Below are 71,579 nucleotides of genomic sequence, written 5' to 3'. Positions count from 1 at the left end.
CACACCCCCATCAACATGAGTTTTTCTTTTTTAACACTTTCTTACTTTATAGCACTACAAGATACATCAGCCTAATCTTGTATATTTCCTGCCTCAGTCCCAGAATCAGGCATTTCTCCCTGATTCGTGGTTCTTTATATTGAAGAATGATGTTATTAATAGAAACCAAGATCTAAGGCCGGGCGCTGTGGCTCACGCCTGTAATCCTAGCTCTTGGGAGGCCGAGGCGGGCGGATTGCTCAAGGTCAGGAGTTCAAAACCAGCCTGAGCAAGAGCGAGACCCCGTCTCTACTATAAACAGAAAGAAATTAATTGGCCAACTGATATATATATATAAAAAAAAAATTAGCCGGGCATAGTGGCGCATGCCTGTAGTCCCAGCTACTCGGGAGGCTGAGGCAGAAGGATTGCTTGAGCCCAGGAGTTTGATGTTGCTGTGAGCTAGGCTGACGCCACGGCACTCACTCTAGTCTGGACAACAAAGTGAGACTCTGTCTCAAAAAAAAAAAAAAAAAAAAAAAACCAAGATCTAGGCCCTTGGTGTGCTTGTTGCTATTGAGGTATTGTTTCTTTCAGGCTCTCTCAGCTGACAGAGAAAGGAAATATATGTGTATATACTAACCTGTTTATATACACATATCTACAAGTATTTTTGTATGTAACCAACTATATTAAGTAAAACAAATTATTACTGATGTCTCCAACTCTAGTTCATTACATGAATTATTCTAGCCTTCCACTTTTTGGTAGGTAAATTCCTACTCCAACAGTGAGAAACTGGGCTTCTAGTATCTACCATCCATTTATATAATTGTTCAATTCCAGTATACATGTATACTCAGGATTGTTAACCTAAAGTCCTGTGGGAAGCAACCTTATCTCCTAGTGTACCACACTTTTGTGCAGTTCCTATTGCCTTTAGTGTTATAGACATCATGCATTCCAAAGTTACTAGATCAGCACCTTTTGCCCCCACCCTTCAGTGAGGTTGTCTCATACATTTGCAATACAGTTAGATTCTCTTATCACAGCTTGCACTTTTTCCTAGGATATTCCTGAGAGTATTTTTTGACACCATTCTGTAAACATGATGGAGTCAGCATATATGCCCTCTTCATGATACCCAATTATAGGGATTATATTGTCTTTAACCTTTACCTTTAAATGCCTTTAAATATATTTATATATTCACCCCTAATGGATGTGGTGCACACTGTCTGGGGGGATGGGCACGCTTGAAGCTCTGACTCGGGCAGGGCAAAGGCAACATATGCAACCTAAACATTTGTATCCCCATGGTATTCTGAAATATAAATAAATAAATGCATAAATATATTTAGACCTCCGTGCTTGATTTATCAGCTTTAAAAATATTTTCTGGCCACTGGCTCTAAACATTGAGGAAATAAGCATAACTGACCTACTACCTTCCTTCTGTCTCTTTCTCACTCGACTTTCATTGGTTTTTATCACTCCTTCACTGTCAGAGTTTATAATATTTACATTTTGTCCTGTAACCGTAATTCCCACATTTCTTTTAATCTTAGTCACATGTTTAGATGGATTTGATGGCCATTACCAGCCCCTTCAGTGTCTTTTTTCCATTTATCTTCTGTTAAAATCTTTAAGAAAGGGCTTTATAGCCGGGCGCGGTGGCTCACGCCTGTAATCCTAGCTCTTGGGAGGCCGAGGCGGGCGGATTGCTCAAGGTCAGGAGTTCAAAACCAGCCTGAGCAAGAGCGAGACCCCGTCTCTACTATAAATAGAAAGAAATTAATTGGCCAACTGATATATATATGTAAAAAATTAGCTGGGCATGGTGGCGCATGCCTGTAGTCCCAGCTACTCGGGAGGCTGAGGCAGAAGGATCGCTGGAGCCCAGGAGTTTGAGGTTGCTGTGAGCTAGGCTGACGCCATGGCACTCACTCTAGCCTAGGCAACAAAGCGAGATGCTGTCTCAAAAAAAAAAAAAAAAAAAAAAAAAAGAAAGGGCTTTATAAACTATTTCCTGAATTCTTGCACATTCAAAAATATGTTCATATTGCCTTTGTGCCTAAAGTACAGTTTGGCTGAGTGAAAATCTCTTGGGTCATACTTTCTTTGCATGAGGACTGTACAGACTTTACTCATCTGTCTTTCGATATCAAATAGAAGTGTGGAGACTTTGAGGCAAGGCTAATTTTTCTCCTTTTAGTTGCTTTGCATTGTTTTCCTGAAGCATACTTTATCTTTGAAGTCCAATAACTTTACTAGAATATGTTTTGGGATCAATTTTCTTTGGACATGAGGTACCCATTCAATTCTTAGACTCTTACTTTTGTCTCTCTGGAAAAAAATCAAATTATATCTGTGAATATATTTTCTCTTCTATTACTTCAGTTTTCTTCTTCAGTAACATGAATTATTTGTGTGTTGGAGCTCCTCGGCGTACCTTTCACATTTGTTGTTTTATTTCTAATCCTTTTAACTGATCATTTCAACTTTGTTTACTTTCCTTCCTCAACCCTGTTCAATAGGTCTCTCACTTCTGCAGTGTCTGTTCTAGTTCTGCAAAGGATATTTGGCAATAATTTAGGGCATGTTTTTTGAAATTCCACTTATTTTTCCAATGCATATAGCTCATATTTCATCTTCTTTGTTGTTATTGTGGTAAAAGACACGTAGCCTAAGACTTACCATTTTAACCATGTATAAGTATGTAATTCAGGGGCATTAAGTACATTCCAATTGTTGTGCAACCATTACCACTGTCCATCTCCAAAACCTTTTCATCTTCCCAAATAGAAACTATGTCCATTAAAACATAACTCCCCATTTCCCCTATCTCTAGCCCCTGGGAAGTGTCATTCTACTTTCTGTCTCTATGAATTTGCCTAGGCACCTCATATGAATGGAATTGTACAATATTTATCCTTTTGTGTCTGACTTATTTCACTTAGCACAATGTCTTGAAGAGTCATTTACGGTATTTTCACCTTTCAATGGGTTTATTGGGATGTAAATCCATGAGTAGAATTGCTAGATCACATGGAAATTCTGTATTTAACTTTGCGAGCAATTCCCATGCTGTTTTTTCACGAAGACTGACCATTTTACATTCCTACCAGCAATGCATGAGGGTTCCAATTTCACCACATCCTTGCCAACACTTGTTATTTTCTCATTCTTTCTTTATTTCAATATCCATCCTAATGGATGTGAAGTGGTATCTCACTGGGGTTTTGATTTGCATTTCCCTAACAACTAGTGATCTTTTCATGTGCTTATTGGCCATTCATATACCTTAATAGGAGAATGCTTGAGTCTTTTGCTCATTTTTTAATTGGATTATTTGTTGTTGTTGAGTTTTAGGTGTTCTCTATATATTCTGGATATTAATCTCTCATCAGATATATGATCTGCAAATATTTTCTCCTTTTCTGTGAGTTGTATTTTCACTCTCTTGATGGGGTCCTTATGTACACAAAAGACTTCAATTTTTTTCTTTTGTAATTAAGATTTTATTGGTTGTGTTGAGGATCGATATACAGACATTTCAGGTTATACACAATTCTTGACATACATACCAAAAATCTAAAAAGCCATATATTACAGTTCTTTGTTAAACAGTTATTCCAGTGAATTTCCAGCTTAAAATTTGGAGGCAAATCTTCCTTAGGAGTATATCAATTACCAGTATCTTCAAATGTTGATAAGCTGTTACGTAAGTCCCACCAATTCAAAATTTAATATCAGGCCGGGCGCTGTGGCTCACGCCTGTAATCCTAGCTCTTGGGAGGCCGAGGCGGGCGGATTGCTCAAGGTCAGGAGTTCGAAACCAGCCTGAGCAAGAGCGAGACCCCGTCTCTACTATAAATAGAAAGAAATTAATTGGCCAACTGATATATATATATATAAAATTAGCCGGGCATAGTGGCGCATGCCTGTAGTCCCAGCTACTCGGGAGGCTGAGGCAGAAGGATCACTCTAGCCCAGGAGTTTGAGGTTGCTGTGAGCTAGGCTGACGCCACGGCACTCACTCTAGCCTGGACAACAAAGCGAGACTCTGTCTCAAAAAAAAAAAAAAAAAAAAAAAAAATTTAATATCATATATACTATTAATACATACTCAAAATTTCAATCTTTCACAGCATACTGAAGAAGTTATTAGGAAAATAGGACTACCCCAAACAAAGATGTTACAGAGTTCACACAATTACATAGGGAGAGCCCTGATCAGGGTGTGGTTTTCTTTAGGAAACAATTCTACCAAAAACAGCATGGGAATGGAAATAATTTTAAATATTCAAGGCTGTAAATGCAGTACTATGGCTCCATCCTGCCATTTAGTATGCTTTGTACTACAGAGTATGAAAACTATTACTATCTCTCACACCAATATATGGAATGATAATCTGACATCTGAGATAGTCAATGCCTCCATAGTTTAATATCCCACACTATTTTCTGGTTGTACCAAAAAATAAAGAACCAGCAAGTGATTTCACGTCTTTAAAAAAGCATTTACACTTTTAAAAAATGGGATGAGATGGGATTCCCTCCTTTTAAAAAATGTTTCTAGGCTGGGCATGGTGGCTCACGCCTGTAATCCTAGCACTTTGGGAGGCCGAGGCAGGTGGATTGCTCAAGGTCAGGAGTTCGAAACCAGCCTGAGCAAGACTGAGATGCCGTCTCTACTATAAGTAGAAAAAAATTAATTGGCCAACTAATATATATAGAAAAAACAGAAAACAACAAAAAAGAAAATTATTCCAGAAATACAAAGATGGTTCAATATATGAAAATCAAACAATGTAATATACATTAATAGACAAAAACCACATGATCATCTCAACTGATAGAGAAAAGGCATTTGACAAAGTCCAATACTCTTTCATGACAAAAAAAAAAAATTTAACAAAGTAGTAACAGAAAGAAACTACCTAAATATGATAAAGACCATTGCTATGGTTTGAATGATGGTGCCCCTACAAAATTCATTTTGAAACTTAATCTTCTATGCAACAATATTAAGAGGTATAGCTTTTGGGAAGTGGTTAAGTCATTAGGACTCTACTCTCTTGAATGGCACTAGTGCCTTGTAAAAGCTCTCAAGGTTAAAAGGAGCACCCTCTTGTCCTTCCACCTCCCATTACATGAGGAGACAGCAAGAGGATGCCATCTTGGAAGCAGAGAGCAGCTTTCACCAGACACCAATGCCAGCATCTTGACCTTGGACTTTGCATCCTCCAGAACTGCAAGAAATAAATTTCTTTTCTTTATAAACTACCCAGTCTAAGGGTAATTGTTCATACATTGGAAGACTTACTATTGATAACACCATCATCCAAAGCAATCCAAGATTCTACATATTCTCTATCAAAGTCCAGCATGATTTTTTTTATAAATAGAAAACCCATTCTAAACAATACAGAATACAAAATCAACACACAAAAAAATCAGTTGCATTTATATACACTTACAGTGAACAGTCCAAGGAGAAATATAAGAAAATAATTACATTTATAACAGCATCAAAAATAATAGAATATTTAAAAATTAACTTAACCAAGGAGCAAAAGACTTTTACTTGGAAATCTACAAAATATTTCTGAAAGAAATTAAAGAAGATATAATTAAATGAAAAGTCATCTCTTGTCCATAGATTGGAAGACTTAATATTTTTTAATGTAATTTTTTTTATTTCAGTATATTATGGGGGTACAAATGTTAAGGTTATGTGTATTGCTCTTGCCCCTCCCCTCCCTGGAAGAGTTAATATTGATAAGATGACAACATCATCCAAAGCAATACATAGATTCTATGTATTCTCTATCAAAATCCAGCATGATTTTTTTATAAATAGAAAACCCATTTTAAAATGCACATGGAATATCTGAATTGCCAAAAATAATTTTGAAAAGAACAAAGTTGGAAGATTCAAACTATTTGATTCTAAAGCTTAGTACAAAGCTATAGTAGTCAAAACAGTGTGGTTATCACTGGTGTAAGAACAGACATACAGGCCAATGAAGTAGAAGAGAGGGTCTAGATATAAACTCATTTATGATTTATTGATTTTCAACAAGTCTGCCAAGATTATTCAATGGGAAAAAGATAGTCTTTTCAAAAATGTTTTTGGAAAAACTAGATATCCACGTGCAAAACAATGAAGTTGGACTTTACCTTATGCTACACAGATTAACTCAGAATGGATCAAAGACCTAAACATAAGAGCTAAAGCTATGAAACTCTTAGAAGAAAACATAGGGAAAAGTTTCATGACATTTAATTTGGCGATGATTTCTTGGACATGACACCAAAAGCACAGGCGACAAAAGAAAAAAGAATAGATAAATTGGATTTCATCAAAATTAAAATCTTGAATTCCATCTGGCTCTCCCACCATCCCCTCTCAGCAGCTCCAGGGGTGTGGTGAGCAGCAGTGGCCGCCAGCCCAGTTTCATGAAGGCTCCACAGTCGTTAGGCACACAGCCAAGGTGCCCACGAGGAAGGTCGGCTCAGCCAAAGGCGCGGTCAAGGAAGAGACAGAGAGGAGATTGGCGTGGTTGTCAGTTAAACTTGCTCCTGCAAAAGTGGAAACGAAGCCAAAAAAGGCAGCAGCAGAGGATAAATCTTTTTAGTAGCTCTAGAAACATTTTTTTTTTTTTTTGAGACTGAGTCCTGCTTTGTTGCCCAGGCTAGAGTGAGTGCTGTGGCGTCAGCCTAGCTCACAGCAACCTCAAATTCCTGGGCTCAAGCAATCCTGCTGCCTCTGCTTCCTGAGTAGCTGGGACTATAGGCACGTGCCACCATGCCTGGATAATTTTTTCTATATATTAGTTGGCCAATTAATTTTCTTTCTATTTATAGTAGAGACAGGGTCTCACTCTTGCTCAGGCTGGTTTCGAACTCCTGACCTTGAGCAATCCGCCCACCTCGGCCTCCCAGAGTGCTAGGATTACAGGCGTGAGCCACCGCGCCTGGCCACAGGAATAATTTTCACTTGGTCAAAGTGTATAATCCTTTTTAAAATATCACTGATTTCAGTTTACCTAGTATTTTTTGTTTCAGGATTTGCCATCAATATTCATAGGAATATTGGTTTGTTCTTTTTCTGTAGTGTCTTTTCTGGTTTTAATATTGAGGAAATGCTGGCCTCATATCCTGAGTTAGAAAGCATTCTCTCTTCTTCAATTTTTAGGAAGAGTTTGAGAGAGAATTGGTGTAAAGTCTCTTTTAAACATTTGGTAGATTTCACCTGTGAAGCAGTCTGTTCCAGGGCATTTCTTTGTTGGGAGATTTTTGATTACTGACTCAATTTCCTTATTAATTATAGGCTAATTCATATTTTATTTCTTTTCATGATTCACTTTTGGTAGGTTGTATATTTCTAAAAATTTGTCTATGTCATCTAGGTTATCCGATTTCTTGACATACAAATGTTCATAGTATTCTCTTATAATTCTTTCATTTCTTAAAATTGTTAGTGAGATCTCCATTTTCATTTCCAATTTTAATAATTTGAGTATTCTGTCTTTTTTCATCAATTTAGCTAATTGTTAATTTTATTGATATTTTCAAAGAACCAACTTTTGTTTGTTTGTTTTTTGAGACAGAGTCTTACTCTGTTACCTGGGCTAGAGTGCCGTGGCATTAGCTAGCCTAGCTCACAGCAACCTCAAACTCCTGGGCTCAAGCGATCCTTCTGCCTTAGCCTCCCAAGTAGCTGGGACTACAGGCATGCACCACCATGCCCGGCCAATTTTTTCTATGTATTTTTAGTTGTCCGGCTATTTTAGTTGTCTTCCTATTTTTTTAGTAGAGATGGAGGTCTTACTCTTGCTCAGGCTGGTCTTGAATTCCTGAGCTCAAACAATCTGCCTGCCTTGGCTTCCCAGAGTGCTAGGATTACAGGCGTGAGCCACCGCGCGCCCGGCCTGAAGAACCAACTTTTGATTTTGCTCATTTTCTCTATTGTGTATCTAGTATCAACTTTATTTATCTCTGCTCTGATCTTTATTATTTCCTTTCTTCTGCTTTTGTTTGCTCTTCCTTAGGTATAAAGTTAAGTTATTGATTTGAGATCTTTCTTTTTCTTCATAATTTCTATGTCTTTGTTGATATTCTCATTTTGTTCATAGATAATTTTCTTGATGTCTTTTACTTTGTGTTTTCTCTTTGCTCCTTATGGATATTTAAGACAGTTGTTTTAAAGTCTTTGTCTAGTAAGTCCATTGTGTGGGCTTTCCCAAGGATGATTACTTTCAATTAATTTTGTTCTTTTGAATGAACTATGTTTACTTTTTAAAAAAATATTTTATTTTCAGATGGGCTCTCACTCTGTTGCCCATGCTGGAGTACAGTGGTATGATCACACCTTCTCATTGCAGCCTCGAGCTCCTGGGCATAGGCAATCCTCCCCTCTCAGCCTCCTGAGTAGCTAGGATTACAGGTGCATGCCACCATGCCCAGCTAATTAAAAAAAAAATTTTTTTTTAGAGACAGGGTCTCACTATCTTGCCCAGGCTGATGTGAAATTCCTGGCCTCAAGTGATCCTCCAGCCTCAGCCTCCTAAGTAGCTTGGATTAAAGGCATGAGGCACTGCTTCTGGCTGCCTTGTGACTTTAATGTGGTAACTCTGGAAATTAGGTTCTACCCCTTCCACAGGGTTTGCTCTTTTCAATTGCCGAAGGCTATAGGAATCCATTTGTTCTGAGATTTTTCCAAACTATTGTTCCAAAGACTATTTCTTGTTTTCTGTGTTCCTTTAGTCTTTGCTCATTTAGCTAATATTCAGCTAATGTTTTGTCAGAGATTTCCTTGAATGCCAGCAGCTGAAACAGACCAAAAACAAGAACAACAACAATTAAAAAAATGAAAAGGACAGTGCTGGGGCAGTCCTTCACCAACTAGTTAGAATTGCTGTGAGCCTAGCGATAAGCCTGAGGTGAAGTCTTAAGGTCTTCTTAGATCTTTTATGAGCATCTTGTCTGGGCATGCATGTGGCTTTCTAAATTTCTCCATATACACAGTTTCCTTTGAAGTAATAATTTCCCAAAGAGTTTCACCCTGGTTTCTCCTCTGAGATTTAGATGGTCTATTGTATTTCTCCACCCATACTTTCTTGCCCCAGGCAACTGTTGGTTTGAGGTTCCCTTGTGGCTTTTATGAGCACTGCCTGCTGCCTGCATTCTGAGTTACGCAAGGTAGAGACCAGCAAGTCAGTTCTTCAGGTATCCCAAAGCCAGGTTAGAACAGATCTGCACAATAATTTACAAATCAGCTCTGCCCTTTTACCTCTGGTCAATTGAGAGAACTTGGAATCTGGCTGCTGTTGCTCCACCGTACCAGGTAAGGGGTGGCACAAGAGCAAGAAGAAATGTTACAAAACTTTCCTACCTTTTTAAAGACAATTCTTTCACGACTGAGCATCAGCTTGGTCAGTGGAAGCCTTTGGTCATTTCCCAGAGCTCCTGCAAAGTTGGCTGAGACAGCTTATAGTTGTTTTCTTGATCTTCCTATGGGTGACAAGAGCTGTGAGCTTCCTACTCCACCATTTTGCTGAGATCACCCCTTTATCTTATTTTGTTATCTCATTATAGATTCCTTAACCTCTTGTAGCTCTAATTTATGTTCTCTTATTTTATAGAGATTGCTCCTTTGAGTTTTATAAGTCATGGTAATATATTTGGTCAATTTCTGAGCAACTTTTTTCTGGTAAGGACTCTTCATTGGCCTTTTTTTTTTCCCCTGTTATTTTCCTCCTTTTCTCCTGTGGGTATTTGTACAGCTCTCTTGCATTTCTTTTATTATTATTATTATTATCATTACTTATCTTTGAATGATGTGAGTTCTTTCTGGTGCTATTTGCACGAAGAATATGTGGGAAAAGGGTTAAGACATAATCTAGGACATTAGGAATTCTTCACGTGACATAAGGTTCATGGTTAGTGAATTATTTTAGCCTTTACTTCTCCTCAGCCAACCCAGATTGACACTGCTCATACCTGGGAGTATTTCCTCATCCCTCATCCTCCCCAGCTTTCCTGATAGGCTGGTTCTACCAATAAGGATCCTCAGTGATTTCTCATTCAGTTCCATGTAACAGAGTGAATGGGCTGGAAAAAATGGCAAAAATATTTTCTGTCTCTAACGCCTGCATCCCTGCCTCAAGCCAGTGGTTGGGAGGGGCAGGGTAAGTCCTTTGTTTATTTGTACAATAGGAGGTGGCCCAGCACTATCTCATAAAGGGAGATCCTGGGCAGAGGTTAGGAGAGTATCTTCAGAGGAGATGGGATGATCAGAATTATTAACTCTAATTGTCTGAAGCTGAGAACCCATCCTTTAAAAGCTCTGCATTTCCGCAAATGTTCAGGAAAAATTTGGATTTTGAGATGAGAAATTCTGCCATGTTTCCTCCTTTGCTGGTAAAGTAAACTCTCTTTCCTTCCTTCGTAAACTGCTTGTCCTCATTCTTCTTCGGCCTCGTGGACAAGAGCTGAGTTTTCAGTAACATCATCTTCACTTATTCAATCAAAAATATTTACTTGGTGCCTACCACATGCTGGGTGCTGTTTTAGGTACTTTAGATATAACCGAACAAAACAAAAATCCGGCCTTCAGGAATTCTGGTGGGAGAAAATAGATAACACAAACAAGACATAATAAGTAGGTAGCCTGCATTGTGTATTAGAAAGTGATAAGAGCCAGGCCGCTGGTGGCTCATGCCTGTCATGCCAGCACTTTGGAAGGGTAAGGCAGGAGTATTGCTTGAGGCCAGGAGTTAGAGATAGTGAGACCCTATCTCAAAAAAAAAAAAAAAAAAAAAAAATTAGCTGGGCCTGGTGGCATGTACCTACAGACCCAACTACTCTAGAGGCTGAGGGCAGAAGGATCCCATGAGCCCAGGAGTTCAAGGTTGAAGTGAACTATTGTTACAAGTTGAACAGCCAGGGTAACAGCTCTTGACGGGGAAACAATCCAGCCGCACACGGAGAGTCGGAGAACAGTCTTTATTCCTTCTGCAGGCTCAGCCAACTTCTGACAGCCCCCCTTCCTTTTTTTTTTTTTTTTTTTTTTTGAGACAGAGTCTCACTTTGTTGCCCAGGCTAGAGTGAGTGCCATGGCGTCAGCCTAGCTCACAGCAACCTCAAACTCCTGGGCTCGAGTGATCCTTCTGCCTCAGCCTCCCGGGTAGCTGGGACTACAGGCATGCGCCACCATGCCCGGCTAATTTTTTATATATATATCAGTTGGCCAATTAATTTCTTTCTATTTATAGTAGGGACGGGGTCTCGCTCTTGCTCAGGCTGGTTTCGAACTTCTGACCTCGAGCAATCCTCCGGCCTAGGCCTCCCTGAGTTCTAGGATTACAGGTGTGAGCCACTGGTGCCCGGCAACACTCCCCCCCCTTGTTCTCCTGTTTTTATACCCTTGGTAGGACTCAAAAAGTGTCCAATCAGCAACAAGCTTTTTTTTCTTTTTATTTTTTTTTATATTTTTGTCATTTTAATATTCTTTTTTTATTATTCTTTTGCTGAAGACATGATTTTGATAGCAACAAGCTTTAACATCTAATCAACAACAAGCTTTAACATCCAATCAGCAACAAGTTTTAACATCCAATCAGCAACAGTGGAATTGAAAAAGTATCCAATCAAGATTGCGCAGCCAGCTCAGCCGGAAGACAGGAGCAGGCCACCGAGCACCGAGTGCTGGCTGGACAGCAGGCGTCAACACACGAGGCCTGGCCCCAGCATTGCTTACCGCCCTGTGGCCTTCAGCCTGCCTGCCGCATAGCGCTGTCCCGCACGGACTCAGAGCCCCAGGGAGGCAGCGAGTGGCCGCATCCCTGTGCCCGACGGTTTTCCATGTCACTATGATCATGCAGAAGAGGGTAGAAGGATAAGGAGTGCCAGGGGTGGCGTGAGAAGTCAGATTTCAATTATGAATATGATGGTCAAAGTAGTCCTCATTGAGAATGTGGTATTTGAGCAAAGACATGAAAAAGCTGAGGAAGGAGCCATATGGAAGTCTGGCAGAAGAGTGTTCCAGACAGAGGAACAGCCAGCTCAAATGTCCATGGAGGGGCCATGCCTGATATGTTTGGGGGATACCAAGGAAGGCAGTGTGGCTAGAGAGTAGTGATCAGGAAAGAAGGTGGTAGGATATGGGACCAGAGAGGTAATGGGTAGGGCCACATCATTTAGAACATGGGAAGGATTTTGACTTTTACTCTGAATGAAAATATGGACCACTGCAGGGTTTTCAGAAGAGGGCTGGCACAATCTCATTTACATTTTATTCTTTTTTTTTTTGGAGACAGTCTCACTCTGTTGCCCTGGTTAGAGTGCCGTGGTGTCAGCCTAACTCACAGCAACCTCAAACTCCTGGGCTCAAGCGATCCTTCTGCCTCAGCCTCCCAAGTAGCTGGGACTACAGGCATGCACCACCCTGTGTGGCTAAATTTTTCTATTTTTGGTATAGATGGGGTCTCGCTCTTGCTCAGGCTGGTCTCAAACTCCTGAGCTCAAACCTCCTGAGCTCAAACAATCTGCCTGCCTCAGCCTCCAGAGTGTGAGGATTACAGGCGTGAGCCACCATGCCCGGCCTCATTTTACATTTTAAATAATCACTCTGGCAACTGGGTAGAGAATAGACCATAGTGGGTAACAGTAGAAGCAAACGACAAGTTAGGAGGCTATTTTAATGATTCAGAGAAGAGATAGTGGTGGCTTGCTGCTGGGGGGCAGCAGCGGAGATGAGAAATGAGTGAATTCTAGATGCTTTGAAGATGAAACCAAAAAGACATGCAGATGGGTTGGCAGTGGGGTATGAGATTAGGAGATCACCAAGTCTGACTCCAAGGCTTTTGGCTTGACAGTTTGCAAGGATGAGATCACCATGTGCCGAGATACGAAAGACTGTGGGTATAGGATCTGAGGGCAAAGATCAATGGTTCAGTATGTACATGTTAAGTGAGGTGTGCACCAGATATCAAAGTGGAGATGTTGAGTAAAAGCATTTGCATACACAACTCTGGAATTTAAGATTGATGTCTATTTGGATATATAAATTTGGGAGTTGTTAGATACATGGATTTGAAGCTATGTGATTTATGTCCCCTATCAGCACCAATCCTGACTTGTATCATCTTAGATTAATTTTGCCTGTTTTTGAACATTATATAAATGGAATCATAATGTGTTCTCTTTTGTGTCTGTCCTCTTTCACTTAATATTATGCCTGTGAGATTCGTCCACACTATTGCATGTACCAGTAGTTTGTTCTTTTGTAGTATGAACATACCAAAATTTATTATTTTTATTTATTTATTTATTAATTTTTTTTTGAGACAGAGTCTCGCTTTCTTGCCTAGGCTAGAGTGAGTGCCGTGGCGTCAGCCTAGCTCACAGCAACCTCAAACTCCTGGGCTCAAGCAATCCTCCTGCCTCAGCCTCCCGAGTTGCTGGGACTACAGGCACGAGCCACCATGCCCAGCTAATTTTTTATATATATATATTAGTTGGCCAATTGATTTCTTTCTATTTTTATAGTAGAGACGGGGTCTCGCTCAGGCTGGTTTCGAACTCCTGACCTCGAGCAATCTGCCCACCTCGGCTTCCCAGAGTGCTAGGATTACAAGCGTGAGCCACCGCGCCTGGCCTATATTTATTTATTTATTTATTTTATTTATTTTTTTTTTTTTGAGACAGAGTCTCGCTTTCTTGCCCAGGCTAGAGTGAGTGCCGTGGCGTCAGCCTCGCTCACAGCAACCTCAGACTCCTGGGCTCAAGCAATCCTCCTGCCTCAGCCTCCCGAGTAGCTGGGACTACAGGCACGAGCCACCATGCCCGGCTGATTTTTATATTATATATATTAGTTGGCCAATTAATTTCTTTCTATTTTTATGGTAGAGACGGGGTCTCGCTCAGGCTGGTTTTGAACTCCTGACCTTGAGTATTTATTTTTTAAATATATAAAATATGTATCTTTTTTTTTCCCCTCCCCTTTTAGTGATCAAGTCCAAGATACCAAAATTTATATGCCTATTGTAATAATGGACTTTTGAGAGGCTCCCAGTTTAGGCTGTCATAAATACAGTTGCTACAAACATTTTTATACATATCTTTTTAAAAAATTATTTTAACTTCTCTTATTGACATTTTAGGTATGCAATTCTATGAATTTTAGCACATGTACAGATGTATATAACCACCATAATGATAAAGATTCCATTAGACTGGTGTCGTGGTGCATGCCTCTAGTTCAACCTACTAGAGGCTGAGGCAGGAGGATTGCTTGAGCCCAGGAGTTTGAAGTTGCAGAGAGTTATGATGAGGCCACTGCACTCTAGCGCTTTAGTGAAACTCTGTCTCCAAAAAAAAGAAGAAAAAACAGTTACACCTAGCACTTTGGGAGGCCGAGGCGGGCGGATTGCTCAAGGTCAGGAGTTCGAAACCAGTCTGAGCGAGACCCCGTCTCTACCAAAAAAAATAGAAATAAATTAATTGACCAACTAAAAATATATATACAAAAAATTAGCCGGGCATGGTGGCGCATGCCTGTAGTCCCAGCTACTCGGGAGGCTGAGGCAGTAGGATCGCTGAGCCCCGGAGATTGAGGTTGCTGTGAGCCAGGCTGACGCCAGGGCACTCACTCTAGCCTGGGCAACAAAGTGAGACTCTGTCTCAAAAAACAAACAAACAAAAAAAAAACAGTTACAGTTCCTTCACACCAAAAACTCCCTCTTGCTAACTAACCCTTTAGAATCACACTATCCCTTCACCCTTAATCCCTGACAACCACTGTTACAAAAGCCCAGTTCCCTTGCCCCAAGGTAGACAGATTCACAATGTTGCAATTTATACCTCAGAGCTCCCTGGGAGAACAGACTGAGACAGGACTTCATCCATCTTCCATTACTATAGTTTTTGTCTTTCCAAGAATGTCATATAGACAGAATCATAGTACATAACCTTTGTACTATGAGAGACTGGCTTCTTTCACTAAGATAATTCCTTTGGTATTTGTCAATAGTACTATCATGCACCACCATAATGAAGTTGCAGTCAACGATGGATTGCATATATGATGGTGTTCCCATAGGATTATAATACTGTAGTTTTGCTGTATCTTTTCTATGTTTAGCTACACAAATACTTACCATCGAGGTACTGAATGCCTACAGTGCCCAGTATAGTGACCTGCTGCATAGGTTTGTAGCCTAGAAGCAACATGTTATACCATATAGCCTAGGTATGTAGTAGGCTATACCATCTAAATTTGTGTAAATACACTATATGATATTTGCACAATGAGACAAAATTGCCTAATGATGCATTTCTCAGAACACATCCCCATCATTACGCAATGGATGACTATACAATCCTTTTTACTGCTGACATTATTGTCTTTTGATCAACATAAGCACTCCTTTCTATTGGGTATAGTCACAGGGGTGGAATTGCTTGATCATAGGGTCTTTACATGTTTTATTTTACTAGGTACAGCCAAATAGTTTTCCAAAGTGGTAGAGCCAGCAATATAAGAGAGTTCCAATTGTACTCTGTCTTCACCAACATTTAGGAAGCATTCTGGTCAGTGTGTGTGTAACATTTTAGCCTTTCTTGTAGGTGTGCACGGAAATTAGATTGTGAGGCTTGTCATAAATCATAAAAAGAATTAGTCATCTTCTGTAGCAGATGTTGTTAGTGCCCTGCCCGGACCCTCTGGCATCCCTTCTGCTGCCCCCATCTGCGGCAGATGCTGCGGCTAAGGCTCATTCCGCACCTTTATTTGGTGCTTGCCCTTGGGCAATTGGCACTGCCATGCAGTTTTCATCCCCGTGTCCCCCAAACACACACACACACACACACACACACACACACACACACAAACTGGGATGGTCTCAGCCAAAGGCTGACTGTTATGGGGTACAAAAGCCCAGTGCACTTGCCTCAAGGCAGACAGATTCACAATGTTGCAATTTGTACTTCAGAGCTCCCTGCAGGATCAGACTGAGACAGGACTTCACCTGAAACCACATCCATGTCTGACTTTTCCCCCTGGCCCAGCCTTCTCCCCTCACTCTCTCACAAGGCCTCCCTGTGCGCACTCCCCCAGCAAAGCGTTTGCCCAAGCATCCCCATTTTCAGCTCTGTTGCTAGGAAACTGACCCAGGACACCTAGGCAGTATCCATTTCTCCATCCTCCTTCAGCAAAGGCTCTGCTTTCCGCCTCCAGACTGTCTAGTTAGAAAAACATTTGACTGCAGTTAACAGAGAATGTGACAAGCAATAGCTTAAACAAACAACTGTTTGCTTTTTCCTTAAGCAACTTTAGCTTTAACATGACAAGTGCTGGTTCAAGTGCAGGTTTCCAGGCAGAACCATGAGACAAATGAAATCACCCTTGACCGTCCTCTGGCCCTTCCAGCCCCAGCCTCCCGAGTGGTCCCTCCTTCTAGTTAATCCCCCAACCTGGACCCAGGGATCTCTTTTCTTTATAATTTTTTCTCTCTCTCTCTCTCTCTCTCTTTTTTTTTTGGACAGTAACCTGATACCAGGGATCTCTTTTCAAGTCATCCTCCTGCCTCAGCCTCCCAGTAGCTAGGACTACTGGCCTGTGCCAAGACACCTGACTGGTGATCTCTGCACGCTCACTCCAGTCCTTTCCAAATATCGCCCCCTGAGAACCTTCAGGTTCCTGGAGTGCTTCAAAGACTCTGCACACATAAGTTAATGTTTTATGCCAAATAATAGACATTTTTAAATCCTGAGATTTTTATCTCTAGGCTTTTCAAGACATCTCTCTACTTACTTCTTCCTCATGGGAAGTACTCAGATAAACTCATTCATGCTCAGATGTTAATGACATTCTTTAATTTTTTGGTTCAATTTGTGTTTATGGGGGGGGCTGGCCCAAGCTAATTCAGATTAGGTATGGCGGTTACAAATATGAATAATATATTGGCCTCTCTTTTGAAGACCCTGTGTGTATATGTATCCTTGCATTTTCTACTCTTTATGGTAACTGTCAGTTTGCTTCCCTATTTTGTCCAACATATAGTAAGCTTCTTGAAGTCAAGAACTGTGTTTTGTCTCTGTGCTTCTAACTAGCATAGTGCCTGGAACACACCATACGTGTTTGTGCAGAACAGCATGACAGAAAGGGATGAGGGAGGATAGAGAGAGAAAGAGGCAGGAAGGGAGGAAGGTGGAGTAGAATAAGATGGTCACTAATTCTTTGCAGTTTTCCCCACTAAATGGAGGCTATTTCTGCTCTCATTAAATATGAGCTGAACTTGTGACTTTCTTTGACCGATAGAATGCAGCATACATGACGATGTGCCAGCTCCAGACCTAAGCCTGGAAAAGGCCTGGCAGCTTCTGCTTTTGCTCCCTGGGAAGCCAGCTCCATGCACAGAGTCTAACTACCCTGAGACGACCATGCTGTGAGGAAGCCCAATATTACTTCATGAGAGGCTACATGGAAGAAAACTGAAGAACCCCACCAACAGCAGGGACTGAGGCCTAGATATATCACCCCAGATGAATTGTTCCAGCCAGACCTCAGCTATGTGAGTCATTCCATCTGGGGCCCCAGACATCACTGAACAGAGATGAGCTATTCCCACTGTGTTATGATCATGTTACTAACCCACAAATCATGTTCAAATAAAATGTTTTAAGCCACTAAGTTTTGGGATAGTTTGTTAAACAGCAAAACAATAGCTAAAACACAAGGTATTCACCAGCAAAAGGATGATTTACTGTTTCATCATTCCCGGTAGTTTTTATTCTATTTAAGATATACCCACAGGCCGGGTGCAGTGGCTCATGCCTGTAATCCTAGCACTTTGGGAGGCCGAGGCGGGCGGATTGCTCCAGGTCAGGAGTTCGAAACCAGCCTGAGCAAGAGCGAGACCCTGTATCTACTATAAATAGAAACAAATTAATTGGTCAACTAATATATAGAGAAAAAATTAGCTGGGCATGATGGCGCATGCATGTAGTCCCAGCTACTTGGGAGGCTGAGGCAGAAGGATTGCTTGAGCCCAGGAGTTTGAAGTTGCTGTGAGCTAGGCTGGCGCCATGGCACTCACTCTAGCCTGGGCAACAAAGCAAGACTCTGTCTCAAAAAAAAAAAAAAAGATATACCCACAGGAAGAGAGCAATTCTTAATACAAAGTAAAAGTTGTAACAGTGGAGACATTTCGGGGCAGAGAAAATATTTCCAAATCATTTCTCATGTCCCACCAGGGGTAAGGCATGGCTTGGTTGGCTATGTTGGGTACCTTGATCGTGGATGGAGGGAGGCTGGGGAGTCCACTGCATGAAACCCAGTCATCTGCTGTGGTCAGGGAACTCAAGTAAATGAATGGAGACCACCATGGAAGATGTAGGGAAGAGTGCTAATGGATGAATTGGGAGCCATCGACACTCCACACATTTTTAGTCATGAGGAAACACGGGCTATTACTTTTTTTTTCCAGAAGAAAAATAGATTTTTATATGAAATGTCCAAATTTTATATCTGGATTGGCGGGCTGCCAATTTGAGCTTCCTGGCCCAGTGACTGGAGAGCACTGGATGAGATGTCATACTCATCACACATGGCAGGTGTGTCTCTCCAGGCATCCTGTGGCTTTTGAAAATGAAAATTGGTCTATGTGCTTTACAGCAAAGTCCAACTGGATCAGACTCAGGGCTTGAAGTTCTAAGTGTTGGTGAGAATGTGGAGCGACTGGAACTCTAACACACTGTTAATGAGGGTGTAAATTGGTACAGTCATTTTGGAGAACTGTTTGGCAATAACTAGTAAGGCTGAACATACACCTACCCTATCACTGTGATCACTATGATCCAGCAATACCATCCCGACATTTGATGTATGTCTACAAGAGGAGTGCAAATATATGTTCCCCAAAAGATATGTATTATAATGTTCACAGAAATACTATTAATAATAGTTAAATACTGGAAAGAAATACTGTTCATCAATGGTGGAATGGTCCATTTATGGAATGTTAAACAGCAATGCAAAAAAAAAAAGCCAAAATAGAAATTTATTGTATGTTTGCTATATGCAACAGCACAGATAAAACTCACAAACAAAATGTTGAATGAAAGAATCAGATACAGAAGAATACTGACAGTATGATATACAGTGTAGGAGAGTTCTGGTTGCTCCACGTCTCCACCAACACTTGATATACAAAGTTCAAAAACAGGAAACTAATCTGTGGCTTAGGCATGATGGTAGTTACCCTTGATGGAGGGATGGTTACTAGATGAAGGATAATGGAACTTTTGATGCAAGGGTCATCTTCTATTTCTTGTGTGTGCATTGGTTATATGGGTGTGTTCCACTTTGTGAAAAGCCACTGAGCTATATACTTTTGATTTGCTCACTCTTCTATATACATGTTGTATTCCAATATAAATTTTTAAAAAGCAAAATTTGAAAAATGTAGCACTTGCTCCTTTAACCTGGATCCTAAAGTGGGGACAACAGCAACCTGGAGATAGCTTCTAGCTTACTTGGCATGAACATGTAGTATAAGAGAGAACTAAGCCTTTGTGGTTTTTTTTTTTGAGACAGAGTCTCACTTTGTTGTCCAGGCTAGAGTGAGTGCCGTGGCGTCAGCCTCGCTCACAGCAACCTCAAACTCCTGGGCTCAAGCGATCCTTCTGCCTCAGCCTCCCAAGTAGCTGGGACTACAGGCATGCGCCACCATGCCCGGCTAATTTTTTTTTTTTATATATATATCATTTGGCCAATTAATTTCTTTCTATTTATAGTAGAGACGGGGTCTCGCTCTTGCTCAGGCTGGTTTTGAACTCCTGACCTTAAGTAATCCGCCCGCCTCGGCCTCCCAGAGAGCTAGGATTACAGGCGTGAGCCACCGCGCCCAGCCCCTTTGTGTTTTTTTATGTCACTAGAAAATAATGCAGTCCTCTGAGCCTGCTAGCTGTCCTTTCAAATCTATTTTCCATCTTCCTGGATATATGGCTGCCTAACCAGAGGCTACATTTCCAGTCTGTAATATTGGAGTAGAAAATCTGTACATAACTTTTGGCTCACCCAAAACTTAACCACTAATAGACTTCTGTTGACTGAAAACCTTTAATAACCTAAACAGTCTATTAACACATATTTCATATGTTATATATTATATACTATGTTACAATAAAGTAAGCTAGAGAAAAGAAAATGTTATTAGGAAAATCATAAGGAAGAGAAAAATACATTTACTATCCATTAAGTGGAAACGGATCATCATAAAGGTCTTCATCCTCATTGACTTCACGCTGAGTAGGCTGAGGAGGAGAAGGAAGAGAGGTTGTCTTGCTATCTCAGGGGTGGCAGAGGCTGAAGAAAATCTGCTTATAAGTGGACCCATGCAGTTCAACCCATGTTGTTCAAGGGCCAACTATTCTTGGGTCCCAGCCCAGACCAAATATATCAAAGACTCTGGGGATGGGGCTCAGAAATTTGTATGTTAACAAGCCCTCCAGGGAATTCCAATGCATACTCAAGTTTGAGAACCACTGGCTTCAAGGAGTCTGCAAACTTTTTTGGTAAAGGACGAGAGAGTGAATATTGTAGACTTTGCAGGTCGTAGTCTCCCTGGCAACTACTTTGTTCTGCCATTGTAGTGCAAAAGTAAATGCAAGGGCATGGGCAGACTTGGCCTAAAGTGGGACTCAGAAAATCAGGTAAACGCTTAAAGTATAAGTTAATGCCAGCCAAAACAATTTTCTTATTTTTGAGAAAGAGAACATCCCATGCAACTCCCTCTCCCCTGTTATCAGTCCTAAAGTCTACTCTAAACACACTGGGGTTCCCAGCTCACAATCCTTTATCCTCTGTGGCTGTACACCTCCCTCTAGATTCTTTTACCTCATGCCCCCTACATACTCTGCTCTCTGTGAAATTCTGTAATAAATAACACTTAAGTATTAAAGTTTGATAATAGTTAATAGTGCCACCTCATGCAGAAGCATTGGCATTGTAATTTGGGGCAATACTTGGTTGGAGGGGGAGTACTGTGTCTCAATTTGGCATGGGCCAATTGGTGGATAGATCTTTGTGGAGTAGGGGAAGGTTCCTGTTTCCCCAAAGTCACCTTCAGGAATCAGACTCTGCTTTCATGTAAATCCTGATTTGTCTACGGCTCAGACTTTCCCAGAAGAAGAGCGGGGATCTGCTGACTTTTAATCCTACCTGGGTTTAGATTACAATCCTAATCTAACCTGGGTTTAGTGTCCAATCCTACATGGGTTTAGTGTCCATCTGGAACTGTGTGCAGCTTGTTTAGTTCCTGCTTCTGAGTTCCTATAGGAAGCCCCAGCTGAACGTCCTGGCCACCCCTCCTTCGCCCAGGCCTGACCCCCTGGGCCGGGAGTGCCTGGCCCCTCAGGGACCAGAGAGGCCTATGTGGGTTTTCTCTCCTCTGCAAACTGAGATCAATTCCGACCACGCCTGTCTGAACACACCTGCTTTGGCACAGAGCCAAGGCAGACAACCATCTTTCCTTCTCATACGGGAGACCCAGGGACAGGCCCAGTTCTCACTCCTCATCTTGCATCCAATAGGAATCTTAGTAACAACTCAAAATGGGTTCAAACTAAATAGGCAATTTCCTGGCTCATTTAACTGAAAACTCTTAGAATAATTCTGGCTTAAAGCACAGTTTGATTCAGGGGCTCAAGCATGACCACAGGGCCTGGTTTCTCAGCACCCAGCAGCGCTCTCTAGAGGCTCCGTTTTCCCACGAGCTGGCAAGACCACACAGCAAATCTAGCCTCCATCCTCCCACGCTCACGGTGAAAAGAGCCAGTTGCTTCTCTCCCCCGCAAAAGCCTCCTTACATCTCATTGGCTCCAGACAGGTCACATGCTGCCCTTGAGCCAATCCCCCTGACTGCGGAAAGATAAGTGCTGATTGGCCGGGTCTGATCCACGTGCTCTACGGGAGCCCGGATGGAGCGGCCATGGGAACGTGGAGGGAAAGAGCCGGAGGGATGTTTCAAGGAATTCAAAACCCAGCTGTCCTTACGGAGTGGAACTGGGTGGATCTTAATGTAAGTTCTCCCAGCGTCTGACCCCGAAGCAAGTATTCAACTGCAAGTAGTTTATTTAAGAGATGACCTCAAGGGAGTAGAGAAGCAAGGTAAGAAAGGAGAGAGAGCCGGTGGGGAAAGGGTGTGCGATCAACAAGTCTCCTGGGTAGGAAACTCTGGGAGGCAGTGTGGAGGAACCGTCCTCACAGGGTTAACAAGAATTACGTGCCGGAATTGCTGAAGATATTGTTCAGCTCCCGAATTCCAGCAGAACAGTGACAGCCAATTTGAAGGCCCCCACAGAGGAGCGGAATCAGCGCGAGAGTGTAGTTTCCTGGTCTCCCTGCCCCATGACTCCAGCCTGAACTCTTCAACCAGTCTAGGATCCCCACACCTTGGCCCACTACAGACCCTTTAAAATCCCTAGCGCCAGACTCCTCGGGGAGGCAGATGTGAGGTTTCCTCCCATCCCCTCAATGGATGGCCTTACCCTGCAACCCGGTGTCTAGAATGTTGACTTGCTGAAAGCACAGGGCAACAAACCTGCTCGGGTTACCGAGGATGCCTCAGAGTTACCCTGACAGAGGTGAAAGGAAACTGCAGTGTTGATGTACTAACTCCTTGGCTGTCATCGGTACGAACTTTCAAACTTTCAGCTGCCCTGGTAGCTGCCAGCCTACCTTGATGTTGAGGGGTAGAGGGGAGCATACCTGCTTTCAGGCAGAGGATTTGGAGGTGTTTGCAATAAGCAGCCCTCAGTGTGTAGGGGTGCTTGCCAGGGGAATGTGTATGGCATGCCACAGGATGCTGACAACAAATGTCCTATACCCTTCCTCTATACCATCCACCAGGAGTCTTTTCCCATAGCAGGGACTGGGGCCTTCTCTGGCCCACCTAGGCAAGACAACATTCCCTCTTCTGACAAATGAAAGAGAATATCAAGTCCATAAACATAGAAATAAAATAGTACCCAGAGCTCCTCTTAACATTAAACATACTCTATTTCACAGATACTGTCCCTGCAAAAGTAAAAAAAGTTTTGCAGGTACAGAGTCCTGGGCCACAGGCTAAAGCTGTCATTGGGCAGGTTGACTCATTGGGCAGGAACAGATAAGCCGAGTTGGAGACAACTCCACCCAAACCACATGGAACAAGGCTGGGAAAGGGTAGATATCCAAACAGAATTCCAAGCTGTTACTGGGAGTAGAATGGATGGAAGCTATACCACCCCAAATCCCCACAGATGTTGACTGTAATGACCGTTCTTTTATTTGTTGATGTGCCAAATATAGACAACATCTAACATGAATATTATAATTTAGCATCTTTGCATACCCTGTTTCTATCCTCTGTTTCTCCTGTTATTTTATTCTTGAATTTTTCTCTTAGTTACCTTCGTAACTTTGAAAAGAAGATCTTTATTTCTTTTTCTTGATTCATTTACTATAGTTTTTTTTTAAGTTTTTTTTTTCCCCTTTATTTTCAAACCCAACTACAACACAGTAAAAATGTATTTTATTTTTTAAAGTATTGTATGGGTCTCCTGCTTAGTTCTTGGTGTCTGGCTCTTATGATTTTTTTTCCTTTGGAAAATTTTTTAAAAAGCTTTTTCTTCTTATTGTATACAGTAGAGAGATATACATTACATAAGAATTAGCTGATCCTTAATAACTTGGACCCTTGAAGTATTTCACTGGTAAACGGTTTGGTCCTAATGTTACCATAAAGCTCAGCACTTGTCTCCGAGAATGAGAACAAGTGGTTTGGGGAGAAGGAAAGAGAAGTTTTATTACTTTGCCAGCAAAGAAGAAGGATGGAGGCTCTTGTCTGAGATGCCATTGTCCTAATAATAAGCAGAAGTGCCGAGCTTTTAAAGGGTAGGTTCTCAGCTTCAGGCAATTGCTGTTCAGCCACAGTTGATGATTCTAATTGTCCCATCCCTGCTAAAGACAATCCCTTGACCTCCATCCAGGACCTCTCTCTGCCAGGTCCAGGTCTGGGCTGACCCATCTCCTGTAGCACAAAGAACAAAGACAGTACCCTGCCCCTCCCAGCCACTGGCCTGAGGCGGGGATGCAGGTTTTAGTTCTCAAAAAGGAGTGGAGAATGTTTTAAAAAGGCAAAATGTTTTTGCCATTTTTTCCAGGCCATGCTCTCTGTTACAAATTCCCCAGTGTCAATATTTCCTTTCCATATCTATGGGAGAAAGGGTGACTACTCTGTTACACTAAGTCTTTTTTTTAATCTTTTTAAAATTGAGTTATTATAGTTGTACATATTTTGGGGGGTACATGTGATATTTTGATACATGTATACAATGTGTAATGATTAAGTCAAGGTAAATGGGATATCTTTTCTTTGTGCTGGGAACATCACAGTTCTTCTTTTCTTTGTGTTGGGAATGTTACAATTCTCTTCTAGCTATTTTGAAGTATACAATAAATTATTTAACTATAATTTCCCTCCTATACTATCAAATACTAGAACTTATTCCTTCTAACTGTATTTTTGTACCCATTAACCAACTTCTCTTAATCCTCCCCCCTCCTAAGTAATTTTTAAAAGATAATTTTTGAAACTTTGCTTTTACTTTATTTTAGTTGTGTCTTTTTGTAAGGAGTTTGTAACTGAGTTTGAAGCAAGCTAAGAGCCCCTGTCTTTTAAATGGGCAGAGGTTAAAACTTCAACTCTTATTTTTTAAAAATAAATGTTAGTTTTTAGAACAATGTTAAATTTACAGAAAGATTGTGGAGATAGTACAGAGAGTTCTCATATATCCTCTGCCCAATTTCCCCTATTATCAATATCTTCCATTAGTATGTATATCCATCACAACTGATAAACCAATATGGATATGTTATTATTAGCTAAAGTCCACATCTTATTCAGATTTCCTCAGTCTTTCCTTAATGTCTCTCCCGGATCCCACATTACATTGAGTGGTTGCTTCTCCTTAGGCTCCTTGTGGCTGTTCCAGCTTCTCAGACTTTCCTTGTTTTTCATGACCTTAACAAATTTTGAGGAGTACTGGCCAGGTATTTTGTAGTAATTTCCTCAATCAGAATTTGTCTGATGTTTTTCTCATTATTAGACTGGGGTTATGGGTTTGGGGACAGAATACCACAGAGGCAAAGTACTATTTTCATCATCTTATCTAGGGTGCAGGCTATCAACATGACTCATTACTGTGGATGTTGACCTTGATCACCTGGCTGAGAAGATGTTGCAGGCTTCTCTACTGTAGGGTTACTCTTTTGCTTCCCATTTCTATATTGTACTCTTTGGAAGGAAGTCCCTGCACAGACCACACTCAAGGAGTGGGGAGTTGTATTCCATAACCTGGAGGGTGGTGCAGTAGGCAGAATAATGTCCTTCCCAAAAAGGTCCACATCCTAATCTTCGGAACCTATAAAGATGTTACATTGCAAGCAAAGATGACATAAGGTTCCAGATAGAATTAACGTTGCTTCTTAACTAATTTTAAAATATGGAGATTATCCTGTAATATCCAGGTGGACCAAATGTGTTCACAAGGGTCCTTAAAAGTAGAACGGGGAGGCAGATAGAGGAGATCCAAGTGATGGATACGAGAAGAATTCAACTTGCCATTGTTAGCTTTGAAGATGGAAGGGGGCCATGGGCAGAGGAAAGCAGGAAGTTTCTAGAAGCTGGAAAAGGCAAGAACGGGGATTCTCCCTTAGAGCCTACAGAAAGGAACGCAGCCCTGCTGACACTTTAATTTTATCCCAGTGTGACCTGTCAGACGTCTGACCTCCAGAACCGTAAGATAATAAACTTTTATTGCTTTAAGCCATTACATATATGTGGTAATTTGTTACAGCAACAATAGAAACCTAACATAGGTTAAGTATCTACATAGTATTTTGGATTTCTTTTGCATAGGAGAGTTGTCTTTTCTCACCTGTTTCTTCGGATCATTGGGAAAGTTTATATTTTTGTTCTGGCGAATATATGTTATGTTATACAATGTATTTAGGCTCAATTCTCTATGCCTTTAGATATTGAGTTAGATGTTAGTTTCTTACTATGAACAATGATAAAATTAGTATACTTTTCTTCCTTCCTTTTCCCTACCACTTGTTAATCAATGAAACTATCTTTCCTAGTTTGAATTTTATACTGTAAAATATGCTGTATTGGATTCAACTTATATGCCTTCCCAAATGCACCTTTACCTTTACCCAGAGCATGAGTAAATAGCTGTTTTATTAGACCAGAAGTAAGAATGTGATTATATTAAGCCATCAACAGCTCACAGTTATGAGTTAGTGGGAAAAATACCCAATTATATTTAGGTGTTGTTAGTTGTTTTTTTTTTTCTTGCAGAATATGAAGGTTTATTTCAAAAAAGATTACATTTTTTTTAAACCAGGATACACAGATGCACTTAATGTAACAATACTTTCCATAAAAATAGGTTACATATTAATAATGCTCAGAAATGAAAAGAACAGTCTTATTTTCTAAAAATTGTACAGTAGAGTTTTAAGCTTAAACAGCCTTCAAAATCGGCCAGGCGTGGTGGCTCACACCTGTAATCCTAGCACTCTGGGAGGGCAAGGTGGGAGGATCTCTTAATCTCAGGAGTTCAACACCAGCCTGAGCAAGAGCGAGACCCCCGTCTCTACTAAATATAAAAAAATTAGCCGGGCATGATGGAGTGTGCCTATAGTCTCAGCTACTTGGGAGACTGAAGCAGGAGGATTGCTTGAGCCCAGGAGTTTGAGGTTGTAGTGAGCTATGATGATGCCACTGCACTCCAGCCTGGGTGACAGAGTGACAGTCTGTCTCAAAAAAAAAAAAATAAACAAAACAGTTCAATCCCAATTTTTTCAAATAGGTGTTGGTGTTGCAAGAAAAAAAGTTGAATGATACACAAAACTATTTAAACATCTCCAAACTGAGATAAGCAATCATATTAAATTAAAAAAAGAAAAGCCTGACAATCCTCAAGCAAGTCAGAGTTCCTCTTTATGAGTAGTCAAGTAAAGTTTACCATATATTTCAATAAATTATCTTAAAACCATTTCAGAATAATCATGGACGTCCACCCTTAAATGGCTTAAATCCAGAGCCACTTCCTCTTGGCATGGAACTGCCACTGATTTACATAAGTCTATGAACTGGGGATGCTTTACTTGAATGCTGGGTTATCATGGCTACTCCCCTGCCCAGCTACTCCCCAGTAGCTGGTTATCATGGCTACTCCCCAGTAGACTGTCGCCTACTTGCCTTAAAAGCCATCTTCTGTGGAAGACAATGCTTTTGTCAAAGAGTGTGAACTGGAGAATCAGGAGGCACACAAACAAGATGGAAATGATGAACTAAAGAACTCTGAAGAATTTGGTGAAAATGACGAAGAAAATGCACATTCCAAGGAGTTTCTTTCTGCAAAAGAGAACAAGAGAGCTCATGAATTAGTAAAGGCAGAAGCAATAGAAAAAGAGGATGTCGGAAGTCAGAAAATTGAACCTCAAGGAGGTGAAGATGATAGTTTTCTAACAGTCCAAGACAGTGAGAAAGAAGAAATGAGAAAGCTCTTCAAAAGAATCTAAAGACAGCAAGACATCATCTAAAGGTGACAAAGGAATTATAAGTAGTACTAGCTGTAGCAGTGGAAACACAACTAAAAATATCTGGGTTGGTGCACTTGCGTCTAACACCAAGCTGCTCATTTGAAGAACCTCTTTGGCAAATATGGAAAGGTTCTGAGTGCAAAAGTAGTTACAAATGCTCAAAGTCCTGGAGCAAAATGCTACGTCATTGTAACTATGTCTTCAAGCACAGAAGTGTCCAGATGCATTCCACATCTTCATTGCACTGAGCTATGTGGACCCCTGAATTCTGTTGAAAAAATAAAAGGTGCTACTTTTTTTGTTTTTGAGACAGTCTTGCTCTGTTGCCCAGGCTAGAGTGCAGTGGCGTCATAGCTCACAGCAACCTCAAACTCTGGGGCTCAAGCAATCCTCCTACTTCAGCCTCCTGAGGAGCTGAGACTTCAAGCACATGCCACCATGCCTGGCTAATTTTTCCATTTTTAATAGGGATGGGGTCTCACTCTTGCTCAGGCTGGTCTTGAACTCCTGATCTAAAGCAGCCCTCCCACTTCAGCCTCTCAGAGTGCTAGGATGACAGGCATGAGCCACTGTGCGCAGCAATATTTTGAAGAAAGAAATGAAGAAAGAAAGTGATGAAAGACTAATTCAAGTAGTTCTGCAGATAAAAAATAAGGAGTGATAGAAGTAGCAAGACTCACACCTCTGTCAAAAAAGAAGAGAAAAGTTCTTATGAGAAATATGAAAAAAAAAAAAGCAAGGATACTTAGAAAATAGAAGGTATAGATGAGAAAAATGATAATGAGGCAGGGGCCAAACTTCAGAATCAATTTTAAAAAGTGAACAAAATAAGAAAATTAGCTTAAAGAGTCCAGGACATATGGTAATATTAGACCGAACTAAAAGAGATCATCGTAGGCCATCATGAAGAGGAAGATAGGAGAAAATTCATGAAAGAAGAAAGGAAAAGGAGAGAGCTAGCTTAGACCAAAAAAGGGGGGGGGACAAAGACTACAGAAGGAAAGAGATCTTGCCTTTTGAAAAGATGAATGAAGAAAGATTGAGAGAACATTTCGTTCTGAAACACAGCCAGGAGAAATCTTAAAGAGGAAGAAAAATGATTAGGAAGGAAGATTGCAGAAACAAAGTGTCAAGAGTGAGAATGCATTAGAATAATTGGTGAACAGGAAGAAAGGGAACACTTACAGAGAAATGAAAAGGCCAGGAACATCCTAAGAAGCTGAACTGTTTGCTCAAGAATGAGAGAACTCACAAGGCAACAACAGCAGCTTCGTCATGAACAGGAAAAAAGGAATTCTTTGGAATGCCCACGTGATATAGAGCATAGGTGAGATGATCCTTACTGGAGCAAGAACAAAAAGTTGTCTCTAGAGATAACATGCACGATTCAGCCACAGATCTGACTACTCTCGGCACCAGAAAAGATTTAGCAACTTGATTATCAAGAGAGGGATTCCTGACAGTTCAGCAGTACGATCTTCATCTTTTGAAAGGCAGGAATGCTTTGTTGGTCAAAGTGAAGGGAAACAGGTATGATACAAGCTTTGAAAGGTATCCCCACAATTTTATTGACTCCAGAAGGAATTAGCCTCCACCATCAAGAAATGAACTTAGAGAATGAGACAGGCAAGAGGTAGGTGGGGAGCGAGATGAAAAAACTGAGATCATTCATGATAGGCCTGATATCACTCGCACTAGACATCCTTGGGAAAGAGAGCCCAATCCTTCTAGACAAACTACCTGGAAAAGTGAAGGAGGCATGGCTACTAGCAAATGGGAAATAGGAGTTGAAAGGCCAGAGTGATGTGGGAGAGACGTATCAGGACATTGTGTGAGAGGCACTGCCCCTGGGAGTCGCAGTAATGCGTCAGTCCATGGAAGCAGAGAGGGAGACGGAGGAGTCATCACAGAGGACCAAGGGGAGCACAGCATCGTCTTGAAGAATGACGTGTGGTTGAACGACATGGCCAAGACACAGTGGACTAAGGAAGGAGTGGCACAGTCCTCCTTCCCAAGGGCCTAGCTATCATGAAGCAAGGCAAATGGGTGACACCCTATGTCTGCAGCTCTTTAGCCAGTTCTAGGTCATTGGTCTACCTCTGCAGCTGCAGTGTGGAATCAGCCACAGCCAAAAACACAGCCTGGGCATGGAGGTGTGGTGTTCCCCCTAACAGCTGAGTAGGCAAAAAGAAACACATCCATTCCCTGGGCTCAGGACTTCAAGGGAAATATATAGTCCTGAGGCTGCCTGAGGACTTCTTCCAGGCCCAGAGGCCAAATCCCTACACAACTACTCTAGAAAATGATTGTGTCTCTTCTCTGAGGAAAGAAGAGAGAATCGTGTATCCTGGCCATATAGTCTTCATTTTCTTCCCGCCCTTTCAGTGCGATCACTGATGTCAGAGGCAGGTTGCTGGAGTTCCTTCCGCTTCTACCCCCATTGCCCTTCCACACCTTGCCTGTGCCTGACATGCCTCAAGAGGGCAGAAGAACTCTCTGTGATGGTGACATTTGATCTAAGACCTGAAGGATGACAAAGGAACAATGGGAAGACAATTAATAACTGAGGATCTGAGGTGAGAAGAAACTTGGGTTGTTGGAAGTAGGGAAGGAGGCCAATGAGACTGGATCAAGGGCAGCCAGAGGCAGGTAGGAAGGAGATGGGGTTGAAGAAGGAGACAGGAGCCTGGCCATGCAGGGCCTAGTGGGCTCGGGAAGGAGTCTGGAGTCTTCTCTACTTGTGGTAGAGCATCACTGAAGGGTTTCAGTATAGCATGATCTAGTCTAACTTTCAAAAAGTTCCTTTTTCTTACTATGGAGAAAATGGATTGGAAGGCACAGGCTGGGAACGACAAGTTGGGACACAAGTGATGCTGGGGGCTGGGATGAGTATGATGGCAGTGGGGCTATCGATAAGACAGCCAGGGAGGTTAGAATTGGCATGATGGGGAGGGGTGGTGAGAGAAAGAAGAAACAAAGATGACCTTGAGGTTTCTTGCTGGGGCTGCTGAATGAACACCAGCTGTTGAAATAGAGAAGCCTGGAGCAGGGACATGGGGAAGGAGAGATTTAGGGGGAACATCAAGATATTTTCAGGTTTACTGGGATGTTTATGAGACATTTGGATGGACATATCAAGTAAACAATTGGACCCAGGAGAATCTGGAACTCTAGGAAAGGTGTGGGTTGCATATTTGACTTTGAAGGCCATGAGATGTAACACTAAGGAATGGGCAGGATCTCCTTGGGAGAGAATGAAGTCAGGAAAAATGAAAGGAGCCAAGGCCACACTCCGAAGAAGAGTCGAGAATGAAGCCAAAGTGGAGGATGTTCCGTGGAAGAAAGAGCACATGGAAAGTGAAAGCGTGCAAGCATGTGTTGTAGAACACATATTGTGGTTCTCAATTATCACGATCACCTGGAGGGCTTGTAAAGCCCATATTTCTGGGCCTAGAGTTTCTGGCTCAATAAATCTGGGGTGGTGCCCAAGAATTTGAATTTCTAACACATTCTCAGGTGATGCTGATGTGGCTACCCTGAGGACCACACTTTGAGAAGCACCCCCAGAATGAACATTTTCAGTATGCTGGTCTATGAACGGGAATCAGAGAACTGAGTGGGGAGTGGGGATACGGGAGAATTTTTAAAGATGAAAGATAACTGCAGACGTGCTCGCTGATGGGCGTGATCTGGTCAGGTGGGAGAGATGGATGAGGCAGAGGGGAAGGGGGTAAGTGAAGGGACAAAGTCCTTGATCATTCAAAAGGAAACCGTATTTGAAGCATCACAAAGGCTTTGGCTTCCAACAGGAAGATGGGCATTTTATTTATCCACAGTGGCTGGTGTGCACAGGTCTAGAGGATTAGAGGTGGGAGATTGAGGAAGCTTCCATCAGGGAGCTCCTGTATTCTCAATAGAGAATGGAGAGGTCATCTGGAAGCTTCTATAATCTTATTTTCAAGGAAGAATAAATGGAGGTAGAGAAAACCATGGGGAGATTTGAGGCAAAGGGAAAAGTCTATGAACTGGTTGTCTTGGGGAGCAGGAAGCCAAATTTTCCAGACCAGAGTAATAGAACTTTTTGTGATTACAGAAATGTTCTATAGTCTGTGCTGTCTAATACAGTAGTAGCTGCTAGTCACATGGGACTGCTTATATTTAAACTAATTACAATTAAATAAAAACAGAAATGTAGTTCCTCAGTCTCACTAGTTACATCTCAGGTATCAATTCTTAGAGAACATAATTTCCTGGGGCACTGTGTTGAATCTGTGCTTGAGGTTCATGCAACCAGGCAGCCATGGTTTATAGTTTTTCTCCAGCTCAGAGACAGGCCCAGAAAGGGTGGGTGACACAGGCTTTTCAGATAGGGTTTTTCCAGACAAGTATGACAAAAGGAGAGAGAGCCTGGGGAGGGAGAGATTATGATGCTAGGCTGGAAAATCCTATGCCAAGAAAGAACAGTGATGTCGTGAGAGGTCTGTCTCATGTAAAACTGACCCTTCCAGAACAAAGCACTTATCTTACCTTTCCTATAAACTCTATCTTAGGGATTGAATTATTGATGAGGAGAAGTTTCTCTTTATTGTGTAAGTATTCTAGTTAATGAAGAAGGAATGATAGAATTAGAGCATCAGCAATCTATAAATCCTAATGAAATAATAGATATCGCAATGGTCATAACAGCCTAAAATCACCAAAAAGAGGGACAAAACATTCTGAGCATTCTGATGGAAGGACTCAACACCACCTGACCCATCCTCACCAAAAAAATCGACCCTGAGTCTAACCAAGCTTCTAGATCTAACAACTAGTTTTGGAAAATACAAAGGACTAAGGAACATGCTAGCACCAGAGATACAGAATCAGTGGAATCCAGACTGTGAGAAAGCCCACTGGATAACTAACCTGGTTTCTTCAACAAATAAATTGCAAGGGAAAAGTAAGATGGAGGGGGAATCTGAAAGATATTTATGATACACATCAACAATACTGGTGTTGCAGTTATGTATTTTAGGAATACAAACTGAAATATTAGCTGATGAAATTATGTATCTGGGATGTATTTCAAGATAATCCCAGTGGAAGGAGCCATTTGATGATTATTGTTGGTGATGGGTGCCTGGGGCTTCATTATACTATTCTGCTTTATGTATATTTAAAACTTTTCATAATAAGTTTAAATAAAAATAACACTTCCTCTCTGGGAGGCCCAGGCGGGAGGATCGCTCAAGGTCAGGAGTTTGAAACCAGTCTGAGCAAGAGCGAGACTCTGTCTCCACTAAAAATAGAAAGAAATTAATTGGCCAACTAAAAATATATAGAAATATTAGCCGAGCATGGTGGCGCATGCCTGTAGTTCCAGTTATTCAGGAGGCTGAGGCAGGAGGGTTGCTTGAGCCCAGGAGTTTGAGGTTGCTGTGAGCTAGCCTGATGCCACGGCACTGTAGCCCAGGCAACAGAGTGAGACTCTGTCTTAAAAAATAAATAAATAAATAACACTTCCGACACTAGATGCTCTTTCCAGGTGGGAGCCTGCCTCTCTCCTTTTCATTGCCAACCTTCCTGAAGGAATTCTCTCTGCCGTTTTTTCATGTCCTTACCTTCCATTCATGGCTATACCCACTGCAGTTTTGAGTCTGCCCAGTTTCCTTCCCCAGAACTGTTCAGGCTAAGGTCCCCAGGACCTCTACAGCCTGGGGACACTTCTCTACCCTCAACTCCCTTGGCACCCTTTCCTTTCCAAGCTCTCTCCAAACAAGACCGCTGGATCAGACAGCAAGGACTCACATCTAGGCTGGCCACATCCTGGCATGATGCTCTTACAGGAGAACCTCTCTAAGTCTCCATCTCCCCATCTCTAAAGTGGTGACAGTAGTTGTATCTACCAGTCCTGGATGCCTATTGCTGTAACAATCCACCCCAAAGCTTGGAGGTTAAAACACTACTTGTTATCTATTATGGTTCTGGGGGGGTTAATGGCCTCAGCCGGGCAGCTGTGTCTTGGCTCATGCAGTAACAGTCAGATGGTGCCAGAGGCTGGGGTCATCTTCACTCACATGCCTGGCCCTCGACTACGGTGGCTGGAGCAGCTAGAGCTGGTCAGAGATAGCTCCCTTTCGATGGGGCCTCTCCCTGTAGCTCACTTTGGGCTTTCTCTCAGGGTACTTGGACTTCTTACATGACCCCTGGCTTCCCCCAGAGCGAGCACTCAGAGACGGGAAGTGTAAATTTCCAATCTCTCACAGCCTAAAACCTGACACAGCATCACTTGCACCATATTCTATTGGTCAAAGCTGTCTAGAACCTGCCAAAGTTCAAAAGGAAGGGACAGTGAAATATCAAGGAGAAAGTCTCAATGTCATTCAGCTGTGAAATAAACCCTACTCTTTATTATAAAAGCTCATACATGCTTTCTTTCTCTTCTTCCTCCAACATCCTCTATATCAGGCTTTATCAAAATATTAATGTCTTAGATACTCGTTTGGCTGCAAGAAATAGCACTGGCTTAAACAATAGAGGGTATTTTTCTTCATTATAAGGAATATAAAAATAGATAGTTTCAGGCATAGTTTCAGTTGTTCAAGTGTGCCCTCAAAGGCCCAGGCTCTTCCTTTCTGCACTGCCAACTTTGGCACCTGGGCTTTCATTGGCATGCTGGCATCCTCATTGTCACAAGATGGCTGCCACTCCTCCAGACATCACATCCAAGCAGGGTTCTGCTTATGACTCGTTGACTGAAACTGTCACATGGTATGGCTTGCTGAAAGGCAAAGTGGAAGAGAGATCATTGAACTGGGTACATTACTGTGCCAAATAAAATTAGAGTTCTGTTGTCAAAAAAAAAGTAGGGAACAGATACTTAATAGGCAAAAAACTGCTTGCCACATTATGTTAGCTACAGGGAATTGCTCAGTACTTTGTACATAGTAGATATACAGCAATGTTTGAGGGATGGTGGCCATTGCTGATTGGGAAGTCAGGACTCAAAAATCAACTCTTCTAAAGAAACTTCCTCACCTTTCACACTACAATAGAATTAACAGTTACCTCCTCTGCACAACAATACACAATACAGGCTTTTAGTAAAACACATGGAAGACATCAGGACTCTTTTTAAATTTAATTTTATATTTTTTAGAGACAGGGTCTCACCTCGTTGCCCAGGCTGAAGTGCAGTGGCCTGATCATAGTTCACTGTGACCACAAACTCCTTGACTCAAGCGATCCCCCTGCTCCCCAACGTGCTGGGATTACAGGTATGAGCCACTGTGCCTGATCTTGGACTCTTTTTAATGTCCCTTTCTGTCTCCTTCTTCTATATTATGACCCTTTGAGGCCAGGAACCAAGATTTGTTTACCTTTTGGGTCCCTATCACCTAACACAGGTTGGGGAAATGAATGTGATTTGAGTTACAGGTTTGGGGAAAGTTGTGATTAGTAGAAGATCTACATAGGAAAAGTGAAGGAAGCCACAAAGAGAGAAAACAAAACAGAAGAAACATTCAGAGACAGTTACACAATTCTCCTGAAAAATAGGAACATCAGGGTCATTGGTTAGCAAGTAGATTTACTTGTGCTGAGTAAAGAGAGAACTAGAAATAAAAACCACACAAGGTGATTAAAGAGAATCAAAACTAGGAGGAGGAAAGCACAAAAAGAAAGCAGAGAGGGGAAGAGAGGAAGGGATGATGGGTGTATTCGTTTCCTCTGATTGCTGTAACAAATGACCACAAAAGTGGTGGCTTAAAACAACAGAAATTTATTCTCTCACAGTTCCAAAGGCCAGAAGTTCAAAATCAGTATATCCCTGGGCTAAAATCAAGGTGTTGCTGCTCAAGGCCAAGCTCCCTGTGGACACTCTCGGGCAGAATCCATTCCTGCCTCTTGCAAGTTCTGGTGGCTACTGGCATTTCTTGGCTTGTGGCCGCATCACTCCAATCTCCATCTCCATGATCTCATGGCTTCCTCTTCTTCTGTCTGTGTAATCTCCCTCTGTCTCTGTCTCTATTTATTACTTTTAATTGGCAGGTAATAATTGCACATATTTACAAGGTGCAGTGTGGTATTTCAATACATATATACAATGTGTAATGCTCAAATCAGGTAATTAACATATCCATTACCTCAAACGTATCATTTCTTTGCATTAGGAGCATTCCAAATCTGCTCTTCTAGCTATTTGAAAATATACAATAAATTGTTTATTATAGTCACACTATACTGCTATACACTAGAACTTATTCTTCCGATCTAGCCGTACTTTTTTATTCCTTAACCAACCTCTCGCTATCTCCCCAGTCTCTGGTAACCACTATTCTACTCTGTACTTATACGAGATCAACTTTTTAGACTTTCACATATGAATGAGAGCATGTGGTGTTTATCTTTCTGTGCCTGGCTTATTTCACTTAATATAAGGTTGTCTGTGCTCATCCATGTTGCTGCAAATGACCAAATTTCATTTTTATGACTAAATTGTATTCCGTTGCCTATGTATACCTGTTTCTCTCTTATAAGGGCATTTATAATGGCATTTAGCCCCACCCCAGGCAATCCAGGGTAAACTCCTCATCTCAAAATCCTTAATTTAATTACATCTGCAAAGATCTTTGTTCCAAATAAGGTAAGATTAACATTTCCAGGAATCAGGACACAGGTATCTTTCGGGGGTGATGGGTGCATTTTTCAGCCCACCACAGTGGAGAGAGCAAGGAGGAAGATCAGCCTCTCTCATTTAAAAGGCTTTTAGAACTGTGCTGCCCCCAAATCTTTTTTTGTGACACCAACTGCAGGGTTTCAGCTCCATGGAGGCACCGCCCATTCCCTCCCATGGTGGCCATGAGAATGTGCCACCCCCATCTCTGCTGCAGGGAATGTGACAGACCTGGGGCTCCGAAGACATCATGGTGTAGGAGTGAGCTCCTGCTTCCCATGGGCAGCTCCAGCCAGTGGCTGAGAAGAGTAGGGTGCCCAGGTGGGCCCATCATGGGGCTCCTCTGACAGGTGACAGACCTTGCCAAACCTGCCTTAGAACTGCCTGCAGACTAGGATGTGTCACCCAATTTCCCTTCCTGCCTTCCTGCTCTCAGCTGGTCATAGGGGCTGGCCCTCCCTTATAGTCCCCCAGCTCTCAAACCCCTCCCCTTCTCCTGGCTCCCTCTCCGTTTCTCTTGCAGACATTCCCCCTAATAAATTTCTTGCACGTCTAATCCTTTCCTGGCATCTGCTTCTTAGACAATCTAGACTAACACATGTTACCTACTTAATAGCTATTTTTAACTCAACTCATCACTCAATAAGTGTACTTAAGAAAGAAATTTTACATTGCTACTCAAAATGGGAAGCCAATATCACTTGCCATAAACAGAGGGAAAGCTGAAAAGACATTGATATAGACCAACAAAATAATATTAAATTTTAGCCAGATACTCATTGCTTACCTGCCAAAGAATCTGAGGTTGGTTTGCTCTTTAAAGGGAGGTTAGCTAGTGTTAGTAAGGTGTTACAGACCTATTAGCACCAAGCTAAGACCTTCTATATGTAATCAGAAGGATCAAAAGAATTAAAGAGAGAATAATTTTCCCATTTGGGGCTTCCACGGTAACATTTACCCCTCAAACAGGAAATACCCCTAAACAGCACATAGCTGTGCACATGGTTGAAAGGCAATAATGAGTTCATTGTTGAGAAAAGCTTGTGGTAGGAAAATTATTGCAATATTAATTTGTGTTTTGTTCTACTAGTGATTTTTCTTCCATCAGTACCAATCAGATAGCTGTTCCTTCTTGTTTTCTTATCTTGAGGGGTCTACTCTGAGACAGCAAGGTCTTTTGAAGGCACTTCTCTTGCAGTCTTTAAAGAAAGCAAAATTCTTGAGTGAGGAAGGGAGAGGCGCAGGCACGGGACCATGGTGGGAGAGAATGCAGGTTGCTCACGCTGGGGAGCACAGAGGCTCAGGATCCAGAGAGCAGTGAGGACCCTCATGCCCCTCCCTGGGGACTGGGTTTAAAGCTCAGGGGGAAGAAGATGGCTGTGTGGCAATATCACCACCCTGGGATGGAACCGTGGAGTCAGATTAAAGAAAATACAATCATGTGACATTATCCACACACCTGAGTTTGTGGGTCTGGATTCATACACACCTGTAAGCATCTTAAGCATCTTAAATAATTCTTAAAATGATAATCAACACACTCTCAACCTGTCAGTTTTCATTTATATTTTTATGGTGCCCTAAATGGTACCATAGATTTGCTGTTTCACACGTATATGCTTAATTTACAGAACCATACCCTCTGCCTCCTGAGAGTAAGCTAAAAAGTTATTGTGGCCTGGTGGCCTCTGCAGGGCCAGTGTGTAGTTCATTGGAAAAGGTCACACACTATCTTGTCCATGAGTCACTGGGAGAGCATAGAAATGAGCAAGTGTCATTTTAATAGGTATTTAGTTGATGGCAAGTAAGAAAGCACAGTTCCAACTGAATTAAGAGAGAGAGAAAGTGACAGAGAGGAGAGAGAGAGAAAAATTTATTCAACCACTCCAGGGGTAAAGTCTGCTTCAGGTAGGCTGGATCCAGCACTGTCTTGAGGCCCCAGTCCTGCTCTCTTCATCTCTTGGTTTGTTTTCCTCTGTTGATATCATCCTTAGGTAGCTGCTGGTGGCAAAGGCAGCTGCCTGCTCCAGACTTACATTAACATATATGTTTGTATTCCTAAATAGAATATTGTTTTATCTGCTTTAAAAAATAATTTGAGCCTGGGCATGGTGGCTCACACCTTTAATCCTAGCACTCTGGAAGGGCAAGGCAGGAGGATTGCTTGAGCTCAGGAGTTGGAGACCAGCCTGAGGAAGAGCGAGACCTGTGCCCCCCTACCCTGTCTCTACTAAAAATAAGAAAAAATTGCTGGGCACAATACAAGTGAATCTACCATTTGATCCAGCAATCTCATTACTGGGCATCTACCCAAAAGATCCAATGACACTCTACAAAAACGACACCTACACTCAAATGTTTATAGCAGCACAATTCATAATTGCAAGGCTGTGGAAACAGCCCAAGTGCCCATCAATCCAAGAATGGATTAATAAAATGTGGTATATGTATACCATGGAGTACTATTCAGCTCTAAGAAACAACGGTGATATAGCACATCTTATATTTTCCTGGTTAGAGCTGGAACCCATACTACTAAGTGAAGTAGCCCAAGAATGGAAAAACAAGCACCACAAATACTCGCCAGCAAATTGGTATTAACTGAGCAGCACCTAGGTGGACACATAGGTACTACAGTAATAGGGTATTGGGCAGGTGGGAGGGGGGAGGGGGCGGGTATATACATACATAATGAGTGAGATGTGCACCATCTGAGGGATGGTCATGCTGGAAACTCAGATTTGTGGGGGAGGGGGTGGAAAGGGCATTTATTGAAACCTTAAAATTTGTACCCCCATAATATGCCAAAATAAAAAAAAAATTGCTGGGCAACTGAAAACAGAAAAAATTAGCTGGAGGTGGTGCACATCTGTAGTCCCAGCTACTTGGGAGGCTGAGGCAGTAGGATCACTTGAGCCCAGGAGTTTGCGGTTGCTGTGAGCTAGGCTGACACCACATCACTCTAGCCCTGGCAACGGTGTGAAACTCTGTTTCTAAATAAGTAAATAAATAAATAAATAAATTCTAATCTTATACAATTTTTCTGTAATTTGTTTTTTTTTATTCAACGATGTTTGTGATTGTATGGCTTTATTGATGTGTGTGGCTGTGGGCCCCATTCATTTTCATTGTATGCCTTTATCACAATTTAGTCACCCAATTAGTTATTTATAGGTATTTGGGTTGTGTCTTTTTTTTAGGTTGGAATTTTATTTTTTTGAGTATAATGAATGCTACTACTATGAGTATTCTTGTCTGTGACTCACAGTGCATAAGTGTAAGACTTTTTCTAGATTAGCAATGTGGAGTGGAATTTCTGGCTCCTTTTAATGTGTATGTTCCATTTTACTAGATAAAGTCAAAACTCTTTCCAAAATGTTTGAATCCATCCACACACCCATTGCATTGTGTGAATGGTCTCATTGCTTGATATCTTCACCAATACTTGGTATATTCTGACTTTTTAAATTTTGCCAGTCTGATATGAAACAGTATTTCATCTTCATTTTAATTTTCATTCTCCTGTTTATGAATGAGATTGAGCAACTTTTTATATATTGGTGACCATTCATATTTTCTCTTCCTGGAAATGCCTTTTCTTGCCTTTTGCCATTTTTCTATTGAGTTTGTTTTTTTCTTATTGATTCATAAGAGTTCTTTATATATTCTAGATTTTAATCATTTGTAACATAAATATGTTACAAGAAGTTTTCTCAGTTTGTTGCTTAGCCTGTCATTCTCCTTATTGTGTGTTTGGATAAACAGATATTCTTAATTTTTCTGCAGTCATATTTATCAAATCTTTTATTTTATGGTTTACATTTGGATTTTAAGAAATTCTTTCATATCCTATGGTCATAAAGATATTCTTCTCTCTGAATATACACAGGTATATGTATTCACACATATTTAAATGTTTTGTTGTTTTACTTTTTAAAAATTTTAATTCTTTTTATTTTGATTTTTTTAAACCATTAACCAGTGTACATTTAAATGTTTAATGCACCAGAAATTGATATGTATGTGCATTATTCAACCTCCCTTATTTTTCTTCAACTGGATAACCACTTGTTCCAGTTCCATGTATTGAATACCACATCTTTCCCCACTACTCTGCAATGCCCTCTCTCACAAGTCAAATGTATACACCTGTGTGTGGGGCTGTTTCTGGCTCTCTGTTAGGTACTGCTGTCTCTGTATACCAATGCCACACCATTTTAATTACCATTGGTATCTGATGGATCAAATCTACACACCTTGTCATTCTTCAGGAGTGTTTTGACTCTTTCTTTACATGAACTTTAGAACAAGTTTATCAGGTCCCACGAAAAAAAGACCTTTCGTCAAGTATTTTAAAGAATTGTAGGCCGGGCGTGGTGGCTCACGCCTGTAATCCTAGCACTTTGGGAGGCCGAGGCGGGCGGATTGCTCAAGGTCAGGAGTTCAAAACCAGCCTGAGCGAGACCCCGTCTCTAAAAAAAAAAAAAAAGAATTGTATTACATATACAGATGAATTTGAGGATTTGGGGCCTCTTTTTTATTCTGAATCTTCTAATCCATTTGGATGGTAAATCTTTCCACTGACTAGTGTCTTCTTTAATGTCTTCTGATAAAGTTTTCTAATTTTAATCACAAAGAGCATGCACAATATTTTTTAAAATGTATTGCAAGGTGCTTTGTATTTTTGTTGCTGTTATAAATCATTTTTTATTAGACCTTTTATTTTTCTGACTTGCTAGCATGTAGAACTGTAGTTGACACACACACACACATAGACTTTTTTTATACAGTCACCTTGCTAAACTTTTATTAATTCTAATGATTTATAGATTCTTTTGAGTTTTCCACATAGACAATAATACTACAAATAATAATGATAGTGTTGTTTTTCCCTGTAAAATCTTTATTTCTTTTTCTTTTTTTCTTTCTTTTTTTTTTGGGGGGGGGCGGGTGTTTTATTGTACCTGTAAGAAAGAGGATCAAATGTCGAATGAAACAGCAGGTAGTCTTGTCTTCTTCATGGGTTCTGGTTCCACGGTGAATTCAGTTTGTAAAACTATATAAAGCTGTGTAGTTCTTATTTGTCCATGTTTCTAATACTGTACTAGATACTTCAATAAAAAGTTAAAATTTTTTCCTCTGGAATATTTTCCCAACATCTCAACCTCTCCTGATAGCCATATGCTCTGAAGATGTCACCAAGCAGGTTTATACCTGTCTATTTTCAACCTGACTTTACATTACTGTAGAAAAGAAGTCTTAAGTGAGAACACAGATGGCTGCTTTCAAGAATTTGAAAGTGGGAGGGAGGGAGGACAGAATAAGATGGGAGATGGAAAGGCAGGAAAGCAGATTTCCACAAAGCAGAAAGAAAAGCTTTCTAACATCACTCTTGTCTAACCAGAGACTAGGCTGCTGTTTGAGATAGTGAGCTTCCCAGAACTGGAAGTATTCAAGCAGGGCTGGATACAGACCTACCAAGGATACCATACAGGCCCCTCACTCCCCAAATTGGGTGGAGTGTGGACCATTTGTCTCCTGTCTCTTTCAACTTCAGGCTTGAGATTTTTAAAGATTTGGGTTCATTCTTCTCCCAATGCTTCCAAGTAAAAGAAAAAATAAAGATTTGGGTTCATTTTTTTTATCCTGTCGGGGATGCTCTTTCAACTCCTTTCATAATACTTAGAAAACCGACCTTAAATGTCAACAAAGACAAAAGCTGGTTCAGTTGTATATGTTAACAGTATTGATAACCCCCTATCAATTCTAATCAAGAAAAAAAAAGAAAAAAAAACACATTAAAATTCCTTACTTACTCCCAAAGAAACACCTAACAAATACAGCACGTGGGCGTCCAACAATCTTGGAATAAAAGTGATCTGTTAGTTTTCATCCCTAAACCCATAAACGTTGGGTTACTTTTGAGGTTTCTAACCTTTTATCCCACCATTCTATAAGCTTTTCAAATAACGGAAATAGACAAAGTTGTCCAGGAATTAATCGACTTGACATCAGGCAAAAGGAAAAAAAAGCTTTATTAGTGGGGATTACTGGCTCTTTTATAAAATAAGGAATTTTGAATGAAGATTTTTAGAGATGGGGGAAGAATTCTGTGATTTCATAGGTTTACTTTATTTTTCACTCTTTCATTCAACTCAAGTTTCTTCTTTCTAGCAAATCTCGTTTGTTGGCAGATAAAAATACATGTGCAGAGTCTCCCAGAAGCTGCGCCATCAGCCTCACAGACAAGAAGGAAGCCTGGTTTTCTTGCGCCACTACAGAAATGTCTTCCTCTTCCTTCTCCTCCGGCTCACCGGGATCAAAGTCTTTTTTCATTCTTAGCTGGTCTTCCTCAGCGAAAATCTGGAGTTGGGCGTTCAGTCGGTCCGCAGAGGGTGACTCCCCGAAGGCGGACCTGGAGGCATGGCGCCCCGGTCCCCTGCGCAGCCCCGGGAGAGCTGCGCCCCGTCTGCGCGCCGAGAGTACGCCAGCCACGCCGAGAAATCCGTTACCAGGCTGCTGTGTCCCCACGGGCCATTCCAAGGCGGAAGAGGACAGGGAAAACCGCTGTGTAGACTCCCGGGTCCCCTGGGCTGGGCGCGCGGCGCGTCAGGTTACAGACAGGTGAGGCTGGCTTGGGTGAGCTGCGGGCGCCAGGCACCCCGGCCAGACACGCCCCCGCAGCCCCCGGCAGCTGGCACGTGTCTGATTACGCCCCGGAGGAAGGCGACCGCGGCGACCCAGGAGGCTGTGCCGGTTGCCTTGGGAAGGGCAGCGCGATCCCCAACGTGGGCACATTTGTTTTATTTTATTTTATTTTATTTTATTTTATTTTATTTTATTTTATTTTATTTTATTTTATTTTATTTTTACATTTGTTTTAGAAACTTGGCATCTTTTACCAACTCCCCTTACCTCTCTCCCCTCCCCTCCAGGCATAGATAGGAAAAGACAAAAATAAAAATAAATACAAAGCTTTCCAGCCACGTCCCCGGTAGGTGCGGCGAGAAGGTGTAGTCAATCCTCACTTTACTGGCTTCCTGGAAAGGTATTTCCCAGACCCAGAATTTGGGGATTGGGTGGTCAGGGGAGGCTATAGTGGGAGTGGGCGAGGATTGGAGGCGTGTTTCGAAGCTGCGTTTGCGTAACATGCGCTTGGCCTTTGTTTCTCCTATTGCGTGTTTATTTGGGGCGATGGGGTTTTGAGGTGCAACGTCTTGGGGTGGAAGCTGCTTTGGCAGAGCAAACCTTGTTTTTCTTAAGATCGTATGATACAAATCAGTAAAATAACGTGTTCTAAAGATGCTGAATTTTAAAATTTATTTTTATGTTTATTTGAGGGGCCGTTGTAGTGGATGCGGAGCTCAAGCCCCCGAGTCCCCCCTTATCAGATCAGAGTCCTGGGGCGTCTCCCCTCGCGCCCCCCGCCCCCGCCTCCCGACTGCGGAGATTTCAGATTTCAGCAAGCCCCAGGAACGATCCGCCGGAGGAACTGAGCCATTTTCTGGCTTGCTTGTCGGAGACAAATTCACGGGGGGGTGGGGGGAGCTCGTGGAAGGCCCCAACTAGCGGGGGCGGGGGGTGCCCTGGGAGGCGGACCTGGGGTTTACCTAGAAGAGTTCGCCCTGAGGTGCATGCGATGGAGGAATGGGCGAGGGGGTTGATTAAAAAATGTTCTTCCTCTTTTTAAAAAGGGGAGGGGGTAAGAACAGACTTTAAATTCTTTTGCAAACATTCATGCCTAAGGAAGGGCTGGAACAGGCAGCCCCGGCCGCCGGAACCGGTCGGACAGGTAGCGAGCTTGTTGACACCGTTATGTTGCAGAGCGCATGCTCACTCATAAGTTTCCTGGTGCCTTTTCTATTCCACCTTATGAAACTTTTTCCCCGGCGTGGTCTCACCCGCGATTTAAGGCATAGGTGTCGCCGAGCCGGAAGGCTGGGAGTCGCTAGGCGAGCGGGGGAGAGGCTGGGCCGCGTCGCGGCTGGGGGTGGAGAGAGAGGGCAGGCGAGGCGGGAAGGCGGGCTCCGGCCGCCAGGAGCCGGGGACCAAGCCGCCGCCGCCCCTAGCGGGTGGCAGCTGGAAAGAGGGGGCTGCAGTCGGGAGAGGGGACCCCACCATGCCCAAAGTCTTCCTGGTGAAGAGGAGGGGCCCGGGGGTCTCGATCCGCAGCTGGGATGAGCTCCCGGATGAGAAAAGGGCCGACACCTACATCCCAGGTGAGCGCTGCGCCGGGGCCGGGCCTGGGCGCTGGGCTCCCGGGTGGGGGAAGGGGTGGCGGGTCTTGTCTGCTCCTCTCCCGGGGCTGGGCTCCCCACCTCCTCCCCCTCTTCCGAGGGGCACGCAGGAGTCTTCCAGGCGGGGGAGGGTGGGGCGTGAGAGGCTGGAAGCCGGGACGTTCGGCGCCCCCTTCCCCCTGGTGAGAGCCTCTAATTGCCCGGCGGCGGGACCGTTGGCTGCAGCGCGGGCTGAGCTGGCCCAGGGAGGGGTTGAAAGCCAGCTGGGGCCACCTCTGATCCCACGTTCTCATGAGGGTGCCCAAAGGTCCACCAGCCCCTCTGGGGCTAGCTGGGGAGAGGCCAGACACGCCTACCCCGCCCGGAGAGGAAACTTGGCGCGCGGGGTCCTCCGCCGCGCACGGCACGCAGTTCCTCGTGGGCGCGGGGGCTGGCACTGAGGGCACGTGCTGAGGAGCGCCCTCCAGCACCCCGAACTAGCTCGGGGGGCCGAGCCGGGGCCTCCTAGCCCACCCCCGCGACGTTGCCCACTTGGCGGGGTGCCCAGGTCCGGGGCGGGGACGCGGCGGCACCGCCCGCAGGTCAAACTGCCGCGGGCGTCCGAGCCTGACGACGCGCGTTTGTCTCGGGGCGCGGCCCCTGTCCCCGCAGTGGGCCTGGGCCGCCTGCTCCACGACCCCCACGAGGACTGCCGCAGCGACGGCGGCAGCAGCAGCGGCGGCAGCAGCAGCAGCAGCGCGGGGGAGCCTGGAGGCGCCGAGAGCAGCTCGTCCCCGCACGCCCCCGAGCGCGAAACCCCCGAGCCCGGCGACGCCGAGGGCCCCGATGGACACCTGGCGGCGAAGCAGCGCCCGGTTGCCAGGTCGAAAATCAAGGTACGGTGTCGACTCTGCCCCCGCCGCCACCTGCACCACGCCCTGGCGTCAGGCTCCCGGGGCCGCGCCCCTCCCTGCCGCGCCCGCCCGCGCACCCAGGCACCCGTCGCGCCGCTCCTGCACCTGCCCCTGGGCCGCGGCCAGGGCGCCTCGGCGCGTCCTCCCGCGGGCTGGGCAGCCGCCCGCGCCGCTGCGCCCGCGGCCGGCTCTGAGAGGGCCTCGGTCCGCCCGAAGCCGGGTGCCCAGTGTGGCCTCTGGAACTGCCGAAAAGGCACCTTCCTCCAGCAGCCCTTTCTGCGCACAAGGCTTGAAGAATAACCGAGCTGTCGGGGTTCTTGGGGTCAGAAAGGAGGGACCCGGGCTCTCGGAAATTCCACCCCCTGGGATGCAGTTCCTTGCGCCTTGTGATTCTGAGAGTTTCACACTCGTCCTTGTGTTCAGGACAGTGGCGGCAGCTTGGCACATAGTAGGCCTCTCACAACAGCTATTCCCTCCCAGTGCCTGTTAGACAGGAGGTCTGTGCTTGGCACATTCGATTTGTCATTTCTCTCAAATCTTCTTGAATTAAATTGATGGATAAAAGAGTCCAACTGCAGGTTTCCTTAGCGCCTCTACCCCAATGGATTAGAGTGTCTGTTCCCCTCTGTGGTCGCGCTTCGGGGGCCCCCTTGAGTATTCTGGAATTGTAGGCAACATCTTAATCCGGACGCTCAGCTGCGCTTTCCTGGACAGAACTTCCATGATGGCCTTGCTCAAAAGTATCCGCTACCCTCCAAGATTAAGGAATCCTATTCCACTGACTCAGCTGGAGCTGGGGTGGGGAGTGGATGGGGGGGTAAGAATCACATGACCCAGTCCCTAGGCTAGCGTGCCATAGTGCGACGCTGTGTGCGCCGAAGGCCCTGGTATAGGTGGAAATTCCAGGGTGCTGCAGAGCGTGCCCGCCGCCCTGGCCTGAGTGGAGTACCGCCGGGAGGGAAACCCTGGCGTTTGCCGCGGGTTGAGAAAGCTGCGCGCATTTTCCTGGGAGAGGCCATCCCTCCCCTAAGCACATTCCTGGTTCCCAGGGTTTGCCTCCCGGGTGGGCCCCGGCGCATTTGGTTATGAATTGAGGCTTGAGGCTTGATCTGGAATTCGAAGGAAAAGATCTCTTTAAAGGATGCCGCCGGCACCGTGCGGGCCGGCTGCTTAACGGTAAGTATGAGGTTTAGGTTCAAAGTCAGCTGGCCTGAGGCTTTTCTGGGCCTGGTGGGGTTAAGTGGGAGGGAATTGTTTACCTGAGGCTAGTAGCTTTTCCCTTCGGGAAATTCTACTGTGTCCCACTTGCATATTTATGCAAGGCTGGAAGGACAATTGCAACGTTGTTTTGGGAGTGTCTGTAGCCAATTTGCCCCTCTGTTCCCCAAATGCCTGGATTCCCCTGGAGAGAAAGTGGTAGATGAGAAAGATCCAGTCTCTTAACCAACATTTTAGGTGATCTCTCTTTCTTGCCTGAGGCGAACAAGGCCATTGGAACGCTGGATAAAGGAATAAATAAACCAATTTTATTTCCAAGATCTTGCCTGTGTGCTAGGGGCAGGGAGTGGCACAGTTTGCTCCGGAACCGTTAACAAGAAGCCCTCATTCCATAGTTTTTATTTACTGAAGGGAGTTACTATTTACTGAGGATATTCGTGTTCCTTCTCTCTGCCACTACCCCAAGAAAGGAGACATCTTGGTATTAACTTGCTTCAAGCCTCCAGAATTATCAGTCTCAGTATTGGCAGTTTTCAAATGACTGACCAAATTGCCTGTGACTTAGCACGTTGTGTGACTCTCAAGTTCTTTGCAAGGAATGTTGAACCCGCAGAGTTTCTCTAAGAATTCGTTTTTTTAACAGAAGAGGAGGAAAGCAACTCAAGAATGAGGCCCATACATAGTGGATTGCTTAATGACTTAGTTTTAATAAGTTGAAGACGCTGGGCAGTGGGCTCCCAGGAAGGGCAGGTTTGAGCAAGTGCCAGGCACAGACAGGCAGCACTCATCCCATCTAACATTATAGAGTGCCTGCCATATACAAGGCAGCTGGAGCTAAAAATGCTCCCACCCTGGTGTTCCTTGCAGAATTGTCTGGCAGTAGCAGTTAAGCATCTAAGCTCTGGCTTTTTCTCTTCTTATTTGTGTGACTTTGAGCAAGTTGTTCATCCTTCTGGGCCTCAGTTTCCCTATCTGTAAAATGGGAGTAATAATGATACCTACCTCCTAGAGCTGTGAGGATGAATGAGTTAAGGGTGGAACGTGGTATGTGCCCACTAATTGTAGGTATTATTTGGGTTGGGAGGAGACACAATATTATTAACTCTGTTGCAGGAAAGTGAATGCTAAGCCTGAAGCACAAGGAAAAGTGTGATCAATTCTGAGTGGGAAGGTTTCTTGATGTGGGTTTGAAAGTTGTGGAGAAGGAAGAGGGGCAGCAGGCCTGAGGGAGGCATGGGTTGAGCCCCACAGCTGGAGCGTGGAAAGGACTCAGGTCTGGTGGCTGAAGGGCAGGAAACAGGACCTAATGGGAGGTTAGCTGACAGCGACGTACAGCAGTTTTTAACATCTAACATTTTTTTGCCTGCACCAGGGATTCCACAGCCTGATTATGTTGAGTGGAGCTGGAAAGGAATCCCAGGTGCAGGTTAGGAAGCTTGGCCTTTCCCAGCCTACCTGCCTTTTGACTGTGTGCCTCAGGATGGGCTGTGGAAGTGTTTCTTTACTACTGAGGATTCTGTAATTTACCAAACAGATTGGGGTGGGGAGATGATGTACCTTCAGGAAAGAGTGTCAAGTCCCTTTGAATCCTTTTGTGCTGTGACCCATTTGCAGGTCTCCTAGCTGTGGGGTAGAGAAACAGGAAATCAAAGGCAGAGCAGTATGTCTCTGGGGAATTTTGTAGAATTCCCAATAGTCTGGATTTTGCTGAATGCATCACCACAGTGTTTGACATTCCTCAGTCCCCTAGGCTTTCTCTAAATGGGTAGTTGGATCTATAGCTGAGCTGCTTTTCGAATTAAGTTAGACTAAAAATTAAGTTCCTCAGTTGCACTAGCTACCTTTCAACTGCTCAGAAGCCATGTGTGACTAGTGGCTACTGTATTTAAACAGTGCAGAATAGAATTTTTTTTTTCTATCGCCACAGAAAGTTATATTGGACAACACGGCTCTATATGCTTGATCAGATTTATTTTAGTTTGGTTAGAGTATGTCACAATGAAAGTGTCTGTTCTTCTTTTTTTTTTTGAGACAGAGTCTCACTTTGTTGCCCAGGCTAGAGTGAGTGCTGTGGCATCAGCCTAGCTCACAGCAACCTCAATCTCCTGGGCTCAAGCGATCCTCCTGCCCCAGCCTCCCAAGTAGTTGGGACTACAGGCATGCACCACCATGCCCAGCTAATTTTTTCTAGATATATTAGTTGGCCAATTAATTTCTTTCTATTTATAGTAGAGACGGGGGTCTCGCTCTTGCTCAGGCTGGTATCGAACTCCTGACCTCAAGCGATCCGCCCACCTCAGCCTCCCAGAGAGCTAGGATTGCAGGCGTGAGCTACCACGCCCAGCTGAAGGTGTCTGTTCTATCAAGAGGCACTTAATATTTGGTTCTCTCTCTCTCTCTCTCTCTCTCTCTCTCTCTTTTTTTCCTTTAGGGAGAGAGTCTTGCTTTGTTGTCTGAGATAGAGTGCAGTGGCATGTTATAGCTCACTGCAACCTAGAAACTCCTGAGCTCACAAGATCCTCCTGCCTTAGCCTCCCAGGTAGCTGGAACTACAGCCATACGCCACCAAGCCTGGCTAATTTGTCTATTTTTTGGTAGAGGCAGGGTTCTTACTTTTGCTCAAGCTGGTCTCAAACTCCTGAACTCTTGGCCTCCCAAAGTGCTAGGATTATAGGCGTGAGCCACCACACTGGCCTGGTTATCTCTCTTTTTGTGATGTTAGCAGCTGTTGATGCTCGGGGCCTAAATATTTTGGATTATTGATGTTCTAGAACCCCAATAAACTGGGTGTGGTAGCCCAGGCTATAATCTCAACACTTTGGGAGGTGGAGATGGGAGGATTGCTTGAGGAAAAGAGTTTGAGACTAGACTGGGCAACTTTAGGGAGATTTTGTTTCTACAAAAAAAAAAAAATTTAAAAACAGCGATATTCTATATTAGCTGATGTATTTCTGTAGAGAGATACTTCCTCTAATATACTGTGTGGTTTCCCAGTGGGATGGTTCATTTAGGAAAAGCAGAATAATGTTTGATTCCCTCTATTTACCTTCATTCATAAAACGAAGATAGTTGGTTGACCTGAATTCTCCAGCAATGGCCAATTAGTTATCTCTAAGTATTGCTAGGAATCATGGATTTAAGTAGTTTTTAAAGACCTGTCTGGGGAACATAAGCTCCACCCAAACTCCTTCCCTCTTGTCTTCTGTCTCCAAAGACAGAACTGAATGCCCCTACCCCTGCCCGCTTGTAACTTGCAGACCATCTTCCTGCCTATTCATTTGGCCAACCAGATTTCTCTTTTCAACTCTAGATCCATCAGAGCCAGGTAATGCTTCCTATTGGGCTTATGTTCCCCAGCACCCCAGTGCAGTAACACCTGACTCACAGGACATAAGTCAACATAGAACAAGAATATAGGGAGGGGAAGAAGTCAGCAGTCCCTAGACAGGAGTGACAGCATTTGGAGGAGAATGTAGGAAGCAAGAAGAAAAGGGAAATCTAGAAAAATGCTTGGAACGGATGCTTGATAAAGCTTAAATTAATTAAAAGGGGGAAAAAGAAATAAGAGAACAATATGTATTAATTGTACCAGTTTTAAACTTGAATGTAGGCAAAGTGAATTTTTATTTTTCAGAAGGACTATAATGGGTTTAGCTGCAGACAGCAGAATCCACTGTAGCTAGTTTAAGGAGAGAAAGGTACTAAATGGACTAAAGAAAGGCCAAGTTGAGCTCTCAGAAATGACTCTCAGAGCCACCCTACAGAACTGGGCCACCTAGGGAGCTGTGGCTGTTGGCTCCTGCATTATGATGCTTCTGCTATTGCAGAGTGCAAGAGCACTGCCTCTTGCCTGCCTCTGTGCAACTAACTCAGGGGGGAATCGAAATCTCCCTGTAGTGCTCAAACCTTAGCTGCAAAGGAGTCTGGGAAATGTAGTTTCTAGCTGTCTCACTTCTGCAGTACAAGAAGGCCTGCCACAAGGAGGTGGAATAGGTACTGAGCATCCATATTGGATCTACTACAGGAACCTTTAAAGCTTATGTGGCCCAATCTCTTTTTTTTTTTTTTTTTTTTTGAGACAGAGTCTCACTGCGTTGCCTGGGCTAGAGTGTCGTGGCGTCAGGCTAGCTCACAGCAACCTCAAACTCCTGGGCTCAAGCAATCCTCCTGCGTCAGCCTCCCAAGTAACTGGGACTACAGGCATGCGCCACCATGCCTGGCTCATTTTTACATATATATATGTATATATATATGTATATGTATATATATATATACTTTTAGTTGTCCAGCTAATTTCCTTCTATTTTTTTAATGGAGACAACGTCTGGCTTTTGCTCAGGCTGGTCTCGGAACTCCTGAGCTCAAAGGATCCACCCGCCTTGACCTCCCAGAGTGCTAGGATTACAGGCGTGAGCCACCACGCCCAGTCCCAATCTCCTTACTTTCAGGGTGGGAAAGGGAAATCCCAGAGAGTTTTTGTTGAGTTCCTCACAGTTGCTTGTGGCAAAGCTCAATCCAAGGATCCTTAATTTTTCAGCATTGTTGTATTGCATTGTGGGACAACTGTACCCTCCAGTATGGTAGCCACAGTGCACAAGTGGCTTTGGCGCCTTAACTGTTGGTGTGGGCAGTCCGATATTATGGAATCTGAAGCTATCCCTCACCATATGAGACGGACAAGGGATTCATACCCCTTCCCCCTCCCTCTCATCATGTCTAGACCTCCTGCGGACCTATCCTAAGGGAAGTGTAGATACAAGTTTTGCAGACAATAGACTGAGACATTAAAAATCTCAGTGTGGGCCGGGCGAGGTGGCTCACGCTTATAATCCTAGCACTCTGGGAGGCTGAGGCGGGTGGATTGCTTGAGCTCAGGAGTTCAAGACCAGCCTGAGCAAGAGTGAGATGCCGTCTCTACTATAAATAGAAAGAAATTAATTGGCCAACTAAAAATATATAGAAAAAATTAGCCGGGCATGGTGGCGCATGCCTATAGTCCCAGCTACTTGGGAGGCTGAGGCAGGAGGATCGCCTGAGCCCAGGAGTTTGAGGTTGCTGTGAGTTGGGCTGATGCCACGGCACTCTAGCCCAGGCAACAGAGTGAGACTTTGTCTCAAAAAAAAAAAAAATCTCAGTGTAGGCAACTATAAATCATATGGCCATGGGTAGGGTAGATCTCTGAGCCTCAGTTTCTTCTTCTGGGTTATAAGGACATATTTCCATTGTTACCTCTGCATTCAAGGAGGCTCTCCATCCTGCCCTGCTGGGAAGTTGTAACGCCTGAAGAAATGGTACATGGGACCAGGAGGGGACCTGAATCCCAAAAAGATTGAGGAAATAGGCTTAGCATGTTTTGAGCATTCAAACATAGCAAACATGTCAGTGGCGATCTTATCCAAAAGGCCACCAGAAGGTAGCCCTGGACTCACAGTATCCTCCCACAGGAAATGGGACCATTAGTTTTATGAACTTGTCTGGTGGAAGCATCAACAGAAAATAAAGAGTTGTTCTTTTTTGTTGTTGTTTTTTTCATTAGAAGTTTGAGAGATAAGTGATCTCAGCCAGCTTTGAAGTTAGTCACCTGAAGTCCCTGCCTCCCTGGATACTCCTGACATTTCAGCAGCCCCGATACAATGATTGGTTTGTTTTTGCTGCAGAGGTCTGTTTTTTAGAGGAAGAAATCTCAGGAGAATTTTGCATGTTTTTTAAAATGAAAGCCGAGACCCCACAGAAAACAGGGACAGTGAGCAGAAAACCACCAGTTTTGGGGGTTGGAGAGTTGCTCATTCTCTCTTTACCTTTCTTGCCCCAAATTAATTTCCAAACTGATGTTATTTCTCACCATCTAGGGTAGCTTCCCCACTTCATTAATAAGCCTTTTGCAAGGTATTTATTAGTTTTGAATTAAGGGTGAGACTATTAAGCTTTTTCAGGAGGTAGCGTGGTGTAAAACCACCCTGGTGGGTCTGGATGAGTACCTTATAATTAAATATGTTAATAATTTCTGTATCAGAACACATGAATATTGACAGAATAAAGTCTGTGCATATTTTTACATCAGCTCAGATCAGATTTCCCTGCCAAGGGAGATAGGCGAGAATGTTGGTTTTCATGATTATGGTATTTCCCCTCTTCTCATGGGAAGTATGAGAATATTGGCTTTCAGAGATTTTGGGATCAGAGTTGCGGATGAAGAACAGGGGCCTTGTGGCTCACTCTGAATCTTAGTTCCCTTTTTCTGCCATTAGAGAGAAAAAATCAAAAGCAAATTGAGAAACAAGGGATTTTGATGAATTATCTTTTATTTAGGATCATAGGATTTTGGAACTGGTCTAACTATAACAGGACTGATGGAGCACCAGGTCTTTTTTAAGTAGGTTTTCTTTTATTATTATTATTATTATTTTTTTTTTTTTTTTTTTTTTTTTGAGACAGAGTCTCGCTTTGTTGCCCAGGCTAGAGTGAATGCCGTGGCATCAGCCTAGCTCACAGCAACCTCAAACTCCTGGGCTCAAGCAATCCTGCTGCCTCAGCCTCCCGAGTAGCTGGGACTACAGGCATGCGCCACCATGCCCAGCTAATTTTTTCTATATATATATTAGTTGGCCAATTAATTTCTTTCTATTTATAGTAGAGACGGGGTCTTGCTCTTGCTCAGGCTGGTTTCAAACTCCGGACCTCGAACAATCCGCCCACCTCGGCCTCCCAGAGTGCTAGGATTATAGGCGTGAGCCACCGCGCCTGGCCTTAAGTAGGTTTTCTTATTTAATTCCTTAATGTATTTCCAAGAAGCAAATATTGATATTATCCATGATTTGCAGCTGATGAAATTAAGGCTCAGAGAAGTTAAGTAGCTTGCCTACATCCCACAGTCTGTAAGTGGTGGTACAGGAGTGGAACTTAGGAAGTTGGAAAACAGACCCTGGTCTTAGCTTCTTGTGCTGCTGAGGAGATCATCTGATACCATTTTGTTGTTTTATATGTGGGGAAATCGTGACCTAGGGGTGTTAAATGACATCCTACATCACACAGTGAGCCAGGTCTAGGTTTGTATTCGATCCCTCAGAGTTTCTTGTCTCTCTCTTGCACTATTGGTTTATAACTAACGTGACTAAGATGTAACTAAGTTTGGTCTACTACTTGTAGAGTGGAGGAACAAGGTAAAATTGGTTAACTCCTTTTTGAACTTTTAGGAGGTAAAATGTTAGGTACAAGCCTGTGTAAACAGAATAAAGTTTTGCCCGGTGAGCCGACCCATGATGCAGGGAAGGAGAACCAGTCCTCTGGCCCATGGGACATCATTCCAGGAATCAGATGTATCTCCTGTATCATGCAGCCCATCCTGAGAGAGAGCACGTAGACATGGGGCAGATCTGGTTTTCTGGAGAGATTCATGTGTTTATTACCATTCCAGTTAATTTATTCCTGCTTTACAAATAACTCCAAATTTAGTAGCTGAAATAGTTTATTATCATACCTCCCACTTCTGTGGAATGACGGGGCTCTGCTGGGCGGTTCTTGCTTGGGATTTCTCTTGATGACAGCTAGAGCTGGGGTCTTCTGGGGCTTGACTGGACTGGACATCCATGAGGGTTAACTGACATGGCTGGAAGTTGAGTAAGTCCCTATTGATGGACATATAGGTAGTTTCCAGCTTTTTGCTATTACAGACCAAATTTCAAGGCACAAGACATGTGCCTTGGGATATATTTCCTGTTTAGCAATTTATCTTACAAATATCCCTTCTTTCTGGAAAGTGAAATAGTCTGGTTTCATCAGTCATTTAGTTAACCTTACATCTTCAACAAGGCTCTCTTCAGACTTTAAATATAATTTGTTAATGTCTGGTGGCTGGATTGATTGTAAGTGTGGCAAGTGGGGCTTCAGGAAATAGAGGGTGCACCTTGGAGTGAATTCCCTAAATGAGCCACTTCTTGGTGACTCAGTTTTCTCTGCTGCGATATGGGGTTATAGGTGAAAGTGGAGAAATGGAAAAATTGCCTCTGCTCAGGGATACTTGGAGAATTTCTGGTTTTACTCTTAAAAAACAAAACAAAAACAGGAAAGGTTCCCCTGGGGAATGAGGCACCTCAGTCTCCAACCCCATTCCCCATTCCCATTTTCTCCCCTATTTCTGTGTCTTGGTCAGATGATCTTCTGGCCTTGTACTCCCTTAAATTGTCAACTCATTTCCCTTCCCTGGGCCCTTCAAGATTTTATTCGTGTCATACAAAATAATGCCAGCGATTTGAGATTTTCACTCTGGACTGTAATGGGAGGTATCTATATTACATGCAGAGCCTTTTAAAAATAGGAATTTACCAAAATGTTCAAAGTAAACAAGAGTTCGGGTTTTAACTGTGGCTGGCGAGTCCTTGGGCACATTCAAGAAGATTTCAACAGAAAGTTCTAGCTTTTACCTGGAATTAATTTTTAATTAGTTGGAATTACCAAGGTTGGTTGTCTACATTCTATTTCATTAGCCTCTCACCACCTCTTAGATGTCCTTCCTTTATCTGTGTAGACTTGGCCTTGAGAAGCTCAAAGTACTTAGAGGGCCATAGTTAGTCTTTGACTAGGAAGGGGACTGCTGGGCAAGGAGCTAGGAAAGGCTCGTGCACAGTGGGGTCTCCCTCAGGCTAAGGGCCAGCCCTCCCGTTTGGTGGGGGGTGAGGACAGTAGCTGTTCTGGGAAGTGAGGCAGTTGGGGATCCAGGACAGCCTCCCATTGGGTCATCAAACTCAACCCCTGTGGCTGTCTTCCCTTCCCCTCCGTGGCTCCCTTCTGCCCTCTAACTATATTCCAGCTCCATTAGGGGACACTGCCCTTCTCAGCCACCACTGCTCTCGTCATCAGCTGCTCTCCCAGGCTCAGGCCAGCCACGCTGAACTGCACACAGCTCCCATTCCCACCATCCTCTCCTGGAGGGCTTCTTTGCCATGGCCCCTCTCTTCTTCCTCATCTTTATCTGGCTGAGGAGCTCCCTTCCTGTAGAAGCATCTTCCATGCCCAGCGTAGGTGCCCTCCCAGGTACCCATTACACCTGGGCCTCTTAGATGTCAGTGGCCTCAGTGACTGTGCTGCCTCCAGCTCTGTGCACAGGGCCATTGCATGCAGATCAGGCACTTGTCAGTGTTCACCGAGGCAAATTAAGCTCCGAGCAAATGAGCATGCACTGCTGGTGGAGGAGGCTGCCTGGGAAACCTCGTTCTGGGGTCTTGTGCCTCCCTTGAGTCTCTTTGCATCCCGCCACCTGCTCCCAGCTGCCCATCAACGCACGCTCACTGGGCGCTGGCCCTGGGCTAGGTATGGGGCATGGGGTAGGGAGGCGGGGACGTGACTGAGCACTTGCTGGTTGTCCCAAAGGCCTTGAGTTTTAAACTGCGTGTGTAGCAAACCCCTAGAAGGAGATGGAATGAAGTATGAACTCTGTGAGGGCTAGCGTTCTAGTCCCACTTCTCAAGTGCGGTGCGTGGACCAGCCGCAGTGGCATCTCCTGGGTGCTGGTTAGAAATGCAGCGCCGCACACCCCTACAGACCCAGATCAGAACCTGCATTTTAACAAGACCCCCAGGGGGTGCGTGGGCATGCTGGCATCTGCAAGGCACTGGTCCAAGGGGGACAGCGAGCCTTTTGGGCATGGGCTGCAGTATTTGGAGAAGGCTGCAGCAACAAGGGAGCAATCAAGCTGGGCCTTAGGGGGGAGGACAGTGCCCAGGCTGGATGAAAGGAGGAGGGTATTTGAGGCAAGGAGAGTGTGGAGCCTGGAAAGGACCAACCTTCTTGCTCATGATCTTTGGGTGAAAGTAGATTTTTTAGGCCTTTTTATGAACAGAATTTTGGCAGAGCAATTGGATCTATCTACTAAAGGATCTGAATTGGTAACCTTTGAATATATCAGATCTTGTATTTTTCATCACATAAATATAGATTTAGTTTTCTTCTTTAGAGACAGCACTGGGCAGGGAGTCTGGACACTGGAGTTCGGTTATGGTTTAACTGATGATGAAGCTGTGGGATCTTGATCAAGTCATTTTCCAAAATGATAATTTTGCGTGTTCATGATTTTGTGGGTCAGGAACTAGGGCACGGCTCAGCTAGGCGGTCTTACTCTGGGGTCATTCACTCAGTTGGTAGCAGCCCTAGGTTGGGCTAGAAGGTCCAGTGAGGCTTTGTTCATCTCTGGCCCTTCGGTGCTCCTCCATGTGGCCTCTGGCTCTCCACACAGCTAGCTTGGCCTTCCTCACAGCATGGAGGCCTCGGACTTCTTACAGGGCAGCTGGGTTCTAAGAGGGAAGAAGTAGAAACTGCAAGGTCACTTAAGACCTGGAACTGGCCGGGCGGGGTGGCTCACGCCTGTAATCCTAGCAATCTGGGAGGCTGAGGCAGGCAGATTGCTTGAGGCCAGGAGTTTGAAACCAGCCTGAGCGAGAGCGAGACCCCGTCTCTACTATAAATAGAAAGAAATTAATTGGCCAACTAATATATATAGAAAAAATTAGCTGGGCATGGTGGCACATGCCTGTAGTCCCAGCTACTCAGGAGGCTGAGGCAGTAGGATTGCTTGAGCCCAGGAGTTTGAGGTTGCTGTGAGCTAGGCTGATGCCACGGCACTCACTCTAGCCTGGGCAACAGAGTGAGACTCTGTCTTAAAAAAAAAAAAAAGACCTGGAACTGATGCACATTAGAATCTAGACAAAAGAAAAAAAAAAAAGCCCTGGAACTGACACATCATTGCTGCTCTCTATTGGTCCAAGGGGTCATAAGTACACCCAGTGTCAAGGGGAGGAAAGTCGTGTCCATCTCTGGGTGGATGGAACAGCCTGCAGGTTCAGGGTGGAAGGAGTGGATTGTGGCTCTTTGGGGACTATCTGTAACAGGCTCCGTGGCGTCGTTAAGACCCAGACTCCTTCCTTTCTGCTTCTCCATCCTCAGGACGTGTTTCCACCTCTTGGCCCAATTACTGTTCTTTATTCTTGAACGTGAGGTAGCTGGAATCCTATGGTGTGCACTCTTTTGGGTCTGGCCATGAGGCTTCTGTTTTTAATCCCTAGCACCAGTGAGTCAGTAAAAGGTTGACCTCTGCGAGGCCATGCCAGCCATGAGGTCGGGGTGGGGAGAATGCTCAGGGAGTGGCTGGGTGGTGGGCTGGGCCCGTGGACACCTAACCAACCCCCAGGGGCAGGAGGATATGGGGACCACTCATTAAGTTGCTTGTCATTGGTTGCCCTGGAGGGTTTGCAGCAGGAATGAGTAAGGAAGGGAGAGGGCACCATTCTTTCCTCCCCAAGGAGATTTCTGTCCCGTGGGCCAGGTAGTTACACGACCATGCTTGTTGTAAAGCTGTTGTAAGGCAGTGTGACCAGCTAGAAATCGGAATTCTGTTCTAGGGAAGAAGGGGAGAATGAATACTGGGAGGAACCGCCAGCTATAGTTTCACCTTCCCCAAAGCCAAAACCTGCTTGGAATTTTCAGGGGCAGAAGCCATAGACAGGCCAAAGCTCGAGACACAGGGAGGCGGGTCTCCCTGGTGGGCCCACCGGGACGTGCCCACCTGCACGGGGACCCTCACGGCCTCTGTCTGTCCCAGTTCACCACAGGCACCTGCGGCGACTCGGTGACCCACAGCTGCGACCTGTGTGGCAAGGGCTTCCGCCTGCAGCGCATGCTCAACCGTCACCTCAAGTGCCACAACCAGGTAAAGAGACACCTGTGCACCTTCTGCGGCAAGGGCTTCAACGACACCTTCGACCTGAAGAGACACGTCCGCACGCACACAGGTGAGCAGGGGGCATGTGCTTTTGCACTTGGTTTTGTTATTCTGGCCAAGACTGCCTGTTCCTTTCCCACCGAAGAACCAAGTGGGGAGTATAGAGAGTGTCTTTCTGGAAAGATCACAGGATGGGGCATTTGCAACAACCTCCCCCCCCAGTCTGAGTTCACCTCCTGACTTTGCCACCTGCTGTGTGTGTTACCTTGGGCAGGCAAGCCACCTCTCATAGCCTGTTTTTTTGCCCCTGTAAGATGGGCATAATGACATGAGTTCTAGTGAGGCTCAAAACAAATCACTGGCTGGAAGTGTTCTGAGAATTACTGTCATGACACAGATTGTGGGGCTGGCATGGTTCGGCCTCCTGGGTCGTGGCTGCTGGAACGTGGTTACTGTGGTCCCACTGTGAGTATTTTATGCCTCTCTCTGGGGAAGTCACCCTATCTCAGACTAGAGTCCTGTTCTTCTCGAGGGGCGGGAAGAAGGAAATGCCCAGCTCCCTTCCAGCTGACCTGAGCCTCCTGCGTGAGCCCGGTGGGCAACACCTCCTTCCCTTCCTTCCCCTTGTGTCTCCTGATGTGTGGCGTGTGGGCCCATTCCACAGAGTCCCAGGTCCCCTCTGGCCTCCCTCCCAGACCCTCTGATTGGCCACAGCATCCTTACTTTGATCTTAGAAACATCTAGCGTCTGGGCCTCCCTGTTTGAACCCTGTTGTCCACACCTTAGCCAGAGTGACCCCTCGAGGAGGTTCTAAGAGTGCCACTTCCCTGCTGAGAAATGCCCAGCTCTGGGCAGGATGAAATCCAGACTCTACATCTCTCATCTCGAAGGGCTGCAAGCAGAGCTGCCACAGTCTGGATCCCAGTTTCAAATCCCATCCTATCCCAGCCCAGCCTCTCCTCCTGTCACAGGGCACCTCAGATCACCCCAGCCCACCCCCACCCATGCACCCCATCCGGTAGGATTTGCCGTCTGCAGTCCCATGATCCCGCTCAGAGTTTAGGGTTTCCCCTGGGCGCTTTGGTGGGGCTGGGAAAGTGCTTGCTCCTCCCTCCAGATGGGGCTCCGAGCTACTCAGCCCCCCACAGTGCCTTTCTTAGGTCCCCTGCATCCCATTTTCTTTATAGTTCATATCACACCTGATTGCTCTTAGAGCACCAGCCGTGTGCTGCCTCCTGGGCCTGGGAAGAGTGTCCTCCACCTTGGAGAGTGGGTTGGCATCCTAAAATGTTTCTTCTCTTTTTTTTTTTTTTCCTTTTTAAACACTTTTTCCAAAACGAACTTTTCATTTAAGTGTAACATACATCCAGAAAAGTACACACATCCTAAGTGCTTAGCTCAACAGATTTAGGAAGTTCTGCAAAGTGGACACACCTATGCAACTAGCAGCCGTACCAAAAAACAGACTCTTTCCAGCCCCCAGAAGTCACTGCCCTTCCCAGTCTCTCCCTCCTGCCCTCCAAGGGGAACCACTATCATGGCTTCTCCCACCATGAAATTACTGTTGCTTATTTTTGAACGTGAGGTAGATGGAATCCTATAGTGTGTGCACTTTGGGGTCTGGCTGTAAGGCTGCTTTTTTAAAATCCCCAGCACCAGTGAATCAGTAAAAAGTTGACCTCTCCAAGGCCAATGAGGTCAGGATGGGAAGAATGCTTAGGGAGTGGCAGGGCACTGGTGGGCTGGGCCCGTGGACACCTGACCCCCAGGGACAGGAGGATATGGGGACCACTCATTAAGTTGCTTGTCAGTGGTTGCCCTGGAGGGTTTCTTGGCTCTTCCTTTCTGGGGATGTCCTTGAAGACATGGCCTGATTCTCCTGCTAGACTCTGTGGTCACTCCCCAGCCGTGGCCTCTAGGACATAGTGAAGGGGGCTCAGGGAGCATGGCTGGCTGTTGGTACCTTCAATTGAAGGAACGCTGAGCTGATGGAGTGGCCTCATCTGTGATTAATTCTCCATCGATGGGGGCTAGCAAATACTCGGCACTGACAGCTCCTTAGAGAAGAGTTTACAAATTGAGTCAGTCACACAGTAGCGAAGAATTCCAGGTCTGAGTTAGCGGACTGTGAGACTTTGTCTAAATTACTTATCTTTTCACCTTAGTTTTTCCATCTCTACAATGGGCATGACGATTTTAATTCCTATCACCTAAAGGGATGGTTGTGAGGTTTCGGGATAAAAATTACATATAAAGTGCTTTGTACATTGTAAGTGCTTAGTAAATATTACTTAGTAGCAGTAGTAAACGTTGCAATAACTGGCAGAGGTTTCCTGAGGACGTGAGGTGTAACAGGCCCTAGGACTCAGCTCTGTGCTCATGGAGATCTCAGCCAACAGGGAGAAATAACTCAGACATTTGACTGTGACACAGCAAAACAAAAGATGTGCCAGACAGAAGAAAAAGTGGCACATACCACTTGAAAGTACTGGAAGGTGCATTCTTTCTGACAGCATACCAGGGAGGCTTCTCAGAGGAGGTGGCCTTTCACCTGGGCCTTGAAGGATGAGCAAGATTTCTGTGGTCAGACAGAGGAGGAAGAGCATTGCAGATGGGGAGTGTCTTAGTTTGGGTTGCCCTAGTAGCAGGCCCTGATGCAAGGATTGGGTGTGGGGAGTTTATAAGGGAAATGATCCCAGGAAGCACAGTGAGGGGTGGGGAGGGGAAGAAGGGAGGGCCAATCAGAGCATGTGAATAATGAGTGGGTTATCGCTGTGGGCAACCTGGGCACAGTCCTGCTGGGGACCCTCTAAAGAACCCCATGGAATGCACTCCAGGTTGCTCTGTCAACCCCCATTCCTCCTTGCTGGGGGGGTCCAAGGTCCTAGGACCCTCAACTCCCAGGCATTTCTTCCCACCCACTGCCTGTCCCATCACTGTCTTATTTCCTGGGGAGCATCCTTAGGCAGAGAGACGCAGGGACTGTCTGAGATGAGGGGTCTGGGTGGGACGGTGACAGTGTCTGCCCCTGGGAGGCAGAGAGTGAGCAGGTGAGGGTGGCTCAGCAGAGAATGGGAGACCTTTCAGAAGGTAACACAGCTCCAGATGGAAGCAAGCTGAGCATGGTCACTGTCCTTCATGCCAGGCCCTCAGTGTCTCCTGTCATCTCAAACTACCCCAAGAACTCGGTCCTGTTATTACCCCCATTTCACAGATGAGGAAAACACGAGGCTCAGGGGGCTCAGACAACCTTTATGTGGTGAAGTTGGGAACCATAACTGGCTGGTCCCAGAGTTCATGGTCTTTTATCTTCTCTAGAATCCCCTTCTCCGCCCCCTCTGCCTCCCAGTGCCTTCCTCAGCATCCTCCCTGAGGAGGGAGCATCATCAGCCTGCCCCATTGCAGTTTCTAGAAGCCTGCTTGCTTCTGGAGGAAGATGAGATAAAGGGAAACTGTGAACCTACCATGAACTGCACACTCCAGCGTGGGGTTGTAGTAGGTTGTAGAGGAGCCTGTGAGCATATGGGTTCAGTGGTGCTAAGATACCCTCTGCCCACAGAGTGAGCAAGAACCTGCACGTCCTTGGACCTGGCCTGAGGTGCCCAGGTTCTCTCCATCTCCTGCTCTTCTAGTGACTCTTATGGGGGTGCTGAAAATCACTCAAGTTGGTGAATAAAAAACATCTTCCACCTGATGCTTCCCAAAGGCTTTTACACAGTTATGCCATTAGGGGAAAGGCTGGCACTTGGGCGGCATCTAGGAATGGAAAACAGAGCTGTGTTGGCCGGGACAGCAGCCGCTGGCCACGTGTGGCTCCTGGGCCCCAGAGGTGTGGCTGGTCCAAGTTGAGGGGTGTTGGAAGTGTAACATGGACACTAGATTTCAAGACTTAAGGCAAAGAAAGAACATAAACATTTCAATGTTTAATAGGGATTTCATGTTGAGATGGTAATATTTTGGATATATTGAGTTAAGCAAACTATATTATTAAAATTCATTTCACCTGTTTCTACAAGAAAATTTTAAATTATAAAGTGGCTTGCATTTTAATTTCTATTGGACAACACTGACTGATAATTGCAATCTATAGATAACCATTTTAAAAAATTTAATCATAATTCAGCTGGGCATAGGAGCTTAAGCCTGTAATCCTAGCACTTTGGAAGCCCAAGGCAGGAGGATCACTTAAGGCCAGGAGTTCAAGATCAGCCTATGCAATATAGCAAGACCTCATCACTACAAAAAAATAGAAAAATAGGCCAGGTGTGGTGCCACATGCATGTAATCCCAGCTACTTGGGAGGCTGAGGTAGGAGGATTAAAAATAAACAACAGGCCGGGCACGGTGGCTCACGCCTGTAATCCTAGCACTCTGGGAGGCCGAAGTGGGAAGTAGGAGGATCGCTCAAGGAAGGTCAGGAGTTCTTAACCAGCCTGAGCAAGACCCCGTCTCTACTAAAAATAGAAATTAGGCCGGGGCTGTAGCTCACATCTGTAATCCTAGCACTCTGGGAGGCCTAGGTGGGCAGATTGCTCGAAGTCAGGAGTTCGAAACCAGCCTAAGCAAAAGGGAGACCCCATCTCTACTATAAATAGAAAGAAATTAATTGGCCAACTAATATATATAGAAAAAATTAGCCGAGTATGGTGGTGCATGCCTGTAGTCCCAGCTACTCGGGAGGCTGAGGCAGTAGGATTGCTTGAGCCCAGGAGTTTGAGGTTGCTGTGAGCTAGGCTGACGCCACGGCACTCACTCTAGCCTGGGCAACAAAGTGAAACTTTGTCTCAAAAAAATAATTAATTAATTAATTAATTAATTGGACAACTAAAAATATATAGAAAAAATAAGCTGGGCATGGTGGTGCATGCCTGTAGTCCCAGCTACTTGGGAGGCTGAGGCAGGAGGATTGCTTGAGCCCAGGAGTTTGAGGTTGCTGTGAGCTGGGCTGACGCCATGGCACTCTAGCCCAGGCAACAGAGTGAGTGAGACTCTGTCTCAAAAAAAAAAATGAACAACAAAAAATTTTATCATAATTTGAGTCTTAAAATAATTAACAGATAAGATTATGGAAATGTTTTGGATTTATTTCCCCTGCCTTGATCTATTTTCTGATGGAGATGTGCCTCCAAGGAATAATGGACCAGAAAGAGGCTTCTTCACACATCAGCTGGTAGCCAACTCCGGCAGGCCATGGTGCTGTGAGCTGGAGGAACAGGCCAGCTCTGCATCTCTTGAGCTCTGTCCGAAAGGGACGGTCAGTACAGTGAGCAAAAATGTGGGGTTCTCGGACATTGTTTTAGTTGATGTGAACCAACCTCACCGGCTCCAAAAGATCTCACCAGAGTTCAGTGGGAATTTGGTCTCAGCCTTTGACTGAGCTGTGAATGTTGGGGTTTCGCTATTGACAGTTATAAGTAATGTTGTATTTAGTCCAAACACAGAGATATAAACATTAACATAAACACAGCAGACAGTTGAGTGAGGGGTACATTTGCTAGCAGTCCAGTTAGACCAGTCTGTGACCAGTTTAGAGACTTATCTGGGACCCCAGGGCACTTCGTTGGAGAATCATAGCTATGATGTAGATGAAGTGGGCAAAAACAGTGGAGTAGAGAATCAGGGTTAATCTGTAACACCGACCACCGACACCCCCTCCCTGCCCCCCACCCCGCCCCGCCCAATCTCTTCTTATCTCCTGCAACTCCTGAGCAAACAGGGAACCTAAGGAAAGACTCAAAACATAAGGAAACATCTTGAAAAAGATCCAGGGAAACTAGAGCCTGAAAATGTCTTGCATTAATATCCAAGCAGATGAAAGAAAAGATTAGAACTTCTTTTTTGGATACGACTTCACCAAGTAAAGGTAAATCAGAGGGGTGTGGGGGCTGTGTGTGTGAGAGAGAGAGACAGTGTGTGATGGGAAGGGGGTGTTAGTCAAATGACATCTGACTGAAGACTGGAAGAAGGAAACCAACTGGTGCAGAAAAAACCCATAACGTTTTGTGAAAATATGTCAGCAAACAAGTGGCTTTAGGTTGTCTCGGGCTTCCAGGTCGTCTTGGGTCGGATTTGAGGGTGGAGGAGGAGGGTGGTGGGACAGGGGGCAGAGGCTGTGCTCTCAGCTGGAGTCCAGCCTCAGCCTCACCCCAGGGGGCTCTGGAGTGTGAGTGACGGACCCCCGAGTTGACCCGCTCCATTTCCACACCCGTTTCAGGCAGACACTGGCTGAGGGCAGGCATTCCCCCGGGCATCTGGGGGGGTCACTCACCCGGTGCCCATTCCTTAGAGAAGAAACAGCCAGGCCCTGTTAGCTGCCGCCACACACACGACAGCTAGGGACATGCAGGGGCCCCAGGCCAGGGGTCCGGGTGGGAACCAGCTTCGTCCATTCCACATGATCGAAGGAGTTGCTGTTTTACAGTGACATTGACAGGGTCCCTGAGGCCAGTGTGGGAAATGATGCCTGCTGACTCAACTCAAGTCCCAATAGAGGAGGCGTGAGCTTTCAAGAAACGAATGCATATTCAGTTCACAGCCCGGGGAAAAAACATCATGGGCCTGTTTTTATAGAATATTCTTTTGGATTTATTTAAGTGTTTTAGGTTGAACCAGCTGGGATGCTTCCTAAGAATGGCTGTTCGTTGAAGTAGATGATTTGCTTTTGATGGGGGAGGGGGGACCTGTATTTTAAAGTAAAGGATAATAACCAACACTTGCATGTGCTGGACTCTGCACTGAGTGTCCATGCCCTCCCTGCCCCAAGTGTGGTCCGCAGCCCAGCAGCACCTGGGAACGTGCGGGCAGTGCAGAGTCGTGCCTAGGGAGTGGCCCTGTGTGCCAGGCTTGGTCACGTACAGCACTTATGGAAAGTATTTTTATTTTGCTCATTTGTAAGATGACAACTTATTCTGCAAAAGACTTCAGACAGTATAAAAAGCTATAGAGAAGAAAGTAAGCCACTGTAAACAGTGGAGTGGGGTTCCCCACTCAAGTCTTGGGCGGGGGTTTGGCTAGGGGACGTCATAAACCCATGTCTGTTATGACTTTACACTCTGACTCATTCAAGGCACCGGCCATTCCTGTGGAAGCTGCTGGATTCCATAGAGAGGAATTCAGATTCTCCAGGTGGGGGGAGGGGGGGCAGGGGCCAAGCTGCAGTGCTGGGGTGCCCATGGGATGCCTCTTGCCTTATCTGTCTGGGGCTACAATGAGAGGGAGGAGAAGGCTAACAAATCCCATCTTGATTGAAGTAAGAAAACAATGGTGTCTTTGTTTGGAGCCTAAAGGGAAGAATTGACTGGATTGGGGAAAATGCAGATTGGGAGTAGTTTGAAGCGGGGCAGATGAAGGAAAAGGAATTAAGTGACCTCCACTCCTAGTGGCCTGAATGCTGTCTTGCAGCACTGCCTCCTCTAGCTCTCAAACTGTCTCTCCTCGCTGTTTCATTTTTTATTTTCCTTTTATCTTAATTTATGTTTCAGCTAAAGAAAAGTAATTTGTTCATTAGGGGCGAAAAAAAATTAGGACTGCTTAATTTTTTACACCAAGTTCCACTTCTACTCCTGGAAACAAACCACTGTTCATTATTTTTCCCCCAGAAGTTTTGGATGCACATTGCTTTTTTCATGTAGTATATCTTTTGGAGCTTGTTTTGTATCTGCACAGATAGACACACCTCACTTTTTTTTTTTTTTTTTAACAAATGTCAGAGCATTTCTTAATACAAAATCGTGACAAAATTTTCAATGTGGAGGCACGGTACTTTTCCTGTTCCCAAGTTGATCACACCTGTTCCCATTTGCAGATTTCTTTTTTTTTTTTTTTAATTTCAGGCAATACTACCAATAATATATTTTGTATGTCTTTTCCCTACCAATGTGAGTCTTTCTATGGGATCATTTCCCTGAAGTGGAATTTCTGGGCCAAAGGGTAGATACATTATGATTCTTTATGGACATTGCCAAATTGCCTTCCAAGGAGATTGCTGTAAATGTCCACTCCCACAGGAAGCCTATAAAAATCTTCACATTTGGATAAAGGAGCAGTTGAGCTATAGCAAGGAGAGCAAGCGGAAAGTTCCAATAATGAGGAATTTTCTTTGGGGATTTGTGATAGGAAGTTTGATTTGCTATTAGGAGTAGAAAAGTTGAAAAGAAGAAACTCTTTTTGATAACCCAGCAAACAATATTTTTTGGACTAGGTAATACAGGACTCTGGCAGACTGTAAGAAATCTCCTCTCTCCTCTACCAGCCGCCTAGTGACCACATTTTAAAAAATTATCCTTTTTTATTGTTGTGAAATAATAGCCCCCCAAAAGCACATACAAATATAAAAAGTGTACATACTGGTGTAGTTTAAAAATAAATATGAACTACTCATGTGCCTACCAGCTAGCTTATGCATGGGGCATATTTGCATTAGGTTGAGCTGGATTGTAAGCTCTTAAAGCTGTATCCCATTGAGAACGTGGCATATCTTGGCTAATTCTTACAACAGCTATACAAAGGGTGAGAATATGATCCCCATTTTACAGGTGAGGAAACTGAGCCATGGAGGGGATTAAGCAACCTGCACATGGACTCAGTTAATGAGTGGCAGATCTGCAGTGCCTGGCTTTTCAATGGCCTTGGACTCTGGTACTCGTGTAGATATCAGTAGGTTAATGATGTCTGGTGCACGGATGGTGCTTTTCAGTTCTTGTATCTTGCTTTAGATGCAGGCAAGGTTGGCGTTTGCTCGAGAGCATCAGGATGGGTAAGCCCTGATGTTTCTTTCAGGGCTGGGGTTTAGCATCAGACCCTCTTGCCCAGGACTTCTCTCTGGCCACATTCATCCCCCTGAGCGTGTTGGGAATGGGGGTTCTCCAGGAGGGAGAGGCTTGTTCCCAAGCCTAGATAGGGTCCCCAAGGGGCTGCCACATGACAGTGTCTGCCTGCACCCATGAGTGAGGGGTAAATGGTGGTATTTACACGGGGGTGTGGAGGGGCAGGAGTGCTGGGGTGCAGAGCAGCACATTTTTGTCAAAATCAAAAATGCCATACCTAGAGCTTCCAGGGCCTTCCATCTCCTTTCCATCTGCACGTCTGCAAGTCACTCATCCTCCAAGCCAGGCTCAAATATCACCTCCTCCCTGGAAGAAAACCCCACACGGCTGTCATCCGCATTCTCCATTGTCGTAATGGTGTGGGGCTTTAAAATCTTCTAGCCTTTGCTGTCCAGGTCTTGCTGGGTGCTCGCCCCACAGAGAATGCTCAGAGGGTGTGTTGAATGGAGAGGGGACCGAGGCTTGGCCCTGTGCACACTGGGCTTAGTTGTGGCATGGCTGGCCTCTCCTAGGGAGCACTTCTCCTTCCAGATCACCTTTGGGGGTGGGAACCCTCCGAATTTTGTTGTGTCCAGGTTAAAGCCTGATGTAAGTGTACTGGTTTCCCCATATTTTTGGTTTGGATGTTTCAAAAGAGCAGCAGGTCATTTCCATTAACTGTTGGAAGGAGCACCTGGTCTCCAGGTGAATTCCTGTTCTGATGAGTTGCAGGTTTGAAATCAGGTTTGTTGCTTGATCTGCCAGGGGTGGCGGGAGCCGGCTGTCTGCCACCACGTAAACACAAAGTGTGCATTACAGAGCAAACATGAAAGCTAAAGTGGGAAAACTAGTCCCAAAGAGGTGGCCTGTCTTTCCTAGGGCCAGGAGGGTTCATCCATTCATTCAGTATTTTGTTTTGTAAAATTGTGCCTTAAAATATTCTTTACCTTGATCACCGAGTTTTTTGTTGTGCCCTTAAATTTTGTGCCTGAGGCAGGGGCCTTCCTCATGTCAACTTAATCTCAGCCCAAGAATAGTTTTAAGAGAAAAAAGGTCAGCCAGGCGAGGTGGCTCACACCTGTAATCCTAGCACTCTGGGAGGCTGAGGCGGGCGGATTGCTCCAGGTCAGGAGTTCGAAACCAGCCTGAGCAAGAGTGAGACCCCAGTCTCTGTTATAAATAGAAAGAAATTAATTGGCCAACTAATATATAGAGAAAAAATTAGCTGGGCATGGTGGTGCATGCCTGTAGTCCCAGCCACTTGGGAGGCTGAGACAGGAGGATCACTTGAGCCCAGGAGTTTGAGGTTGCTGTGAGCTAGGCTGCCGCCACGGCACTTACTCTAGCCTGGGCAACAAAGGGAGACTCTGTCTCAAAAAAAAAAAAAAAAAGGGAAAAGGTGGGAGGTCTGTTATCCCACTCCCCAAAGAGCCACAGTTAGTGTGAAAATTATCATTAATACTGGAAGGTGTTTGGAGGTGGCGAGCAGAGAGAGAAAAAAGGACCCAATGGCCTTCCCCACATTCCAGACCCTCTCTCCAAAGCTTTGCATTATTAATCTTTGTGTGTGTGTGTGTGTGTATAGTTTGTTGAAAACATGAAGAATCACAAGAAACTGTTGACAGTTGGGACTGAAGGAAGAAGAGATGCATGGGGTGAAAGAAGGAGCTTTTATTTTTTTTAATTTAATGTTATTTTGCACCTTAAACCTGGGAGCATAATACTTTTAGATATAAACAACTAGTTACATTTTTTCAATGTAAAAATAAAATGCAGCTTCCTAACTCCAGCCCTAGACCTAGTGCCTGGGGTCCCTGAGGCAGTCCCAGGAATCTGTATGGGGCTTCAGGGCTTCCCCCAGGTGGCAGCCCTCCCGTCCTAGGCTCTGAGATGATCTGAGGGCCCATACAGACCCATTCCAACCTTCTGTTTGATTGCGAGGTTCCTGTCCAGCTGCCAGGTCTAGGGGCGGCACCTGACCTCAGGCAGGGCCAGAACCAGAATCTTACCACTGGTGGTTCCCAAAAGCCAATTAAACATTGGAATGTTCAGGGACATTTGTTAAAAATACAAACTTGTGATCCCTGCCCCAGACCCCCTAGATCTCCCAGACCCACTGAATTGGTCTTAGGAGAAATGAGTTAAGATTTCAATAAACTATCTAGGCTATTCAGAGGCTCTAGCAAGTATGTAAAATACTGTCTGTCCAAGCTCATCTAAATAGTCTATGACACACCCACACGCACACACACGGTCTATGCTTACCTTTCTTTCTCTGACCTTCTGACTGCACACGGCCGGGGCGAGTGCCCAATAATGGAGGCAGGAATGACTGTGCTTTGATAGGGCTGAGCTCCCTCCCTGGTGTATATTGTACATGTCACCTCTCGCTAGAAGGCAAGTCCCACTAATTCTAAAGCCAGCACAAGATCTAGTTTGGAAACGATTTTCATAACTGTAGCAGATGCCACTAGTATCCTGCCGATGTCCTCAGCCCCTGCCATTTCTGGGCACACCTGTCCAAGTTGCAGCTGCCCGCCCCCGCAGCCTGAGGGCTTTCCCACCGTAGCTCACTCTGTCTACACGAGGCAGGCCAGACATGCTGGGGAGTGAGACTTGGCTCCACCCAGGGGCTGCCAGGATCACTCTGAGGGCGTGTTCTGTGCTGTCTCCCGAGCTGCCCAGCAAGATGGGACCCTGGTGCCCCTCACAGTGACTGGCTCCTTTCCTGCCGTGCCCTACTCCTTCATTCCCCTACAGGTGCTTCCTGGGATCGCTTCTCAAATAAACTACTTGTACTGGAATCTTTGTCTCAGGGTCTGTTTCTCGGGAAACCTACACCAAATAATACAAAAACAAAGTGTACTTGGCCCACTTTAAAATAAAATCAGGTGTACAAGTTGGAAGAGTAAAAATCTTCCTCCCAAAGGCAGGTGGCATTTTTTTGCTGCATTGGCACCCATTTGTGCTAGGTTTGCCCGCGCGGACGTTAGACAGCTTTGTCTCCTGCTCTAATCGCTTTCCTCATGTTGCCGTGCATCCTTGCTCATGATGATTTTTTAGTGGCTTCATAGTCAGGAGGCTCTGGCTTGGCTGTGACCAACCGATGATGTATCTGCCCCTCGTCCTTGCAGGCATTCGTCCCTACAAATGTGATGTCTGCAACAAAGCCTTCACCCAGCGCTGCTCCTTGGAGTCCCACCTGAAGAAAATCCACGGGGTGCAGCAGCAGTACGCCTACAAGCAGCGCAGGGACAAGCTGTACGTCTGCGAGGACTGCGGCTACACGGGCCCCACCCAGGAGGACCTGTACCTGCACGTGAATAGTGCCCACCCGGGCAGCACGCTCCTCAAAAAGACATCCAAAAAACTGGCGGCCCTTTTGCAGAGCAAGCTGCCGTCCGCACTCCAGGAGAATGCCAACTTGAGTGAGGAGGAGGAGAAGCAGTGAGGAGGAAGAGAAGCAGGAGGGGAGACACCAACGCTGCCACGTTTACACGGACTTTTAGTTTTCAGGGTCCCCTGCCCTACTGGCTCTTCTTAATTATAAGTGTTCAGTTCACCTCTCTGTCCTTTTGGGAGATGGGCACAGTAGGGCCCGTTCCAAAGTTGTCAGTTATGGTGGCGATGTCAGGCCCTGTAACACGCATGCCATCAGACACAGTCACGTGTGTATTACCAAAGTTTGTTTTCCATACTCCTGATGGCCAAGATCACCGTGCAGGATTTTCACACATGGAAGGAGAGGTATTTTAGCTCATTACGGTGCCTTGAAATAAAAGTACTTCCACTTGAAATGCTACTCGAGCAGGGAAAATGAATTTTATTATTCCGAAAGACTTTGCAGAAATTATTTTAATAGATGAAATGTTCTTGTGAAACTTTCTTTAAAAAGCAAAACAGGGCCGGGCGTGGTGGCTCACACCTGTAATCCTAGCACTCTGGGAGGCCGAGGCGAGTAGATCGCTCAAGGTCAGGAGTTCGAAACCAGCCTGAGCAAGAGCGAGACCCCGTCTCTACTAAGAAAATAGAAAGAAATTAATTGGACAACTAAAAATATATGGAAAAAATTAGCCGGGCATGGTGGCGCATGCCTGTAGTCCCAGCTACTCGGGAGGCTGAGGCAGGAGGATTGCTTGAGCCCAGGAGTTTGAGGTTGCTGTGAGCTAGGCTGACACCACAGCACTCTGTAGCCTGGGCAACAGAGTGAGACTCTGTCTCAAAAAAAAAAAAAAAAAAAAAGCAAAACAGGCCAGGTGCAGTGGCTCACACTTGTAGGTCCCAGCACTTTAGGATGCCAAAGCAGGAGGATCACTTGAGGCCAGAAGTTCAAGACCAGCCCGGACAACATAATGGAGACTTCATCTCTACAAAAAAATAGAAAAAAATTAGCCGGGCATGGTAGAACGTGC

At 44.6% G+C, this 71,579-nt stretch overlaps 1 protein-coding gene, 1 long non-coding RNA gene and 1 pseudogene across 2 annotated transcripts; 2 read left to right on the top strand and 1 right to left on the bottom strand.

Moving 5' to 3' along the window:
- Positions 1 to 20,223: 20,223 nt before the first annotated feature.
- On the bottom strand, positions 20,224 to 21,777 carry LOC142861164 (uncharacterized). Its single transcript, XR_012912543.1, has 2 exons — positions 21,487 to 21,777; positions 20,224 to 20,307 (listed from the first exon to the last, which is right to left on the bottom strand). It is a non-coding gene; the product is annotated as an uncharacterized LOC142861164 (long non-coding RNA).
- A 5,834-nt stretch (positions 21,778 to 27,611) lies between these two features.
- Positions 27,612 to 29,733, top strand: LOC105880372 (SAFB-like transcription modulator; annotated as a pseudogene).
- A 14,358-nt stretch (positions 29,734 to 44,091) lies between these two features.
- On the top strand, positions 44,092 to 70,964 carry OVOL2 (ovo like zinc finger 2). The gene is made up of 4 exons (XM_012780166.2): positions 44,092 to 44,524; positions 45,194 to 45,417; positions 58,244 to 58,433; positions 70,302 to 70,964. Exons 1-4 carry the CDS (start codon positions 44,425 to 44,427, stop codon positions 70,616 to 70,618), a joined length of 831 nt encoding a protein of 276 aa, XP_012635620.1. The 5' UTR covers positions 44,092 to 44,424; the 3' UTR covers positions 70,619 to 70,964.
- The last annotated feature ends 615 nt before the right edge of the window (positions 70,965 to 71,579 follow it).

The sequence above is a fragment of the Microcebus murinus genome, chromosome 16, assembly GCF_040939455.1.
Source record: "Microcebus murinus isolate Inina chromosome 16, M.murinus_Inina_mat1.0, whole genome shotgun sequence".
Classification (NCBI taxonomy): Eukaryota; Metazoa; Chordata; class Mammalia; order Primates; family Cheirogaleidae; genus Microcebus; species Microcebus murinus.
This window is presented reverse-complemented; position numbering and strand designations above follow the sequence as displayed.

Excerpts from the sequence above, each read along its gene's own strand:
- OVOL2 (XM_012780166.2), top strand. The coding sequence starts at position 44,425 with ATGCCCAAAGTCTTCCTGGTGAAGAGGAGGGGCCCGGGGGTCTCGATC. Across the intron at positions 45,418-58,243 it reads TTGCCAGGTCGAAAATCAAG|TTCACCACAGGCACCTGCGG; the intron begins GTACGGTGTCGA and ends TGTCTGTCCCAG. Across the intron at positions 58,434-70,301 it reads ACACGTCCGCACGCACACAG|GCATTCGTCCCTACAAATGT; the intron begins GTGAGCAGGGGG and ends TCGTCCTTGCAG.